We start from the raw sequence: 71,459 nt of genomic DNA, 5'->3' as shown, positions 1-71,459 counted from the left end.
GACGCTTGTAAAGAGTTTTAACTGAAGATTTCCATGCTTTTTTTTTAACTGAAGATTTTTCAGTGAACTCCTTCATGGCACACATTTTTAGTACACGCTTTCAAAGTAGCACTGGCTACGACAGAGCTTTTCTATGCAGCATGTCAGCTGGGGCTAATGAGTAACTGTCATCCTCTCCCAAACGCCCGACAGCAGGTGCATCGCGGTGCTTGACGACGTGAAATCACATGCTCAGAAAGTTTTGGTCCTTCGGAATGCAGCGGCATCTCCTGAAGGGCGCAGTGCCCAGGGGAACAGGCTCGTTCGTATTCTTCGGCACGTAATATCAATAAAGCAGTTTAAAGTACACAAACTAGTTTGTTCGGCTGTTTAAGGAGAAAGGCCACCTGAAACCCGAAAGATAAGGAATCTGGGGGTCTCTGTTGAATCTTTTTGATTAAGATGAATTAAATTGAACTTACGTGGTGTTATATAGCTCTCGATAATTCATATGGATTGGTTCATTCACAGTCCACTATAATGTACACATAAAATTAACATTTCTGGAAATAATGTTACATTCATTTCACAGTAGTATTGTATTTCTTTTATTATCATTATTACCTGCGCTGCACTTATTATTATTATTATTATTATTATTATTATTATTATTATACGGATATTACAATGGGACAATTATCCTTTATTGTAAAATGATAGCCTACATAAAATGGTGAAAAATGTTTTTGTTAATAGCTGACCTGTAGGAAAACAATATCAAAAGAAGGCCACACAGCAGTCCATACATATTCAATATGTGTAATTTAAAATAAGCACGCATTATTTTGCCGGCTAAATCGTAAAATGATAAATCACGTATGCAACATCTCAAAATTCCCACAATACCTGCTTTTCCATTACATTAAATATTCATCCTAGGAAAAACAACATTATAGCTTTAATAAGCGTCACCTGTTTTTAAATGATCGCTCTTGTTTGTGGTCATTAAGTCCTGGTCATCGTGATGTATCCACGCGCCCCTCAGGTGCTCTGCCGCACGTGAGATCTGCAAGTATAGACTGTTATTGCCGTCTTCCAGATATTCGAGTCCCGGATCCTGGTAACACGTTTATGACTTAAAATGTGACAAATGTCCTTCTGCGTTGCACCGCGGCATACTGGCTTCGCGTTGATCCAAAACGTCTTATAAGGGCCTTAATCTAGCCTTATGGCAGTGGTCTCCGATCTTGCCTCGTTACAATTCGGTGTATCAACTTGAGCACTTGCAGTCTGAACGTCATGTGGACGAGAGGACAGTTTTATGGAATTAAATCTCCCCAAATCCCTCTAGCTACGCAACAGAATACAGAAGGACTCCACATAAGCTTCTGAATTCAACGTTTGCTTTTTTTTCTCCCTTTCACCCTAGCGTTTTTACACGGCCTCTGGGATAATCAGGGGCTGACTCTGCTGTGGGGTTTTTTTTTTCCACAGGATTGATAATTAGTCCTGAGATTAAGGCCACGCTCTCTGTCGTCACCTTTGCCACTGGTTGGAGTTGTGCGGGCACAGCCCACGGAAGATTCACCGAAGATCGCCGCAACTGCAAAACAGCGAGGGGCATTTACACACATTAATACGCACATCTCACGCTTCACATATAAAAGTTGCGGTTTCAAACATGATCGCTAAAACTTTTAAAAACGCGTTTACCTGCGCTAGGTTCGCTACGGGTTGTTTAAAATGGAAAATGAAAATTACGTTTCTTTTGACCCTCAAAGGCGAGAATACGGTCCGCCAAGGCCTCGCTCTCATTGGCTGAGGAGTTTGCGTCAAAAAGTAGCTGGCGACATTTGTTTCCCCGCAAAGGGCCTGAGAGAGAAACAGACTCCGGTCGGAGCCCCCAGCCGCCTCTCCATTGGCCAGCGCGCTGTACAAATCAGGCAGAAGCGACTTCGCCCAGAAGACAGCGAAACAGTACCGTATGTACTTTAATCTCTCTAAACGATTTCATCGATTGTACGTTTTAGTAGAGGGGCTGGAGTTTTAAGTTCTGCGATTTTCGCTTTTCTTTAGTCTACAGGTTTTTGTTAGAACGAAAAAAAAAATCATCCTACATTACGGTAACAGTCGGACGTAAACTATCGGATATATGTTTGATTTCAGCGAAACGCAGAGTGCTTGAGTAAGTAGCCATCCTCCCTGTTTGTTTATTTACACCACCTTAGCCATCTTATCCAATTTATCACCACAATCCGCCGGCGAGGCTAGCGTTATTACTGAGCGATTATTATTATTATTATTATTATTATTATTATTATTATTATTATTATTATTATTATTATTATTATTATTATTACCTATTCGATTCGGTAATATATAAATATAACTTAGCGAACGGTTTGCTCCAACGCCGCTTCCCAGTCACCTGCGTTTCGAGTTAACTTGGTCTGAAAACTTCAGGGGACCATTTGTCCTCCATTGATGTAGCCTACACGTATTTTAACTGTCGGTCGCATTCTTCCGATTGACTGAGGCGTGTATCGAGAATTAACTTCAACAGGATACCATGCCAGTTCTGCAAAGTTGTTTTTTCGCCATCTCAGTGTGTGTTCCCGTATGAGGCGAAATGAAGACAAAGGATGATAATTAGAGAGGCGTGTGAGAGTTCTCAGCGAAAACACTGATGCAGAAAAACAGACCGTTCTTCAATATTGACGTTTTAAATGATAATCGGAAAGTCCGTTAGCCTACCGTGTATTTACGTATCGTGTTAGGCAGCCTAATATTATTTGTATCATAGGATATAGTGAAATCGTCTTCGATCTCCCTTGCTGCCAAAGGCCTACTGTATATTTATAAACTGATTTAGCTTGTTTTATTTAAAAAGTATACCTCACTAAAACAATAATAATCTTAAAAAGACATTTTCAGTGAAATAGCACTGACATTAAATCGCATTGTGTGTGTGTGTGTGTGTGTGTGTGAGAGAGAGAGAGAGAGAGAGAGAGAGAGAGAGAGAGAGAGAGAGAGAGAGAGAGAAATTGATATGTCGTTGTACACTAAATCAGTGAGGCCAAATGTTCAACTTAAGGTTCGAAGGGTAGCGTCCGGTAATTAGGGGAGCGCGTGCCATCCGGATTATCACGTTAATTTATCATAATTAATTGTTCGATGAAGTAATTACTATTGACCGCTTGTTTGACTGGTAGACGAGGTATGTCTTAAGTGACAGATTGAGAGGGAAAACCGTTGGGTATTAAAAACCATCCAACTCCTCAATAATTAGGCTATACCCTATAATAAAGGGGTTAATTTTAAAGTATAATGTTTGTTTTATTCCTTTGTTAAATATACGCTAACAAATGACACTCTGAACACTTTATTGGGCCTATTTAAATTAAATCTTTATGAACGTAAGACAACCTTGGCTATTCAGTCGAATAACCAAGCACTTTGCGCATTAAATGAATTAACTTTCACTCAGGCTTTTAAAATTACCTCAAAATTAACATTTGTCTTGTAGTGTGGTCTGAAAACTTTGAAGTGCTAAACGTAGTGTTACGTTTTTTGATGTCATCGAATGTTTACAACTGCAAGATATCTCGTCTATTCACCTCGTAAATCCAAAGCACTCCAGTTCATCTCTAACCTGGAATCCAATTAGAGGAGCTTTGAAAATGGTGGTAATAAGGAACGAGTTATACAACTGGGTCATTAAACACTTAGTTTAATACTCCTGTTTGTATTTACAGAGATAGAAGGGGCTCACTAAAACGCGTAATTGTGAGTGCATTCATTAATTTAATAGCTACTGTATACGCCTTCTAAGTGAGGAACGATGGGGTCTTCCTGTATTGCTACTTTTGGTTCTCGCCAGCAGGGCTTTTGTTATCGGCCTTATTTATCAGACTAACAGCGGCCTTTGTTGCCTCAAATGGCCTCCAATCAATTCCCTTACGCTTGAGACAATTAGCCTGGTTACAATGCAAATCGTTATTCTTGATGGCCACTGCTGCATACACATTAGAAAGACGATGTTTTGTGCATTGTGGGGACTTGTTGCAATTAGATATTACTTTTTGGGGTTGATGGAGAAAGAGCGTGAGGGGGAGGGATGACGGGGAGGAGTGGGGGGTGCCGAGGAGAGCCTTGCTCACTTCACGAGGACAGCTGGAGGTCCCGAGCAGCTTTAAGAGCACGTTGCGGCGTGGACGTGGTTTATTCCCTGCTAAGTCCTCGCCGCCACCGGAGAGCTGCTGCCGTGGCGATCGGCCCGGCTACATCAACGGCCGAATACGTCGTCAACATTCGTAAACGTCTTTTTTTGTTATCTGTGTGATTTTGGAACAGGGTTTGGTTTCACTTCCACTAAAAGCCTGGAGAACAGCGAACTCGGGGGACAAAAGCGAGAAGGAAGCGAGAAAGGGCCAGTCTCCACATTTTCCTCCAAGTTTACCTCCACGACAAACTTTAGCATGATGTCGTATCTTAAGCAACCACCTTACACAGTCAATGGGCTAAGTTTAACCACCTCCGGCATGGACCTTCTGCATCCGTCCGTAGGATACCCAGGTGAGTCGGTCGTGTTGATGCAACCTTTGATCTTCGTTGCAGAAATTTAGTTTTTGTCCAGTTGCCGAAAGGTTTATTTACTTGATTTCATGACTGTGTCATGTGCTTCAATACGTCAATGCGTGAATTATCACACTTTTTTATGTATTACAATTGTGTATATACGTGTAATTTATTTAATGATCTAACTAATACAAAATATATCTGTGGTATTGGTAGTTGTAGCATTTGTTTGAACGCTTTGTTCTTGTGACAGTTGAGTTAATGTGGACTTTAACTGAACTGGAGTTGAATTTCATGCAGCCCTGGATTCATGTGACCATTACTATTCCAGTAATGAAAAGTTTAAACTAGTCGGACACCGTAATATGGATCTGCAAAAAGTGACCTGGAAAATAACTCAAATGTTGATTCTTTAGAATTTTTTAAAATATAGTTTTCTCATTCAATGTAGAAAAAATAACCAAATGGAGAGCAGGACTGTAACATTCAGTCATACGAAGGTCTACGCATGTTAATTACATTTAAGTGTTAAATCACGAGTTTTACGAATGTTTATCAAGATTGGGCAAGATATAGCAATAATTTGTAAACAAGAAAATCCAGTATGGCTAATGTGTATTCAAATACCGCTACAATTATATTTAATGCTTAAAATGTAAGTTTTTTGTTATGGACTCTTTTTTTAATTGTGATGGTTTATTTGTTCAGCTACTCCTCGAAAGCAGAGGCGGGAAAGGACAACATTCACTCGCGCTCAACTCGACGTCCTCGAGGCTCTGTTCGCTAAAACGCGCTATCCAGATATATTCATGCGAGAGGAGGTGGCCTTGAAAATCAATCTGCCAGAATCCCGCGTACAGGTCCGCATGCTCTTCACCAACAATAAGGAAACCTAAAACTCTGACATGTTTTCATTTGAACTGTTTCAGGTGTTTAAATCCCCCTATTAAAACTTATGTTGTCTGTGGTGTACATTCTAAAGCGCGTGACTATAAAGATTCTTAATCGAGGTATTTGGTCAACTGGTGTTTGCAAACTGATATGAGCATAACAGACTCACACGGAATACGTGAATTTGTTTGAAAATATTTTACATTTAAGGCCCGAATGATCATTTTTAATGTAGCCTACTTGTCTGTGACAGGTTTGGTTCAAAAACCGAAGGGCGAAGTGTCGCCAACAACAGCAACAGCAACAGAACGGAGGTCAGAACAAGGTGCGACCGGCCAAGAAGAAGAACTCCCCGGCACGAGAAGCCAGCTCCGAGAGCGGGGCGAGTGGCCAGTTCACGCCGCCGTCCAGCACTTCAGTCCCGGCCGTCTCCACCTCAACAGCCCCTGTGTCCATTTGGAGCCCGGCGTCTATCTCGCCCCTGTCAGACCCGCTCTCTACCTCTTCCTCTTGCATGCAGCGCTCCTACCCAATGACGTACACACAAGCGTCCGGATACAGTCAGGGCTACGCCAGCTCGACGTCCTATTTTGGGGGCATGGACTGCGGCTCCTACCTGACGCCCATGCACCATCAGCTATCCGGCCCGGGTTCCACTTTGAGCTCAATGGGCAGCAACGCTGTTACCAGCCATCTAAACCAAAACCCAGCCGCGCTTCCCACGCAGGGCTATGGTGCCTCGGGCCTGGGCTTCAACTCCACAGCGGACTGCTTGGATTATAAAGACCAAGCGTCCTCGTGGAAGCTGAACTTCAACGCTGACTGCTTGGATTACAAAGATCAGACTTCCTCGTGGAAATTCCAGGTGTTGTGAAATGAACGAATCGTCCGCCACTTTGTCGAATCAAGACACTAAAGGCCAGATTACAAACATCGTAGACTTGCCATCCTCCCCAAAACAAAAACACAAAAAACAAAAACAAAAACAAAAAAAAGCAAAAAAAGTGTTCCGTGATGCGTAAACTGTGAAGGTGAATGGGTTGCCATGCGCCCTGCGACTCCTTAAGGTTAGTCTTTCTTTGGCAAAGAGAATGCTTCTCTGACTAATAGGTACACGTAACACGATAATGCGGTAATTATTTGAACGGTCTTGAGGGTACATAAAGGATACACAAGCTACATGACAACAAACTATTATTTGAGGAAGCGAGAGGGGGAATTGAAGTGTATGTGTAAAACTTAGGTCACAGCCACGGAACACACCCTTACCTAAGCAAAGAAGGAGAAAACAAGTTAAAAGAAGCCAGTCGTTCGGTTAAGTGTTCGGAATGGGCAGGCTTCCTCTAAAGCCTCTTACAGCACGACGACCTGTTTCCTTGTTGGCAAGACGAGAGACACTACCATCAGGATGAGAGAGAGAGAGAGAGAGAGAGAGAGAGAGAGAGAGAGAGAGAGAGAGAGAGAGAAAATATGTGTGTATGTGTTTGCGTGTGCGTGCGCGTGCTGAACGCCCCCGCGGCGACCTGGATGCACTACTTTATTTAAGAAAAAAGTGTTTATAAGGAATCAATATGTAGTTTTTAAGAGACAATCAATGTGTGTCTTATATAAATGGTACATATGTGTTTTTTTTATCTGTGCTAGCCTTCGAAACTGTGATCTGTTGTAACTGTATGCAATTTGTGAGCTCCCTCGCGACGGCGAAGACTCGGCTGTGATTTTAATAGATTTTTTCACTTTTTTTCTTTGAAGAACCACTACATCAAATGATATTAGTCACATATGGAATTGATTTAAAATGACATTTAAAAAGACCAGTTTTCAAGGACACTGGAAGCATTCGGTTTTGTGGACTGGGGTTTTCTTTCAGCTGTCAGTACTGGTCCTCACAGACCTATAGTCCACGATATCCAGCGTGGATCTTAAATTTGTCTGGCGTGGTAATGTGGTCCCAGCATTGCAGAAAATATTAATAAACGATTTCAGATCTGGCTCACTATTTAAAGTTATTCAATCTTGCCGGTTAAGTGTGCGTAAGTAAATGGTGTGTGTGTGTGTGAGTGAGTGAGTGAGTGAGTGAGTGAGAGAGAGAGAGAGAGAGAGAGAGAGAGAGAGAGAGAGAGAGAGAGAGAGTTTTCAAAAGGTTTTAAGATGTTAGGTTAGACAAGTCTAGGATGTGCAAGTTATTTTCTTGGAGCAATGCTTTCTGCAGAAACCCCAGCTAGCCCAGAATCCGACAGAAAATTGTGTCCACTTTGCAATGTGCAATTTTTTAAAACGTGGGTAATTTTTCGTTAAAGTTAAACGCTCTTCTGTTTTTCTTTATTTTAATTGGGTTATTTCATTAGATTAAAGACTAGTTTAGTAACTTTTCATTACTATTTTGGAACAAATGGCCACTACTCAGTGTGTTCTCAGTGTGTTTTAATAAGTTTGTTTATATATATATATAATATATATATATATATATATATATATATATATATATAAAATCTTAAATTATACGATCTTAAATTGTTTTGGTCGTCTTTCTAAAGTCTTAATGAGTTTAAGGTGAGTAAGACTTTCTTTCCCCATAACCATATTTTGCCATAACACTTTTGGTTATTGACTGGCGTGGAATAAGAAAACTCGCATTCAGTTATGCAGCACATATACATGTAAATAAGTTTACTAGTTATTCAGTTGAATAAATCAGTTACTACCACACTGCACTCAGGCCAACCTAACGAAGAAAATGTGAAAAAAATGTGTCGTATGCATCTTGTAATTGGACCTTTAGAATTGGAGATTTGAATTAAATGTATCTCCCCTCTAAGCGTGCGCATTTTGTATTATTATTTTGCAGCTCTTCCGTCGGATTTCCGGTCCTTTCGTTTTAAGAGACGTTGCACCAGGAATTTGCGTCTTGGGAAAGTCGCGCTAATCCGAGCCTCAAAGAGGAGCTAATCCCGATATTTCACTAGCGGGGTTTCTTTAGAGTAGAGGGCACTCCGCGAGCCAATTCAAACTCAATGCAGCCCTCCTCCGTCGGCCTCTGCTTCACCGCATCATTTTGCTCTTTGGCAGGGACTTCATATGACATTCTACAATGGGGAAAAGGACTTGTTTATTATTTCATCTGAGCACTTTTTTCATTCATTACACCCTCTTGCCATGCAAAAAAGAAAGAAAAAAAGACGACAAAAACGAGATGCAACATGGCTTTATCGTCCGGTCAATGAATCGTTTTAAACTGAAAAAAAAAACCTCTTACCTATGTTGCGTTACATCGTGAAAGTTTTCTTCTTTTCTTTCCTAGAATACAGTAGGCTCTGTTAGAGCTATCGAATACACCAATTAAAATCTACAATATTTATTGGGGTATTCTATAATAAATTATTTCGATTTTTCTTTTTTTTTTTTTTTTCTTTTTAAATCAAACAGGATTTATAGAGCAACAAAGACACCGCGGAGCACCCTGCGGCTCGGTGGAAAACTTAGGCATTCGTGGACAGACATGAGTGTAAAAAGTGGATAGAGAATTTACAGCTACCGTTGGCTTGGTGGCTAATTCCATTCTAGAGGTTTGACTTGAGCGACAGAGCATAATTGCGCCCGCATTGGAAGGTGAAGTGAGAGCCGCAGTCAGATGATTCGCCATGGCCTCCTCAGTAACTGTGAGCAGTTGAACATTCAATTAGCGTCCTTGACATTGCCAATAATCTTACTTTCATTTACGTCGCAACTAAAGCCGCGGTAATTAAAAGAACGACTTGAAATAGTGAAAACATTTAGACATTGCCTGAAGATTTTTTTTTCATTTTTCTTTTCCATTTTCCGAGGGAGTTTTTGGGGGTGATATCAGTGAACATTCGAGTCACGAGAAAGTGTTCTTTTACTGAAAAGTTATTTTAAGAAATATTCTCTCTATAAGATTTTTGTTTGTTTGTCCCAAGTGTAGAGTAGCTAAAATTCCGTACCATTATATAACAAACACCGTAAGCATGAATAGTCTAACGGTAAAATGTAAGGGCACTTCATTCGTTGTCACACCCGAATAAAGTGGGACAGTGAATACAGTTGTAACTATCCAATACATTCGACTACAACACAACATGTAGCCTATACTAAATGTGAAAAATCCCTAACATCAGAACAAAGGCGTTTATCCAAATTACAAATATTAATTGGTTGCGATGTGAACACTACTGCGATGTAAACAATAACAATTTAGCCCCCACTTTGCCAAAAATTTGGTATTGATCATTGTAGGGCATTGATTATTGATTAGGCAATTTATAGATCAACGTAACATTATTTATACATCAACATATCTTATTTAAGTATACTTTTAAAATGAATGAATAAATAATCATGCCCTTTGCAAATAGAATAGGTCTATAACAGTTTACTGTTAAACTCCAAATGTTTGCTTATTTAAAGATCCAAAGAATCTTTTTCTAGCCTATGGTGATGGTCTCGCTTTTAATATACTGAACAGCATTTATATGAAATCTCTACATGACTGAAAATGTCAGGCTCTTGAGCTTCTAATATGGTCTCTAAAAGCCTTAAAGCTCAGATAGGCTATAATTGTAAAACCTAGGACTGTTGTAATCTGGCACATAATGAACGTTTACTTAATGAGCGTTTCAGCTGATAACTGAAGTCACTTGGCAGCCTGAAGTTGTTTCAAGGTTAAAATAAATGCACAAATTTAGTGTGTAGTTACAACCCGTCCTCAAACTGGATTTCATATCACAATACCATAAAATACCATAAGAAAATGTGTTCAGTTAGCCTAAATGTTATTTATTCTCGTTGTAGTACGTAGACATAAGCTTCAAGGTAGGCCTTATGTGGTATGATTCCGTTTAATGACTCAGTCATGTCGTATGGAAAAAAGAGCAGAACATGGCGTATAAACCTATACTTTCAGAAACTAGACACCGAGTTAAACGTTTGTAAATAATAAAAAATAAGTTTCCCTTAAACAAAGCATAAAGCAATTTTGCTGTGTCCATATGAATATCTAGTCTACATGGTCGATGTAGGTCACTTGAGACAGTTACTGACATCTTGACGGGACCGACATGTGTCAGTTGTGGTAACTGTTAATTACATTTTTCAGTGACAGTTAAGCAAAATTACGTCTAATCAAACCTAAATAATGAACAGGTTAACCAACAGATCTGAAGTACGGCTATCAGCCTGTAACCAAAAACACAGGACTAAGGGTTGTCGTTTTTAGTATGTAGGTTAATCAAAAATGTTTACCTAACCTATTTAACCACGTATTCATATCTTGCGACTTTTTGTTCCGTCTAAATTATTTTTATTAAACTGTTCTGAGAAAAATAATAAAAATAATTTACATTCACATTCAAACACGACTTGTGAATTTATGAGAAAGATATCAGGACACCGCAGGGATGCCCAGGTTCACGCTGGACGGCGCTGAAACATTCTCGCCCGTGTACAGTACGATGCTTCCAGGGGTTATAACTCTGAAACTGTTGTTGTTTTAAGTGTTCACGAGTAACCCATAGATCAGACATGTCCCAAACTAGGGGCCTCCATTCCTGCAGAGAGCATCTTTCTTTTTTAATTAAGGACAACGCGGCGAGTAGCATGTGGGACTGGCAGACGCCGTCCTAATCCGCACCCCGCGTGGGTCAGTGCTGGACTAAACAATAGCCCCTGTTCTCCAGGCGATCAGGGGCAGCCCGCGGCCAGATAACCTACACGGGCTACTGCAAGACCTCGCAAGCCGCAGTCTGTGCGCATGACAAACGCCATTTGGGGGAATAATGTGACACCAGTGTTTAGCAGCGTAAAATGGCTTGCAACTGTTCAGAACAAAACGGGCTAGGAAAAAAAAAAATTGGCTACGTTTTCAGGGACGTTAGTGAGATTGGCCCAAATTGCGGCCTACTGTGATTAAAGCGTGCTCACACGAGGTGTTCGTCCACACACAAATCTGTACCAATCAAAAATGCATTTCTCAACCACTAGAATATCAGGTTGATTAGGAATAATCTAGCTACTGTGTCGAGAGTAATATAGACAATAGGCATTGTAATAAGCCTAGTTCTTTTTTTCACCTATATTGCATTGTTTGCCACATTTTGACTTTGTCACAAGGTTCTGTCATATTAACTACAGTGTCATCATAAATATCATGAAAGCAATATTACCAACAACACACTTTATCAAGATACCAATTACTTACGTCCCTATAGGACAGTGTATTTTGGTTCCCCTTCCATAGTTGTTCTGTACCAAACCAAAGAATGTCTTTGCCTTAAGGCTCCTCTCAACCTATGCAAGATGTCATATCTCTTATACCATGGAGGTGTTTAATCATAAACTAAGTGCTGGTCCTTCACAGGTGCCATAACAGGTTACAGGGGCTAGCCGAGGGTATTAGTATACACCTGAACCTCGCACAGCAGCGCTTTATGATTTACGAAGGCTGGAATTAAAGCCAAGGGACAACTGGTGAGACTGCAGTGCACTTTTTCAGGAGTAACTCCAGAATTTGGTTTTCCTTGATCTGTTCTAGCGTCACGATTATAGCCGCTCCCAGTAGGCTAGTGTATGTACCAGCAGACATCTGCGTGTACGCTAGTTGGGCTGTTAGTTGATCTATTTCTAAACATAACATAATGGAAGAAGAAGAATTGTACAGTGTGATGAGTGGGATGGCCACACTTATGCAGGCTAACATGGCTATGCTATAGAACTACTTATTCAAGATTCTAACATAATCAATGAATTTGATAATCTTGAGATTAAATTAATGGGGGGGGGGGGTTGCCTATAATAACAGATTTAGATGTTTTAAAAAGGACATTTAAAGGGATTGGTTTAGGCACACTAAAAGCATGGGATTTTAATTTTTCCAACTGCTCATGTAAATCTGCAGATTTGTGGAGATTCAGTGCTGATAATATAGTGCTAGCAGCCTGACAACTGGAATGTGTGATAATATACCGGCCCCACACGCTCTCTCTCTCTCTCTCTCTCTCTCTCTCTCTCTCTCTCTCTCTCTCTCTCTCTCTCTCTCTCTCTCTCTCTCTCTCCATCTCTCTCATTCTCTCCACGCACACAGACACACACACACACAGAAAAAACATTTAAAAATCAGTATCTTATACCTTCTCCAGTATTTTCCCAAAACCAGAGAAAGTTGCTTCACAAAACTGAAAATGTGGTTTCTCTTGCATATGCCTTACACTTATTAACTCCCAGTCTCTTGCGGAAGACAAGTGAAATACTCTTTGTTCAAATATACGGAAAAGAATAAGCCGCATAATCAGCATGTGCTCAGTTCTCCTACACAGGAGAACTGAGTCTCTTCATATGAGTCTCTTTTCTTCTAACACAAGAAAAGTAACAACGCACACAAGGCAACTCAGCACTAGACAGGCTGAGCTTGGTCTTCTCACCGTGTGCTTTCAGGGCTTCAGTGACACTGTAAACTTGTGGATTACACTGGATGAAAGAGCTACACAACATCAAGCCTAACATAACAAAAAACAACTCCATAAAGAGACAAACTGAAGTTTGTAGAGGATTACTGGACTCTGATGGTGATTGCTGTAATGGCCTTTACTCTCTAATCCCAAGAATCATCAAAGATTTCAAAACCAGTCTGACAGGCAACACGAACCACGTTACTGGACAAAGGTGCATGATAAGATCATGTACCTGCTCCCATTTTGGGAAGACATATTTGCCTCCCTCTGCCAAACCTTTGTGTTTTATCACTTTCTCTACACGAACTGCTGAGATATTGCAGGAAGCCAGCTCTCACCTGCCCAGAGGAGAACCTCATTAGACCAATTAGGCAGGTGCATGAGAGGACACCTGTCTAACGACCTCTCGCTTGCTCCTAATCTCCCACAAACAAGATGCACTTGTGAGAAAATGTAGCAGAGGCTGCAAATTAATTAGCCAGAACTGGAAGATTACAGCTCTGAGACTCCCCTGGATGGACAGTGGCGGGTTCTAACCCTAACGTTAGGGGAAAGTCAGAGTGGTGTGGGGTTACCCGAGTGGGACCAGGTGCTCTTGTTTATCATAATACGACTGGTCCTCTCTGCCTTTGAGTAAGCTCTGTTTTGTGATTTTTAGAAATTTTTAAAAATTACTTCATTAGTTGTGAAAAGTAATATATAAATAAAAGCAATGTTAGGTGGGACATATAGAAACAGAAAAAATGTAACTAGTTTCTTGTTCACCCATAGCCTATATGTTAAATGTTTATTATTTACTGTTTAATCAGAATCTGTGAATAATTTTCTCATTCAGTCCTGTGCTTGCTTACACTGGGAAAACAGGCGTTCATACACACTTACCACCTGTAGCGTCTCACACACACATACAATGGCATCACAAAATATAAGATGATATTGTCCACCCTGAGCAAGTCATTGTGCTTTTCTCTCCTCTCAGGTTCAGTCCTAAGAGAACGGAATTGGTCCACAGGCTCCTAATTGTTTGAGGATAACAAGATGACCTGCTCAAGGGAATACTTGATTACCCTAATCAAAGGCCTGAGAAATCAGAGCACTTAATCACGCATGAGACTTCCAAAATAGCTCTCACCACTGGCTGCAGGTACCGCTAATTGTCCTGAAGCTGTCAAAGTCTGTTTATATAATGTAATCAATCACTTTTACAGTCACAAATCGTAAAAATAGCACTTGCAGTTCCATGTGGCAGAGATAACGCTGTGTTACGTCAGTGATGTAAATATAAAATGCTGGCAACCTTAATTAGCCTTCAAAGCTATTTTCTGAACAACATTTTTTTTTTTTTTTTTTTTTTTTTTTTTTTTTTTTTTTTTTTTTACCAGATCAATATTTGTGCTTTTTAAAATATCTTTCTGCTTTGCTTTGCTACAGCTTTATGAGACAAAGAAGGTGGAGAATAGACATAGCAAGCCTGGAGAAAAGGGATGAATCTCCTTCTATGGTTGTCCGCTTCTTCTTAGCCACTGTACCCTTTTAATTGATCATGGTTCACCCTCTCATGGCTGACCTCTCTGGTGTGCGGACTGGGCACAGGAGGCAGTGTGGGCCATGCCAGCTGCTTGGCCACCGGTTATTATCCCACCCAGACAAAAGGGTTATGTGGGCTGGTGCGCACAGCCCTGGGGCAGGCAGGCAGCGGACGTGCGCGGGGGTCTGGAGTGGGTATTGTGGAGGAAACCTGGCAGACTTCAAACTAGCAGCCTGGTCCCGGATGAGTGGCGTGTGTCGCGGGCAGCTGTTAGAATTTGTTTGCGTATAAAGGTTCGTGTTTGCAACACATGTTTTTGTAATGAGGGGTCCATATATTTTGGGTTCTTGGCAGCCTTTATGAAAAACACGTAACTTTCCTAACATACAACACATTAATATATACACACGTATTAAATTGCGGAAAAGTTAAATGTTTATATATTATATATAATTAGAATTCAGAGACACAGCCAGGATAAATTGTTGTGGCTATGGAGGAGACCGAGAACATGTGGCTATACAACCATTAAACATATGTCCACCATCGATTTGTTGACATTCTACATGAAAATTGCCTTGCACATCCAGCGTAAGGCCTCTCCCAGTTAAAGTTTTTTTTTTCCAAACAAAATCACACTGAACATGCTGAACTGGATTCAGAATGCTACGTTGTCCTGCTGGCTACCTGAATTGGCTGCTAAATTTAAACATTTAGTATAATCACATGGATGTCATCAGATTCATGTCTGTTCCGGCAGTCCCTTCAGATTCAAGGTCAAACAGGCTTCTCTGTATACCAAGCTTTTTATGCACATGCTTTCACAGGCGTCTTATCTGGGGAGATAGACCCTGGGTCTTTTGTTAAGAGCTTAGAGATATCTTTTGACATTGTAGACAGGGGGGGGGGGGGGGAGAGAGAGAGAGAGAGAGAGAGAGAGAGAGAGACACTGGTCCAGTGTAAATACAGCTAAGTTGAATTGATCTCCCCTCTGCGGTCACTGTGCGGTTTCATTGACTCGCCCCTCCACAGGGAGCGCAGGGAGGCTGCAGAGGTCAAGCCCCGATCGTGGAGGGGAGCAGTGGCTTTGACCCCTCATTTCCCTCTAAAACACACCTCCTGCCGTGCGCGTTGCCTAAAACATGGCGCATGGGCTAGAGAGCTGGAAACGTGGGCACGAGCTATCGGACGACTGACTCGGCACGCACGGGCCAGCAAAACCAAGTGCTGGAGGTTGGCAGGGTGTTAACCTATACTGGCTAATGTGTTCCGCCTTGGTCTAGCGGTGGGACAGTAAAACTGAACCGCAGGCAAATTCCCAGTGTGCCGGCTGTTATTCCTCAGACGGTCCACAACGCCCTTCCACGACAGGCAGAATCCTTGACAGCACACAGGGAGAAGCCTTCAGGCATGTACTGCGTGAGCGGCACCACAGAGTGCTGCTTTTGTTTATTGTTCTCTGTTGTTACCGCGTCGGAACCTCCAGTCCCCCTTCTGTTCGTCACCGGTGTTTGGCCTCGTTTCCTATATTACAACAAGGCCATGTGCACTGTTTTCAAGCTGTCATTTTTATGGTAATCAGGGCAAACCAAGTCGAATCATTTGGATTTGGTAAAACGTCGGTAACAATGTCTGTGTCTACACTAACACACAGAAATATATCCTGCTTCTCAAGTTGCTGATTAGCACTCACAGCAATACTTTTGCTGGGGAGATCTGATGGGAACTGAAAATAATAACAATTAAAAAGGCCTTCAAAGTGATGTAAAAACTATATCTGCACATAACTTTGAGAGTATATCAGGATATTTATGTTCTATGCCATGTGAATAAAAACAGCACTTTTGATTTTCACACCACAGTATGAAAAATTTGTGCAGAGATGCATCTTCTTAGACCAGTTCAGATTTGTGCAGAGATGCATCTTCTTAGACCAGTTCACTTCAGCACAAGTCTCAGCTCCCTCACTGGTCAGAAGCAGCGTTTCTCTCCAGTGTTTGACCGTAATTAGAGCGCCGCTCTGGCCAAAAGATTCTGCGTACGTGAGTTTGTGTGGAAGACCGTGACAGCGTGTCAGATGGGAGGTGGACATTTCTGTTTATGCTCCATTCCTGCTAGTACCAAATACAGCTCGTAATGGTCTTAATAAGCATTGAAATGTCTTTTTTTCCCCTTTCCTGCTTATTTTACTTTGTTTGTTGTCAGGAGTCGAGTTTTGCAGAAATTATTAATGGCTTTGACTGCTGCTTCTTTGAGAATTACTTTCTTTCATTCATTTTCGAAATGTTATCAGCAACTTGTGTTTATTATATAATACTATGGTACTGCCTGGAACGTATATGTCCCACCATGTACCCTAAATACACACTGTTGTTTTCTTATATTTGGTAGGAGGTCTAGGCACACTTCCTGCACATGGTTGGGGCTAAAAGCGTGTGTTTGTGTGTGTGTGCGCACATGCGCGATTACACATGTGAGTGTGTGTGTGCGTGTGCTGGCGAGGTCACTCAGGGTGGTGGGGCCCCAGATGGGTTAATGGAAAGCTTAGCATCACGATTACAATGCAACAGTTCCAGCTTCGGGTTTGGCAATATCAGCCTCCCCCCCCCAGCACATGCACAGGACCTCACGTTTAGCCTGCCCTGGGGCGGGGGGTTAACCACCCACATACTACTAGTTACACCTCACTCTCGACGTCCCCGAGTCTGCCGCGGACAATCTGCCACTCTGCACGTACATCTGTCTGTCCAGCCGGTCTCAAACCGGTCTTATCAGTTAAGACGTTTCCAGTCCATGTTTTGTTTTGTTTTTTTATTTTAAAAAAGCATGTCTCAGGGTCATATTTGCCACCTTGCCAGCAAATAAGGCCAGCCTATCATACAATTACAAACAACAAACAAAAAAACAATAACAACAACAAAAAAAACATATGCATGCTTGAATTAACTCTATAAAGAACATGGACACAATCACGCAGACAAAAAGCCTCACCATGACACACCACCCGCACCTCCAGCCCAGAAACCCCAGCCAAGGCGCCTGTCCATCAGAGGCTGGGCCCAGAGGATGGGGGTGGGGGACCGGGCGTCGGGGGGCTATGGGCAGAGACAACAGCTCCACTAATTAAATTCTACCAGGTTAATCCCTCTGTGTCTCCTCAACTCACTCTCCATCCCATACACGCGCAGGGAGCGGGCGAGCAGGGGAGCACATGACAAACAATAAACATTCATCATTAACAATGGCAGCGAAAAAAAAAACACAAAAACAGCAACACGCCACAAAAACAATCAGAAGCCAGCAGCCATGATGAAATACACAACAGTCCACTCAGGCTGGGATGGGTCAACAAACACACCAACATCAACAACAACAACAACAACAACAACATACACCCACTGCATGAAACAAACATTAATAGACGAAAAGAGGGACACATGTTTAAAAGCCTAGTTATGATAGTAGCAGAAGGCATAAGACTGAAAGCTAGCCCTGGGTGACGGTAACTCTGGCACTTCAGCACATAGCAATGTTTTAACTACTACAGCTAACTGACCTGCAGTTCCTGACTCCGCAAAAACATAATCACATATGTGAACAGAAATGAAATATATTATGTAGCACTAATAAAATATAAACATGCATTAAAAATAAATGTGACAAAATCAATTAAAACTCATATATAAAACAGAAAATTTTATATAGGATGCTCTATTTTATAAAAATCATTAAATACAAAACTTGAAAACGTCGTCAGATGAAGACCAATTTTATAAAGATATGTTTGATGCCAACAGCACATTGGAGTGGGACATTCTAGCTCTGGGACACAGGCGCCTGTAGTAATCTCTGATCGGTATTATCATCAACACTAATTCTTTTCATTAAATCACAAAAACTACAGTAACAAATAACCATGTAGCGGTTCTGTATGTTGCGTGATGTTTAGTTGAATATAACAGGACAGCAGCTTCTTTCATGGAAGTCAGGCTAGAGACTGAACTTCCAACGTGTTAACGAGAATACCACTGGAAACCACAGAACTCCTCAGACGTCCCAATCGAGAAAACAGGGCCTTTGACCCCGGCCACAGGGGACCTGCCTCTCAGCCTGGACGAGAGAGGCTGCCACCATGTCATTCTCCCAGCATGCATGCTCATAAACACACCCTTGGCTGCTTGCCCCGTGGCTTGTCTGCGCAGAATGGCATTTTGGTGACCTCTTCAACATGAAGACTGCGAGAGGGCTCATTCACTTTACTTACGTGTGACAGGGCTACATGGGGGTTAGTAAAAACACCACCCACAGGGACCACGCAAGATATTATTCCATCTTCACTGCTAAGGACGTAGCATCTGGACGTCTTCCATAACATCCAAATGCAGGCCTGCCAACTTCGTATTTTGAATTATTGTGTTTTCACTCGACATGTTTGCTGTGTGTGAGAGCAGGTGTTCTGCGAGACTTAATGTGGACGTGTCTGCTGCAGTAACAATATACCCCCGCACTCTGGGCGTTTCCACACTCCAGTGGGCGTCTCTCACACACTCCTGGGGTGGCTGTGCGCATGTGTGTGTGTGTGTGTAAAAGAGTGAGTATGCGCAGTTGGCATGCCTCTGTAGCGGGCATGCTCAGAGGTGTAATGTCTGATTAGGGGATTACAGGGGAAGTGCTTCTTTGCAGTTCTCTGAGAAACAATTATTAACATGTTGGTGTGTCTAATCCTGGATAAACACAGCTTTTCAAGAACAACAGACAGGCTTTCTCCTCTTTCTTCCCTCTCTCCTCTTCCTCCTTTAAATCCATCTCTAAACCCCCATAGTCACTTGAACTCCAAAGCCTACCTAATACCAGAGTTGAGCAGACAGGGCATTGGCATGGAACAGTGTCATTAGGAGAATACCTTCTCTGCACGTGTTGCGCCAAAAACAATCCCCCAAGTTCAGGCTAGCAGGCACTGCAGGGAAAGAGACATGGAGGGTGAGGAGGCACCTTTCGTTGGGGGAGGACACAGGAATAAGGCTGTCTGGTGGTTTGGAAGCTTGCTCAAAAGGGCACTGGGCTGAAAATGTTTGCAGTATGTAATCTTTTGTTTGTTTGTACACTTCTTCAATGTAATCAGCTTTCTAGTGTCACAAGGAGCTTTGCAGAGTGCAGAGTGGCAGCCCCAGGTGAGCCTGCAGCCTTATCAGCAACCCGATATAAAAATGTACAGCAAAGTGCAATAAACAAAACCTACTGAGCATCACACGGTATTCAAACGATGCTCTACTGGCCTTGACAGCACTATTGGAGGCTGGTGGGTGGAAATCACTCGCACACTCTAGATTCCCCGAGTATGTGCTGAACTACTCCTACCACCACAAACCACCACCACCCGCCACCCGTGAAGGAACTGTAGCCTGCAGCCCTGAAATCAGACACAGACAGGTGATCAAAACAACCCATCAGTCCCCATTTACACCCTCTCAGCTTCACACGCCTCCGTCAGCTGTCTAGGCACACCAGCGAGTGAAGCACTTTGAAGAGTTCAGATCAGGACTTCACCACTGTTGCTACTGGTAACCAGTGTCCATGTACTGGTGAGAATTTCTAGCCAGGCTTATACTGAAAAAGGCACCCAGGTATAGCCCTGCATTTGAGCTGATCAGACGTGACCACAGCATTGTCTCTCCGTTTTATTTTATTTTATTTATTTATTTTTCCCAAGTTGTGATTTATTTCAACCTGAACCATGAACTGATGCTCCTTCTCTCTTTGACGCATGTCATAACTGGGAGATAACAACTGAACTTTAAAGACATCTAATGCTTTTCAGCTTAAAATATGATTTTTACACCTTTGAGGTTTTTATTTAGTGAAAAGAATCCTTGACAAACTTACACAAAGCTTACTGAAAAAACTGAGGATTGCTAAACCATGGCCTGCTCAGAGACTAGTTAGCCACTTTTGTAATATTAATGGTCCATGAATTTGAGACTCTATAACAAAGCTATTTAAGGTCCGGGGACTACAGATTTTCCTTGGACTCAACTGTTATAGAGGCAAAGTTACACTGCATGTTCAACGAACTGCCAGTGATTATCATTGCAAAAACACACAGTATAGAGTAATTCTCTGATATGTGGTCTAATTCTATATTACTTGCAGGGTCCACTGTGATCTATGTATGTAGGTCTATGTCGTCCTGCGTGGGCTCAGCCAGTGCTTGTGCTGAAATGGGGAACTATAACAGTTAATACCTATGGCAAAAAACAATGATTAAAGCTCAGGAAATGTACATTTACATTTACATTTATGGCATTTAGCAGACGCTCTTATCCAGAGTACTTACAAAGGTTGCTCAAAAGAAATGAAAATGCCTTTGTATATTCACATAGTACAAGCATTTTTTGTCATAATTATCTGAATTTTTAATATTATCACTTTTTGGTTTATTTCCTTAGGCCACTTTTAAAGTTCCAAATTCAAGCCATGCCCCCAAGACAGTCTTGTGATTTTGGCAGACAGGCAACAGTCCTGTAAACTGGATTCACACAATAGACTCCCATAACAAAGACTGCATTTTACAGAGTGCTCCTGGATGTAGGACAGCTAAGCTGGCCATGGACTCTCCAGGTTTATTTGGGGAGGTGGTACAATTTTCTACATAGCCAAACATTGCATGATGCAAGACATTAAAACACACATGAAATAAATGTCTTATGAAATTAATATCATGTCACAGAAAGCTATACCATACATCTAAAAAAAGGTACACTGTTGAATAGCCAGACACAGAGAAGTAAAATTAAGAAAATGTTTGCACACAAAGGTTTAGGCAGAGTTGGGCAAAAGAGGGGTAGTATTTGTGGAGGTTGAGGAGCTATGAAAGCTAAGCAAAGTCGGTATTGAAAATGCATGGCATCTTAACAGAAAAATGTCTGTAGAAACACCTAAGTGAAAACAAGTCAAAAAGAACATGGATCAACTTGAAAGCCTAAAACCCAAGATGGATGGACAGTGTTTGTGTATGAATTCGACATATCCACATAGATGTTCATACAGATGTCGCACAGAAATTAGGAAGAAACAGAATTACCCAAAAAGCAGAGAAGTATAAACAAATAAATTGCAATACCCATAAGCAATCACCCTGACATAGACACCTAACCAGTGTTAATCCCCTAGACACTGGAGAACACACAAACACACACACACTGAAACTCTCTCTCTCACACACACATGCACATTCGCACGCACGCACGCACGCACGCACACGCACACACGCACACACACACACACACACACTCAGCATCACTGTGTTTATCACAGTGCACCAGCCCACCAACACCCGTCAGTCTAATTCCGTTTGTCTGTTTAGATTCGTTTTGCTTTAATCTGCCCTTGTTTGTGCACATCCGCAGGAGTGGCACCACACGATGGGGGGAGGTGCACTTTGAAACCAAAAGAAAGAGGGAGACAACAGGACCAGGTAAAGGGCCCAGTACGTACGAGCCAAGGTGAGAGGGTGCTCCGGCGCGCGGACGGCACAGACAGGAGATTCCAATTCACCTGCTACGAGTAGCTTGCAGCTCAGTTTCTCCTCTCCCATATCAATAAATCACACAAAGAGTGAGTACAGGCGGAATACGCAGGCTCCGGACAGGGCAGCGTGTATGCTGCGTTCGATCCAGAGCCTAAGGAGCCTCCAGCGGGGGCGACCAGGCCGATCTCTGCCCAGACAGGAGCTGAGAGCGGCAGGCACGGAGCGCAGCAGCCAGGCCTCCGGGCTTCTGGAAGTCTCTCCAGTCAGTCACACAGCCCATCACACGGGCACCACCTCCGACACAACATTACAGGCCTCTTACAGAGCATTACAGCACATCTTACTACCCCACTCAACACTGGCCCAGCTACATCCTGGGATGTTCCATTTGCAAGCGGGGAGCTTTTTAGACTAGCTCGTGTCTGGCCATTATGAAGCATTCTCCAAATGTCCATCCAGCAGTGTGATTGGCCCACGTCTGTCAGGGTGTAAACTGGAAATGTAAACTTAGTGTGATTTATCCCTCTAAACCTTTCACAAACATTGTCCACAAGGATTGATATTTTCTTTTTTTAATAGCAGGTTAAATTAAATTAAAAATTAAAAATCAAGTTACCTTTATGGATCATAAACTATTGAAACAATGCAGTGTGCAATCCTAATCTACTATAATTTTACAGTGCAAAGAAGTCTCATCTGTCTTTTTCACTGATGTATTTCTCGTCTGCCTGAGATTGGGCTGAGGAGGAGGAAGATTCCCATGACCGAGTTTATGGTCCATACAGAGCTGCTGAGCAGAGCTGATGGGTAGATTCTCTCAGTCACAGCGGACCATGAGATGTTTACCTCTCTCGCTCCAGGTTTAGGATTTAGTTCTTTATCTTAAGGCACGTTATTCCGCAACTACTTTGAAACTATGAAACTTGTCATCTGTTCCTACTAGTGAGTTCTGGGAGAGTAAGCGGTCAGGGCAAATCTAGTCAAAATTCTGTTGTATGGATAAATCTTTTCTCGAACCGTGGGTGTGTATGTGGGCCTTGCAATAAAAGAGTCAGAATGCCAAACGTACTATATAATTCGGTCCACTGACAACTGGGAGTGTCTGGTTAGTGGGGAACCCGGCGGATGCTCTCTCTCTCTCTCTCTCTCTCTCTCTCTCTCTCTGCCTGGTGCTCGCACGCCCTCTACACTCTCCGTCCTCCGGCTCCCGTTCAGACACGGCTGCAGCTGCAGCGGTGCATGTGCACACTGAGGCAGCACATTATGAAAATGTGTCCTCAATGGCACCACGCTTTCTTAATGTGGCAAAAAATTAGAACCTGAGGCGCAGGAGACAGGAGCCCGTTTAATTGGAAAAAACTGCTCATGGCCTACAAGCACGCGCGCGCACACGCGCACACACACACACACACACACACACACACACACACACAGTCACACATCGCATGAAAGCCAAGATATGATCTCCTACCCACTAGCAGTGCAGTCTCTTCTGTAAGGCACCTCTGCTGAGACCTGGAGGCAATCATAAAGGTGTCTAATGTGTAACTTTAGCCTCAATTATTTAAACAGCCTTATGCTGAGATCACATAATGAGGGCATTCTACTTCTTCTAGAGTCAGAGGAGATCTCTTCAGAAGGGTTGCTGTTTGTTTATCCAAACTGTCTTTGGTGGTGTTTGATATCCCAATAAAATGTCATGGCAGTCTTATCACAATAAGGCATGTGGCGACCATCTGTTAAACCGCATGTTTGAAAATATACAGAGCCATGCAATTATATTCGTCATGTTTCATTTATTCAAACAGTAAGCAGGTGCACTGAGGAACAGGCGCGTGTGTGCGCGCGCATACACACACACACACACACACACACCTGTACACAGTTCATCAAAAGGAGGTAGTCCATTGTCTAAGGCCCCTATGGCCGTTGAATGCCGCCCATTCACTCGCATTCCTTCCTGTGTCCTGTGGTGCGTTGTGACCTCGCTGCTCACAGTGAGCAGACAGCAGACCCAAGGCAGGCCTGGCCAGCCCAGAGCTGCCCCTCTACAGGCCTCCCTCTAAGCGGCGAGGCTCCTCCACCACGCCCCCACCCACCGGCCGGCCATCCGCCCGGAGCTGCGGTGTGGGTCCAGGGCTTGGGATTAATGAGGGGTTCAAGAATCATCGCACAGACACGGAGGCTGCCCCAATACCCCCCCCTCCCCCACGCCCTAATCCGCACTATATCTACCACCATTGTTCCCAGGTTTAATAAAGAGAGGGAGTCTTGCAGGTGGATGCTGGGGAGAGGTGGTGTAGAGGGCAGTGGGGCTCGGAGTCGGGGGTGTGGATGGGGGGCGGGGGCGCATGTGGATTTGTATTGTTCCGCTTTTGATCTTCATCTCGGTCATTATCGGGATCTTTTATTACAGGATTAGCAGTTTGGGATTCTTTTGAGGGAGACGTCTCTGTATATACACCACACACCCTCGCTATAGTCTTTCCTGCTCATCTTAAAGCTCTGTGGTATAAAAAATGCACAGCCTTCAAGCAGGCTACACACACACACGCACACACACGCACACAGTAATCTGCAACAGTGGCCAAAGTTTCATCTCCACGCCCTCCGTAATGCGCTGCCAGTACAGTGGCTGGCTTGGCATAGGCGGGCTCCTTTCTATCCCCCCACACCCCTCAGTCGGAGGAAGGAGAGGAGATAGGCCCTGCCGCTAAAGCCCTCTTTTCAGCGTGCCGCTGGCGGGGCCTATCGGCGAGACGCAGCGAGCAGAGGTGTCGCTTCTGCGCTGGCATTTCGGACAGTATCTACTCCTCTCCGGGCGCGGGGAGCAAAGAAAAACAGAAGGGGTATTATCAGAGAGGGATGAGAGCAGCGAAGGCATTTTTGTCTTTTTTTTATTTTTTTTATTCCCCTCCTAAGCTGCGGGTTTTTCTCCCAATCCGATTGGTCGATACAGCCAGGGATGTAAATGAAATGCAAAGAGGAATAAGGCTGGCTTCCCATCTCCCTATGTGTGTGTGTGTGTGTGTGTGTGTGTGTGTGCGCGCGACTGTTTCACGGCTCCCCTCTCTCACTGTTTTGGCTCTAGCTTGGTGTCTGTCGTTGTAGCTCGCCCCTCTCTCTCTCTCTTGCAGAGCTGGGGCGAGATTCCGTTAACATTAACCCTCCTGTCCCGTCGTGCTCCGGGTCTCCAGGCAGGCATCCTCTACTTTCCTTCTCTTACCCCCCCCCCCCCCCAGGCTGGGCTCTCTCCACTCTTATCTGCTCAGGCGGCCCACATTCCAATGTTGCCGTGGCGCCCTGCCTGCATCCGTGGTCACAGCGATTCCATGGGTTCGCACAATCCCTCAGATGAGCGAGAGAGACAGACAGAGAAAGAGAGCAACAGTCAGCAGAGAGAGAGAGAGAGAGAGAAACAGACGAGTCAGGAAGGCAGAAATGAAGAAAAAGGCCAGAATTTTGCAGGATGGTTTTCAAAGACCCCCTCCACAGAGAATCAGCACTCTAGCTGCTTCTTCTTCCCACTCGTCTTGTCACAGTGGGACACCAATGCTGTATGTTCTGCTCGTAACATCCAGGTTAGAAGAAAACCACACATCCTGTGAATCACACAAGGCAGCGATGAGACAGTTACAGCAGGCCACAGAGCGTGCATGTTTGCATTTGTACGGGGGGAGGAAATCGAGTCACATGTACGGCACCTCCAAAAAGGCTCCCTGGCACTCTGATATATACTCAGTCCAATCCATCACGGATTACCAGCCTGGACCATCGTCTTAACAAACAGATAGATTTATGTATATGAAAGTCAATATAAACAGGCTCATCGAATACATTAGCATTTGGAGTTCAAAGCAGTCCGTAGTGCACGGCATGGGGGGAGGGGCTGGGGGGGGAGGGAGAGAGAGAGAGAGAGAGAGAGAGAGAGGAGAGAGAGAGGTTTAGAGAAAAGGACAGAGCCATTTTAAGAGGCTGCCCCAGATTAGCGGGCCAGTCGTAATCTCTTATGGCTATTGGGTTCCCCTCCAATCTCAAACCCAGACTGGCATGCCCCTAATGTGAGAGCCAGAGAGCCACAGCAGCAAGGGGCTAAAGAATAATCACGAATGAGTGCGAGCGTGAAAAATAAGTGGACGGGGTGGAAACGAGTCCAACGCAAATGAACATATCAGCTTTATTTCAGACCAAAAGTGCTGTAGATTAAAAAACAATTTATAAAAGTGTTACCTCAACCAGCTTCACCTCACAGTAGACTACCAGCATCTCAGATGTTACACTTGGACATTACCGTAACACACCTCCCAACTCCTCAGGCGACAATGACTGCGCTGTCAGCACTGTCTGCGCAAGGTCAAAGGTCATTAGGTTATTTGCAATACTTTGTTCTGAAACCTGATTTTGTTTACATAATCACAGTCACACGTTAAAATGACAACAAAACCACTCGTACACCAGTTTACTTGTTTTTTTCCCTCTAAGCTTCTTGAGGCACCCAATATTAGCCGTCTTCAAGAGTCAGCGTGTGTGCACCATGAAGTCGACGTAAACAGAATAGCTTTACGGTCCCAGTGTGCGGCTTTAAGGACATGGACAGATGAGAGCCAAACCCACAGCCCATTACATCAGTCAGGCAAGGTAGTGGTACGGTAAAACAAAGCCCCTCCACGCGCGGTGTTACAGCAAACCCCAGGATATGATCTCCCAGTACCACACTGAGAGGGGGACCCTCATCCTTGCATCGTCTCCGCTTACTTCACACGATCATACCTGAAATATCACACATCGTCATACCTGTCTTAACAGTGTGTAAACATATTCCCACCTGTGTGGCATCAGTCAGTCTTTCCGCTTGTGTTCTGCCTGCCGGCAACATAGTTTTGTGTGTGTGTGTGTGTGTGTTTGGGGTTTTTTAAACAGGTTCATAGACGTCCAGTGTTCGTCTGTCTCTCAGAGGCTCGGAGTCTGTCCCTCTCCGTGCTGAGGTGGGCGATAGCGGAGCGGATGGCGCCACTCTGGGGGTCCGCGGGCTCCCGTTGCACATAGCGGCTGAAGTGGTGGATACTACGGCTCAGGAGGGAGCCTGGCCTGTGCCGCCCGCCCCCCAAGCGAAGCAAGCGCTCTGCTGCCAGGGCCAGATTCTTATCCCAGTTGGCTGGATAGTCAGCTTGGGCATCCACAATTTGACAATAAAGCTGTCAATCCAAAAATATATAAATAAATAAATAGATAAACAGTTATTTTGTATTGAGAAACAATATTTAAGCTGGAGTCTACTAAGCAGAAGTGGGAAGTGTAAGGCAACACCAACAATGGCAAACTGAAGTGACCAAAAAACTTACCAGCCGTATGAGATACACAATCCTGCGCTACACAACTATATGGAAACTCGTACCTTTATTGCATAGCAGTAACACACACATTACATCAATGCTTTTGTTTCATTTGTTTTTCTGGGTAGAACTAAAGCAAAACCTGTGCAAAAAGCAATCTATGTTCCACAGGAGCATTTGCTACAACTTCGATCAGGGTCTCTGCTGTCTTATTTACCCTAATCAATTCATTTCTCTAACATCGACGGCCAGAGCTGGTTTGTCATCTACTAAATTTGAAAATATGCATAATGCCACGCAAAATGTTTAATTTTGAGGCAGCTACTGACAAGAGTAGCTGTGAAAACCGCAAAAGCTAGCTGTCTGGCGTGTTCCGCCTTCTCGACGTGGTCGCATACGGCCCCTATCCAGAGCAAAATGCCACACGTGCATGTGCGACTATCGCGCCCATTTTGCCAGCTTTAATAGCACGAATCACCTCACAAATATGATCTTTTTTGTGGCTTGTGCAAAACCCTCTCAACATGCCCATGCATGCCATTTCGGAGGACAGATGTGGTCACATTGCAGACAAGTACAAGACACTTGCATTAATGAACGTGAACCGTCAAGATCCGATCTGAGCAAAAAACTCCGAACTGAACAATGCGGCTAGTAATGTGAACGCAGCCTTAAAGACTAGCAGAGTTTTACGAATTGTCTGTGTCCCTGCCAGGGGTGGCACCGGATTAGATTTTCTCACTTAAAAATATTTATCACTGGAATAGCAGAATTAAAATTGGGGGATGGGATATAATTGCTTACTTACTAATGATCTTTTATCAAAGACAGTACACCAGTCAGAATTCCTCATCAAATCATTAACAAACAAACAACCACTGGATGTGTAATGGCCTAAAGCGCCCGGGAGCACCGATTCTCACTCACGTCATAGGAGAGCTCGTAGAGGCGAGTCTGGCCGCTACCCTCCAGTCTCTCCGCGAGGTCAAAGAGGAAAAATGGCATTTTCATCCTGTAACACGTCCAGAAGAGATGGAATTCTAGCTCCAGTGGAAAAGGGGACCGCCAATTACACGAACACAGGGGGACATTCTGCATACGCGGGCCCACGGAAAGATAAGACACTGGCGAGGACCGAGAGCTTTACCTGGCTTGCCACATCTCCTCGTTGGCCACACGCTCCCACGAGCCAAGCGGGAAACTACCAGGGGGAAAACACAAAGACCACAGGAGTGTTTTTAGTGAAGCATGTCCAAGAGCCAGTGTTTCAGCTGCAGCCAGTGTTTAAGCTGTGTTAATGCTTGTGCATGGTTCTAGCTTCTGTTTTGTTTTTGGCTTAACATATCACTTTACATCACTCCTTGACGCCATTTCTGAAAGGCGGTATGTCAACGAATAAGCATGGTATTTTAAATGCACCGGACATGCCGACAGTATCATGCATTTTCCTGTTGGAGAACAGGACCAGCCCAGGCAGCCCTCCAGAAGCTGACGTCCTTAGCATCCCCAAACACACGCGACAGCTGATCGCCGGCGTTCGCGATCTTCAGAAGCGCCGCGTGACCCACATATTTCTGCCTTCCTCCCGTTCCGTCTCATCGCACATCGCCACGCGGCCTCCCCTTCAAAGGAATATTTTAGCGCGCGACTCTCCCGCTAATATTTGGCTGGCGGGCAGGGCCGGACACGCTCGTAGCGGCCGAGAGGAGAGTAATGTCACACCATTCAAGCCCGATTAGCGCGCTGAATGCCGGGCTGGCGCGCGGAGGCGCGGCGCCCGCGACTAGAACTAATTTCACTTTATGCGCACGCATTGACACGCCGCAGTTTAGAAAGTCATTAGGGTGCGGTCGGCGGACTAATAACGACTTTGATGCTGGAGCGGCGGGGCTGCGGATGAGTGGACTTCAGGAGCAGGCGCGTGGAGAAAAGTTGGACGGCGGCGCTTGAAGCGGGAGGGAGCGACGAGGTGCACGTCGGTTTGGGGTTTTTTTGTTTTGTTTTGTTTTTTTAAAATGCATTTCGAGACGACGTCCATGAGTCATTGTTCAAGTCAAACATATTTGCGAAGTCGAAAAAACGTGTCCTTGGTGTCACATATGCCTGTAGTCTCCGTGCACGGAAGAGCACGCACGCTCGAACGATCCATGGGCACTTTATAATCACTTGATTGATCACAACCGGGCACTTGGTCCTTTTAAAACGCTCCTGTTCCAGCACTGCCCCCGTGCCTCTGACAGGGCTCCGTCTTACGCTACCACTCTCACCCAATCATGTGGGAGCATAAGGATAACTACCATGGAGACAACAGAGCACGTCTGCGCTCGGGACAGCAGCGTCTGCTTAATACTATAAACGTGTAGCTCATCTGTGAACGCGAATGGTGTGGGCAGATGGGCTGGTGTGTGGGTTCATAGGTAGAGTAGCAGGTGGTGTGGGTGCTGCGCTACCTGTCGTGGGGCTGCCTCCAGTTGTACAGGCGCTGCGTGCTCCGTGCCCACTCCTCGGGGTGCAAGCGGCGCGTAACTGGCACCAGCTGCTCACAGACCCCCCATGGCCAGCGGGAGAAAGTCCTCTCCCAGCTCGGGTCCCCTTCCGACAAACCAATACACGCGAACACGGGCCTACTACACACACACACACACGCAGCAACGGTAAGCTTCAGTTGTGCAAGGGGCACGTGACTGTGTTACAGGCTTTGTTATTCGAATGCTGTGGGATTTGCTTCTGGTGAACGCCCAGAAAACGCAACCCATGTGGAAAGAAGGCCTTTAAAATCAAGACTGCTTTTGTTAGCAGAGTTCAGATAATCTTGTAATGAGACTTCTGCATCTAGAGTCAGCTGCTGTTGATAATGCAGGGTAGAACAAGGTATCCTGTTACCCACTTGCACTTATACAGACTGGCCACTCTATTAAGTACACTGATCTTACAGGTAGATTTACAGATAGTAGACCGACTGTAAATGTAACATTACAGACAGTAGGCCATCTATAAATGGACCTACAAGATTATCGACAGTATTTACAGTAGCCAATATATAAATTCATCTAGAAGATTACAGACAGTAGGCCATCTGTAAATGCACCTACAGGTTTACAGACTACAATAGCCCATGTGTAGTCATACACAATTTGTCACTTCAGCTAAGTGATCTGGTACAATTTCACTGTAAAACAATTTGTTTTGTAAAAGCAGACACTCTAAAGGGAAAAACACACTGAGTACTCAGAACCTGCACAGTTTGCCAGCCAGCCTCTAACCCACCCATCGTTAGTCCGTTTCAGACCACAGGACTATGGCTGAATGGCTCTCGCTTGGGTTGAGGACCTGCTCACACCAGTGACACTTCCGTGGGGGACGGCGTAGCTGCTGTGATGGTGCGAGTGTGTTGCTGGGAGTTTTCCACGTTAGTGTCACTGCTGGCTTCAAAGTGTTTCTTTCACCCGAAAAATATCCAGTCAGCATTAGACCTCGAGTGAGCAGACCGTTGGAAATGAATTAGAGGTTGGCTAACACAAACTGCGCGTGGTGACAGAATGACTATAGGCTATAAACAACTAGGCAACTGTAGACCTGCACGGCGTTCTGCATTTCTAATAAATATTCACATACATGGTGTTTATCAAAACAATCAGCAAGCCTTCTCTCCTATATACAGTTATTCCAAGACAAATCACATTATAACTCCACTGTTTTCAGCACTACTCTGGCCCAGCTTCCACATGGATTTCCTCAGGAGGCATTTCAGGCCTTTATGTTTAGAGTGCAACTCCACTCTTTTGCTTGAGTGTGTTACAGAGGATTAAGGAACTGAGGACAAACTATTTCGCACAGGCCCACATGCAAGAACACAATGAACACAAGAACCAAATTTCAAAATGTAATAGCCAAGGAAGACTGGGCACTGAGAAGCACTAGGCACATAGTTACATACTTAAAATCATACCAAAAAAATTGAGAAATATATTAAATCGTCTTAAATCAGTTTGCAAGGACTTAGCCAGATGCACCTGTTAACACTCTGAAGCCTTGTGTACCAAGCCTAGGGCCGTTCCTCTAGACACAGACAATGCCGCTGTCGGTGGGGAGTCTCCCTTGGAAACCCTCTTCAGTTCAGGACTAGACTTAATCTGCGCCGTCAAAACTAGCTCTCAGCGTCTGTGTCCCTCATGCTTGTCTCTTCTCCCTCCTTGGCCTTTGCAGTGAGCCTGCAGCACGCTGGGCCCCAAGGCCAGCGCCTCTGCCTCCCCAACTCAGCGCTGCAGGGCTTTGGCAGGGAAATACTGCCGCCTGGTGGAGGGAGGCAGCGTAAACCCCGGAGTCTTCCTTTGCCATCCTCTCCCACTGTGCTGCGCAGCGTGCAGCCTGATGTGGAAGGGATGGCAGAAGGGCTGGAGAGGTTCTGAGCTGCTCTAGCTAGCAGAAACGGCGGAGAAGTGTGTGGGTGGGGTTTTTTAGGCGAGCTGCATTGTAGGGGTTTGCGAAAGGGTCACTCAGAGTGTGTGCATGTTCCGTTAGGCTCACTGGGTGTTGTGCTGGAGAAAGCGCTCGATGGTGAAACCGTCGCTGTCTTCGGCAGGATCCAGGTTCCAGAGACGCCCGGGGAAGTTCACGCCAGGAAGGTGGCGCCGAAGTTTAGCCACGTACCAGCCGTACGTCATCATCTGAGTGTCGACAGCGAATAAAATCAGACACGTGGAGATGAAGAAATCCTAAAGGAACAGCATGGACGTGGCGGGGCTGGAGGTCATGTGGCTGGCGTTGGACGGGTGTGGGAGTGAGTGTGGACAGGTGTAGTGGGGCGTGGAGGGGCGTAGACGAGCATGGAGGGGCGTGGAGGGGTGTGAAGTGGCGTAGCGTGGAGGGGCGTGGACAGACTCACCTCCTGGTCAACAAGGCTCAGGTCAGGCCGCAGGGCCTGGCAGTAGTGCAGGTAGCGGAGGGTGTTGCCAGGGAGATCCCCCCGCGTCAACACCAGAGAGTCCTCTGGGAATGAGAGCGCGACCTCACGTGCGAACTTCTCCACAACATCATTACTGCTCTGATCACATTCTCTGGAAACACACACACACACTTAACAGTGCTGAAGCATTAACAGATGCAGTAAGAGGACTTGCGAGCACTCTAAAAATAGCCTCTTAACTGCATGGTGCTGACGCCACTGGTGTACTGAAACACACCAACGTGCATCACTCAAGTTCAAGCGTTAATTTTTGCAAACTTGCACCGTGTGAGGAGTCATGACAACAGTAACCATGTATATAATGGAGATGGAGATAAAAGTGTTGGGAAGGATGGAGGATGGAGGTGGCACTATCTCATCTCCAGCTACTCGCCTGTCAGCTCTGCTCGCCCTCCAAGCCGCGCAGGGAGGCGGGGAGGCTGCGATTCTCCCGCCATTGACACGGCGGAACGTCTCGCCTCTGTAATCGCCCCATGTCAGGTGCGATGAGCACGAGCGAGCCGCCCCGTTCTCCTGAAGGGCTGATCAAAGCGAGGAGGGGAAAGAAAGAAAGAAAGAAAAAACGCACACGGCGCTAATCTACGCGACTGCCGCGGCCGGGACGCAGAGAGGCGCCGCCTTAATCCGCGCAGCTGGCGCGGACAGGGCGGCTAATCAGGTAGGGGGGGTTGGTTGGGCGGAGGAGAGCCCATCAGGTTTGATGTGTGATGGGGCGCGGACGCGTTGCGGAACACGCGGTGAGGGACCAGGCAGTGCCAGGGCTAGTGAAGGCGACAGAGGGACGCGAGGGATCATGTTTCAGGATCTTCTGAAAATCACAGCACCTGAAAAGAACGCACACCTGTGGTTGGAGTGGATCATGTGTGAGAGCAGCCCAGCAGTAAGGAGCCAGGCCCCTGCAGTCCACACAGCACCCCCCGCCAGACGCCGCTGCAACCAGCTCACACTCCAACCGAGCCCGACCCCAGCCAGGACACACATCCCCGCATCAGCCTGCAGCCAGAACCGCTCCACCTGCACATGCAGACATACACATGAACTCTTTCACACATACACACACACACACACACACACACACAAGCATACACTCATGCACATGCACACGCACGCATGCACGCATGCACACACACATATACACACACACAGACACAAACAGTACCCACATATGTGTGTGGACCCATGTGCGCATGCGCGTGCACACTCGCAAGCGCGCACAATCACACACACACACAGATTTATGTTAGATGCTGCAAATAAAAGCAGCAGTAAATGAGGCGGAGCCTGGGTGTGAAGCTCATTCATGTGGCGCTGATATCACAGGCACTTTACAAACTCCCAGCCTGGGCGTAGCTGAAACGAATCATCCGTTTGTTACAGAGGCACTTTGAAATTGAAATCGGGGCTCACCACTCCAAGCAGCAGGGGTGTCTCAATGTCCAGGTTGGCTCTCCAGGCAAAGAACACAGAGTACAGACTCACCATGACCGCTATCAGCCACACTAAGGAACAGCGCCTCCTGTGGGTTGAACACAGGCAGCAGCAGAAGGGCTGTGATGTTTTTAAACGTGACACAAAACCCAGCACCACTCACTTCTGCCTTGACTCCATTTTAAACACCTAAAACGCCTAATCAAACTGTGGATGTGAGTATGAACGTACAGAACATGAGGAAGCCCCCGTGTTTGCTCCCACCGCGATGTGTGTGCGGTACTTCCATGTGTATGGTCAGTCCTACCTTTTCCAGGAAGCTTGTAGCAGGGCCACCCCTGCTAACGCCAGCACAGGCAGTGACAGGTCAGCTACACAGTGATTCAAATGAGCTCTGGAAAACGACACAACAGGCACTTACCAACACACTCTGTACTTGAGCAGGTGATCAAATAGATGTATAAACAGGTGCCCGTTTAATGGGCGTTACAGTGCTGTGGGTCCGTAGGGGCGTATGCAGATGAACATTCCAACATTTGAGGGGCCCTAATCAGTGTTCCGCCACTTCTGTCTCCAGTCTCCAGTCACTGGGTAGTTCTGCAGGTGCTCTAATACCATCTCTTTTCCTGACAGCTTATTTAGGCAACAGGAGAGTGTGTGTGTGCGCGCATGTGTGTGAGAGAGACTGTGTCAGCTCCTCGTGGCAGGTTTACACACTGAGTGTGGCATGCTTGTCATGTACCCTCTCTCTCGCTCCCCTACAGCACGGTTGTCCATCACCGTGTGGTAAGCAACAGTAGGGGGTGATGGGAAAGAGACGTGGATGAGTGATGGGTAGCAGAGTGTCTAAAGATAAGCTCTTCCTCTCTTCAGTAAACACAAGGACAGTGAGGAAGAGAAAGGGGGAGGGAGAGAGAGCGAGAGAGAGAGAGAGAGAGAGAGAAAGAGAGAGAGAGGGAGGGAGAGAACGCAAATACACGATTAGAGTGGGTCATGGAGCGTCTCCAGATCTGCTGGTACATTGCACAGGCTGTCATCAGAGTAGCCTGTCACGCTCGCAGTGCCAGCGATTATTTCAAACGCGAATGTGGAAATAAATACTGCAGCCAGATCCGGCCTCGGGGGCCAGTGCCTGCCAGGCAGGTGCTGCGCCGCTGTGACAGAGGTGAAGTCAGAGGAAGAACAAAGGCGGCACGCTGAGTGGGTGCTCGCGCCCTGCCAGCCTCCGTCGCTCGCATCCAAACAGCATCTACACACATCACAAGCGAGAGGGATCTCCCACTTAACCGAGGGCTGAGACCATGACTTTTAACACGTTGGTCTGCGCGTAATGGGCCAGCGTACTGAAGTAACCATGGTGACAGTTTTGTTGGGGTGTCTTGCTGGCCGGGGACCTGCGGCTCACATACTCACTGCAGCATGTGCGCCATGGAAACGCCCGCCTCTGACTTTGCCTGCAGTCCCAGAGAAACGCAAGACAGGTGTAAGTGCACAAAAGCAGGAAAACTCTCAGGACACACACACGCGTTCATAAGAGGAGGGGGGGGCATACCAGGCTGAAGGTGCCGTACTCGGCCCGGAGCAGGTGTGTGAGCAGGCCGGCCAGGGTGGTCTGGTCGCCCCAGCTCCAGCGGGCCATGTTCACATACGAGGAGACGGGCAGGTAGAGGTAGGGCAAGAACCCGGCCGAAAACCACAGCCCCAGACCAAACACGTCCCACACGCTCAGCACCTGCCACCAGGACGTGAGTGACACAAAGTGAGAACTTTCCCAGCCAGCTCGTTCAGAAGCTCCACTGTTGCATTCAAATGTGGAACGGTGTTCAGAGATCTCGTTATAACTCACACTAAATACAGAAATAAAATTGCAGTCCAGGATGAGTTGAGCGGCCCCCACCAAGCAGTTTCCTTAAGAACACTGCAGATTGGCAGTGGGTCTGGTAATCTACGGAGCAGCCTGCCAGCCTCTAAACACTCCCAGTCATCACAGCAGAGCCGTTGCTATTCCTGGCCAATAGGGCGCTTAGCTGGTGTGCAAAATAATTTCATTTCAAGGCTGTCTAAGTTGTGAATAAGGGTTGAACAATTAAATACGTTTGCTTCTGTTGAGCCATTTTCTTTCTAAATTTTTGTCTAGGATGAGATATACACCATGTCTAATGTCTCTGTACAGAGGTGCAAAATAATGGTGGTTTTATGAGGGTAATATGGAGAATATGCTTTATGAGGAAATCGTGTACCTTGTGGCCCATGAAATGAACTCTTCAACCCTGCACACAGCCCTGGGCTGCAGAACCGCGCAGTGGTGTGTGTGTCTCTCGGTACTCACGCTGGGAGCTGAGAGCTGGAGCAGAGCCCAGGGAACGATGACGAGCACGTACACGACCAGAGTGTGCTGGTTACACAGGCCCAGGCCACAGCACAGCGCCCCCCACTGGGCCAACTGGAGATACGCACAAGGAAGAGAACACGAATGAGTGTGTGTCGCGCACGACCCAACAAACGAACAGTGCGCTGCTGAGAAGTGACAGGGACTTGGTGCGTGTGTGTGTGTGTGTGTGTGTGTGTGTGTGTGTGTGTGTGTGTTTACCTTTCTCTTATGAGCCACACTCTCTGCATTATGGACGCAGGCCGAAAGGGCAAAGAGAAGCCCCACAAACAGGTTGTTGAGGGAGAAGACCTCGGCCACCAGTGACCACTTCCACACCAGCCTGGACGCGGCGAAGCTCCCCCCAGCCAGCACAGCTCCAGGGCCGGGCCCCGCCACTCTGCGGACGAGAGCAGCCACGGCTCTGAGCCCTCACCTGAGCCACGGCCACAGTGCCGACTCCTGTCCGGGATTAACGCTGAGCCTCTGTTTCACTGCAGCTAATAAACAAAAGCTACACATCCTTAATCCCCATGGATTATAGTCTCTGACTTCCACAGTACATGACAGTAATGGAGAGAGGTTACTTTAGCAACACTGCCAGTGCCGTGAGAAGAAGCACTCACTGGTACGATGCTTACCAGCCTGCCTCAAGTTCATATCATGCCAGATATTAAAGAAAATGAAAATGGGAAGAGCATACAAAAGTGCACGCCACGTTAGATGAGGGTCTGACAAGACAGCGCTTCAGTATTCAGTCGGAGTCCGTCTGCTGTGTGGACCGGCCACATGGTGGGGGTTTACCCAGAGTCACTGCTCCAGCAGCCTTCACTAACAGGCCACTGGGACCGATGTCCCGCCGGAGCATCTACCCGCGGCCTGCAGCAGCCAGCCGCAAAGGTCGCATAAGGTTAGCGTTTGGTTACATATGTCAGTGGAAAATGCTTTTTGACAAACTGCATCTCTACTGAGTAAATGAAATACTTCGCACTTCAAGGCTAGTGAGAGGTGGCTGTTAGATGTGCCAAAAATAGCTCTGCTCTGTCGGAGTCAAAATTAGTCCCAGGTTACGCAAGTGTTATGGAAATATCAGACTCAAACAATCCTCCACACGTCCAGCAACTCCCCCATTCTCATCCTTTACTCCTCTTCCTCTTCCTCTTTCTTTAACAGAACACCTGTCACACATAACACCGGCACAGATAGGCTGTTACTCCTTATTTAAAAACAGGCATAAGCACGAATGAGAAACGCACACCGCCCCACCCATCTCTTTAACAGGAAGTGAGGCAAACTTGTGCTAAGCTGTCATGTGATAAGACCCACCGCTTATTAGAACGGCACGCAGGGCGGGCCGGCGACAGGAGGCAACGTGGAGAACAGCCCCCTCGAAAATCTCAACGTCCACGGGGGTAAAGGCAGCCAAGAAGAGACCAGAGTGGATATAAACGAAGTGCAGGGAGGGAGGGAGGGAGGGAGAGAGAGAGAGAGAGAGAGAGAGAAAGTTGAGACTGATGTTTGGGAGAGAGCTGTAGAGAGCTATCAGAGGGGGTAAAAAAAAAAAAAAAAAAAACCCAGAAAAACTCAGCCCAGTCTAACACATTGGCTTGGAAATTTTTAGCGGCCTTGACAATTAAGGGGAGGGGGTGTGGGGTAGTCAGGCGGTATGGCCCTCTCCTCATTGTAGCGAGTGGCTTAGAGTCCTCATCAGCCTATCAGCTAAGTGACAGGCGGAGAGCTGCTCTATTCAGCGGCGCAGATACACGCCGCGGGCCAAGCGGCTGCCAGGTCCCTCCTGACCCCGCAATCCCGCGCCGCTGACAGCTTCAAGCTCCATGGCAAATTAGGCGCTCTCACATTACAATCGCACGAGACAGATTCCATTAACGGTATCTGAAATTGAGTAGAGAGCAGGGCCCCCGCCTTATCAGACCTGACTCGCAAACAGCGCCGCCGCCGCCGCTGTGGTCGCCGCCGCTCGCTCGCACGCTTAATCACCAGCCATGATACCATTTAGACGTTTTCCAGCGCCGTTCTGCCTGCTGCTGTGATAGTCAGCCACAAAAGGGCCTGATGAGACTTTAGGGGAACGGGAACAATGGAGCTTTCACAGGGAAGGCAAACTAAGTCGGGGAAAAAAGGGAGAGGAGAGGAGGGGAGAGGGGAGGAGAGGAGAGGAGGGGAGAGGAGGGGAGAGGAGAGGAGGGGAGAGGGGAGGAGAGGAGAGAGGAGGGTGAAAGAAAGAAGGAGGGGAACTCCAGCTCAGACTACTTCACCCTCAAACCCCCCCCATACACCCCCCCACAAACACACACACTCACTTATTTTCATACTCCTTGCTGTCTTTCCTTTTCTCTTCCTGTCTCAGACGACAGAGAATTTCTGTGTATGTAACAGCGCATGTTGCTTGAACTAATGGCTTGTCAAAGTACTGGGTGTAGGGAGAGTATGCGGTGACATCAGGCACTTGAGAGAAGGAGGAGTGAGCAGAAACCATTTTGGTTAAGGTATGGACCCTCTCCTCTCTCCACCACCATCCACCCTCAATTCTACCCCCCCTGTGTGACAATTAACCCCCCGCGCACGCGCCAGGCAGGGGGCCCAGGGTGGGGTGCTGGGGTGGTTGTGCAATGCAGAGGCAGGGGTCCCCAGTGGGAGCCATCGCACGCGGCCTCGCTCAGCTCCCGCCTCGGAGTCGCTGTGCCTCTGAAGCCGCTCCGCATCTCTTCGCTTCCCACTGTCAGTCTGTCGGAGGGAAGGGGTCTGACACGCTGGCTGTTACACGGCTCTCACTCTCCACACGTGCAGGACCACCCCTGTCTCTGTCATGCTGCCTCTCCCCTCCCTCCCTCCGCTCTCTGATAACGGAGAGCGAGTGACGTTCGAGTACAGCATCAGAGGCGTGTTTGCTCTTATCGGTCGGAGCTGCGCTGTTCTTGCAGCGTGTGATCACACAACCCCTCTCCCTACGCGCCTCGGCTGCTCGGCTGTGGAAAGTGGATGCAAAAAGAAGCTCTGGCTGGCACAGACAGAGGCAGCTCTGCTCACACACGAGTGCACCAACTCTCTCTGCACACACGCGAGTGCACCGGCTCTCTTTGCACACATACTAGTGCACCAGCTCTCCCTGCACACATACTAGTGCACCAGCTCTCCCTGCACACATACTAGTGCACCAGCTCTCCCTGCACACATACTAGTGCATCAGCTCTCTGCACACATACTAGTGCACCAGCTCTCTGCACACATACTAGTGCACCAGCTCTCTGCACACATACTAGTGCATCAGCTCTCCCTGCACACATACTAGTGCATCAGCTCTCTGCACACATACTAGTGCATCAGCTCTCCCTGCACACATACTCTGACCATCAGCATGGGCGGTGAGGGACAGCTCAGGTTGAGGAAGCCATTAGCTCTCAAAACATAGAGTTTACTGGTAAGTTTTTAACTAAGGACAGTACACATCACTGGAGTACTCAGTGTAAACTTCATTAAGCAGCTACAAATTCAAAGGGGAAAACATTTTTTCTAAAAATAAAAAAAAATCTCTATGTCTAACAAAGTAGATGTTTTGTGTAAAATTTACTCTAAAAACTCCCAAAGGCTCCCACACGGCATAAATTCCTAATGAACAACACAATCAGATCTTCTGTCTTTCAGGCGTAGGAACACAGGTAACCAGTGCTGTAAGTACACTTGCAATTAAGCTTATAGTTAAACAATACTTTTATGATAAAAGTTTTACACGTGTTAAATACTGGGGTTTTTATGCTTTCCACTGAACACGGGATAAAGCGCTGAGCTCTGTAGAAGCCTAAGGGAGGAAATATTTGCACAGGATCTTAACTGTAGAAACTAGTATGCTTGTTTTGGAAAACCACTGCAATTTTCCTTTTAATACATATTTATACATTGGTGAATTTCTGAACATCTTGAGATGCTCTCAACAAATTCCCTGCTCAAATATATGAAGTGATTTGAAGCATTTAAGAATCTAAGCACAAAATAAAGTAAGTACTAAAAGTACAAACAAATATTAGAATAAGAGTCATAAGAGTTTAGAGGCAAAACAAGCTGCTACGTTTTTGCTACAATTTCTTTTCACTTTCAAAAATTTCGAGAAATGTTTAAAAGTTTAAGAATTTAGGACTGAACATGTTCATGAGAACAATATCACCAGACTGGATGTTCATTTTCAAATATGCATGTGTGCACAACAGAAAACGTATCTGTGTAAAATCACGCTAACAACAGTTATGATGACCTCTGTCATTTTCCATCCCTGGTGTATAGGATTTGAGCGCTCCGTGTGCAGCGCTGGGCCTTATCTGAAACGGTTCTGTAAGACCCGCCGGAGCCGGGCCTACAAGGCAGGACCGCGAGGACGCACAAAGGCTGTGGGCGAGGTCGGCGCGCACAGGCTCCGGCAGCATGGCGCCGAGCGTTCTGCACGGTGTGCGCTAAAAAACTAATCACTCGCCTAACAATACAGCCAGCCACACAATTTCACTCCCAATGCCATCTGTAATCCCCTAACTACTCCCAACGTGTGGACAAACACACTCATAATAGAAAATCAAAATATGGATGTCATTCAGCCCATTTTTTTTCCACCGTCATTACTGCAACAAAGTCATTAGCTGTCTGCGGTGCTGTATTACGCACAAGCCTATAGACAGTATTAATTCGGAGTGTATGGTAATAGGCAGACGTTGATCCTCTACTTGCTATTAGGAAGTGCCTGTGGAGACTGAGGAATATAATGTGAGGGTAGTGCTGACATCCAGTGTGGCAGACACAATCTTGGGCCTCCAGGCAAGGAGAAATTAAAGTAATAGCGTAATACTGTAAAATAACTAAGTTTCCCCCCATTCAGAATGGGGTAATGAGGGTAAGACATCTTCATTAAACATCTGTTAAAAATGTATTACTGTGCGTGATAAATGGAGCATTGGTCATGCTGGGCGTGGCCATTCACTGCTGGAGGACTGGCAGGGTGGCATCACAGAGGTGCTCGCGCTACACACCCAGGCCACAGATTATGGTAGGAAGACGCTACACTTAAGAGACAAAAACAGACTCCCGGTTGGATGCTTTCAATCCATTGTTTTGTTTACAGGCCAAGAAGTGGTGGCATTCCAAAGTAAACGCCGCTGGTATCGCCCACCAGCAAACACATGGCCCCAAACCAAATCAGATATTATGCTGATAGATGGAGACATATGTTCTTTAGATCTAAAGCTGCCAAGAGCTGTCCTTCCTGGGACGGTACTGTACCTGACAATAGAGGTGTGAGGGAGGAAATGGCCAAGGGAAACAGGAGTCCTCGCTCCTAGACACACACACACACACACGCACACACACACACATATATACACACACACACGCACACACACACACGCGCGCACACAGATACACACACACACGCACACAGATACACACACACACAAATACACACACGCACACAGATACACACACACACGCACACACACACACGCACACACACACACACACACAGCTACACGCACACACACAGATACACGCACACACACACACACACGCACACACACAGATACACACGCACGCACACACACAGATACACACGCACGCACACACACAGATACACACACACACACGCACGCACACACGCGCACACACACATGCGCACGCACACACGCGCACACACACACACGCAGACACACAGATACACACACACGCGCACGCACACACGCGCACACGCGCACGCACACACGCGCACACACAGATACGCACACACAGATACGCACACACGCAAGCACAGACACACGCACAGACACACGCACAGACACACACACGCACGCACAGACACACACACACACAAAAGCACGCACAGGCACACACACACACACACACACACACACAGAGTCAAAACATTTCTAACATGCGCTTGATTTGCTCAGGCTCCCATTGGTGCCCCTCAACCTGAACACCCCCACACCTGAAATATCCCTGCGAAGCTGCCGCCGAAGAGGGGCGTCAAGGGGCAGGGGAGGAGGGAGGGCGCCTACGCCAAGGAAGGTGCGCTCGCAGCCATATGGTGAAGCCCTCTTCGAAGAACAGAGGCCCAGAGAGCCAGGTGAGCTCTGGAGCCCGGCCAGCTGTAAAATCAGCTGGCACACGCAGCGCTGGGCCCACCTGCTCTTGGCTGGGGCGCGTGCCCTCGCAGGTGCAGCGGAGATGGGCGAGGCGAGGAGAGGATGGGTGGAGTCCTTTTTAGGACCACCTGGCTCCTACTCTTATGTAACTGAGATCTTGGCATCTCGTGGAAAACACTGAATGATGGCTGCTTATCGTCCGCAATAGGTACCGGCGATCCGGATGCTGCGCTCGGTTTGGAATTACACAAAGGCTTTCGGGTATGCTAAATCGTCTGTGGAAATATTTCAAGTGAGCTTACCAGGTTGAGTAAGTCTCCAAAACACAGTATATCAGCTGGTTCATTATTTTATCTGTAATCAGCAACTTTGTGGAAGTCTCACTCTGCTAGTTGTTTCAGAATCAAGACAGTTGGAATAAACTAAATAATTGCTTTTAGTAGGTTCAAGAATAATTCATATGCTGTAGGAGGTCACAATTTTTTAAGACTGAAATAAATCATACGTATATACATTTCCTGCTGTTTCAAATGAAATCAACAATTGCCATCATTACTGAGGCTTCCCGGCCATCATCACCCACTCATCAGCACCAGTGTGGGAGCGTAAGTGCAACTTGGCTTCCAAATCCATGAGCTTTAGAAAAGTGTTCTGTAATTGAGAAATCAAAGGGATGCTGAGTGCTGGCTCTGAGATGCAGGGAAGCGCGTGTGTGAAAAGAACACACACACACACACACACACACACACGCACGCACACACACACACACATCCACACACACACACACACACACACACACATACCTCATTTCACTTGGAACATCAAAGAGTCTTGATACTGAGGATCATGCAAACGTTTGTGTTTTTACTGTTCATTTGAATATTTAAATAATGGAGAGGAAATTTGCTTTGTGTGCCACTAAAAGCCTACAAAACCAAAATAAATAAATGAAAATAAGTATAAAAATAAAAAAGTGTAAAAAGGACTGCCTACTTTAAACTACAGATTATATAATCAACTAGTTTCAACTACAGATTATATCATCCTAAATTTCATATATATATATATATATATATATATATATATAGACACACACACACACACACACACAACATTAGTGAGTGAGTGTTGAAGGGCCGCAGTGCCAGGGTGGCAGTGTGGGTTCAGGTCTGCCCGGTAGTGCCCCGCTGGGCGTGGTATGCCACTTCAGAGCTCCTGCTGGGCATGGACCAAACACCTGAGGACCCCAATGCCAACCCAGAAGGGCGTCCCAGAATGTGCCGGAAGCTCTGAAGCCCCGAAATGCCCCCCCAAGTCATGGCATCTTGCGCCTGCCAGATCGAGCTCTTGGGCCAGCAGACGGAGCACAGGGCCAAAACCACAGCCTTGGCCCAGACAGGTAGCCATCACGCCCCGCTGCAACTGGACTTCAGATTAATTATAAACTCGCACTTAACAGAGAGCTTTTGGTTTGGAACATGCATACATGAAGAGTGTGTAGGTGTGTGTGTGTTTAAGTCTGAGAGAGACAGAGAGAGAGAGAGAGAGAAAGACAAAAAGAAAGAGAAGGAGAGAGAGACTGTGTGAGAATGCGTGTGTGTATGACTACTCAGATCGTACCCATTACCCGGGGTGGGGGGAGGTGGAGACATAGGCTATGAGAAATGACTTTTTAGTCTCTCTAATCCAAAATTGGATCTTAATCCACATGGGATTAAGAAGAGGGGCTGCAGTTTACATGTAGCCGCAGGCCAAATCTTTGGTCAGCCTCGCAATCCTCACTGAAGTGAGTTATTGATGTCGTTCTGGGGGTCCCAGGCAGCGCTTCCGTTTGTTAACATGCACGCGTGTCCATGTGTCATGATCCGGACTGCGTCGCAATACCGCACTGACAGCCGGGGGGCGGGGCTCAGGATAGATGCAGTTTGACAACTTGCTCCATAGCAATTAGAGTTACGTTACGAGCCACGTTTCTTTGGTGATTACTGGTCCTGTACTGGATGGCGCTTAGTGCTTTTTACTGAGACTAATAATGATAGAGCAGCTCTGATAGACAGCTCTGGTTCTAGGTAAATACTTTGCTAGCTAACACAGAGGCTCTAGTTTGATATATGACAATACAATGACGATACACTGCATGTGTTCACTCTCTTCATGGATACCCTTCTGGGTTGCGTAAAGGTTTGGATGGACAGACACAGCTGGGCTGCTGTATTTGGGCGGGTTCAGCTGCTCGGTGCCTTGGAGATGTGTGGGTGGAGGTTTCTACCTGCAGACGGTGTAGCAGAGGGCCCCGCTGGCCACGCCGCCCAGCAGGGCGCACAGCACAGCCACGCTGTGTGCTGGAGAAGTGGCAGGAAGCAGGTGCAGCACCAGGGAGGCCAGCATGGTGAAGAGAGGGTAGCCTGGAGGGTGCGCCACCTGTTGGGGGGGGGGGGACACATTCAGAAGTCAGAGGCATTAGCTGAGAGAACTGCACAGAGCCAAATCTAGAAGAGACGAGATATAACAGCCCACCTTCCAGTTCTCAACTCAAGGGCGTCCCACCCCCCAGGCCCCGTTTCACAAGTTCCATTCTCTATATCACTTGCACGCGCGCACACACACACACACACACACACACACACACGCACACACACACTTGTCCTCCTCTTTCCCTCCCGATCACCCTCCAAAACCCTGATCTCCTGTCTCCTTGCCTTCCCAGCAATTAGGCACTAAGTCCCCTCAGGAGCGATAAGGGACTGAGCTATTAAAGGCTGTCTCACTCCTACTGGCCCGATAACACACACAGTCACGGCTGAGAAATGCCGCATACTCTACAGCAAGGGGATGTCTGAGACCAGCGAGAGGGAGAGAGAGAGAGAAGGAGAAAGGGAGACGAAAGGAGAGCGAGAGAGACAAGAGGCAGAGAGGAGAAAGAGAGAGTGCTGCCTGATGATATAGGGTACCCTCAGGAAAAGAGGATGTGCTAGAGAGAGTTCAAGATGGCAGCCAGGAGGCCAGTCAAACGTGTCCTCTGTGCTATCGAATGACCACAACTCACACTGCTCGGTTTAAGACAACATTTGTGGTCTGAGAGAGGGAAGAGTGTAGAACATCAGAGACGGTGAGAAAGGCGTGAAAAAGACGGGGGGGGGGGGGGGGGTGGGGGGGGCGCAGAAAAGAGGACAGAAGAAATAGAGACAGTATGGCAAACAGATGGTAGGGTTACGAAGGGCACCGTGTAGTGCCAACAAGGTGAGGTGTGTGTACGTGCGTGCGTGCATGGGTGTGTGTGTGTGTGTGTGGGCCAGTGTGTGTGTGCACGCCTTCATGCATGTTTGTGTGTGGCTAGCAGGAATGCTTCCATTTGTGCCATGCAGATATATGATGTCACGCAGGCACGCGTGTTGCGAGAGCATGCTGAAGGAGGAGAGGTGTTACTGCGTGTGTGTGTGTGTGTGTGTGTGTGTGTGTGTGTGTGTGTGTGTGTGTGTGCGCGTGTGTGTGTGGCACACTGCAGACGTGCAGAACACACAGCTCGAGAGTATGGTGGGAAGCAGCAGCAGGGAGCTTAAGGCAGAATAGATCCAGGGCTCCAGGGAGCGGGAGGGGAGGGCCAGCGCCCTTCTGCCCAGAGAGACCTCTCCAGCCCTGGGGAGAGCCAGCAGGCAAGCAGGCCACACGGACAGAGGGAGGGATTACTGGCATACTGACACTGCCACAGTCTCCCTAAAAGGATCATGGTGGCGTAATAAACTTTATTAAATAATAAAACTTATTATAACTGTTAACCCGATTTAGTTCATTCTTTGCAGCTTACACACGCACACACACACACATACAAAAAGAAGAGGAGTTGAGTATAATAAGCCTTATACCGTACATAAGGCAAAGCTTACAAAAGCCATCTCCTTAGCATTCAGTCTAATTGGATTTGAAGAACAGGGTTGCAAATTATAGCATTCTCTAGTCCTAACTTAGTCAAAGAGGTGCATAGAAAGGGTGAAGAAAAACCTGTAGCCTTAAAGTAAATTAATCAGCTTCTTTCCCCCAATACGTAATTAAACTTCCTTAATGCTTATAAGAGTTAATGAGTGAATTGATTAAACAATGCAGCTAATGCTTACCCCCAGCTCACAAGCAGCGGTGATCAGCTCTCCTGTGGTAGAAAAACAGAGAGGGAAATTAATGTAAACCCAATAATTATTATTAAGAGACAAGTCCGCTCCCGAAAGTTTTCCCAAATCAAATACTTGCTCTGGGGTTTTGCATTAATTTGCCCGGATCAAAACCTGCAAATCTTCCCAGTGTGACAATTCCTAAGTGACACGCGCATTCTTTTCCATCGCATGCTGCTCCCCCGATCCCCATGTGCATGTATAAACACACACACACACTCTTTCCATACTCTGCAGTCTGAGGCAAAATGTTACCAAATGCTCACACACGCTTGCACACTCCCTCCCTCGCGCACACACACAATCTCTCCTCTCTCTCTCTGTCACACACACACACACACACACACACAGTTTCTCAAAAAACAAAGAATATCGCCATGCACAGAACAACTATGCAAAGTCATGCGGAGTACACGTGCATCTACACACTCTCCTAGCCACACACACGGCGTACGAGTGCACCTGTACACAGGGGCATTCTAACACCTGCAAGATGCCCTGCTCTAATCTCTCTGCTCCTCCTTTGACCTTTTCTGCTCATCTGTCTCTAAGGGACACACCACACACTCCCGTATATGCACGGCAACATGCAGGCGCCGCTAAAGCGAGGGCCTTGCGAGGGTGCAGGACAGGACCGCTAAACGAGCACCGCTGAACAGGACCCGATTAATGGCTCACCGCAGCACGCCCTATACATCTGCCCTTTGTGTTTGGCAGGTTCACCTGCCACACTCTTCTTGACAGATGAACTTGTTAGCTGTTTGGCAAAGGCTAGTCGTGCGGCCGAAAGCTGCTAATTAACAGCGTGAACTGTGGCATCTTTTGGAGGGAGCAGGTGGTGTGTTTATGTAAAGGGATGTGGCCGAGCATCACTCCTCAAGACGAAGTCTGCGTGTGTGTAGTCAGAGAAAGCCCCAGCAAACCCGGCTATACAGTTGGTAATAAGACTTTATTAAAGCACACCACCAGGAAAGCAGCATATTGTGGTAAACTGCAGTTATGAGAATATGTTTGAGTGAATTTGGATATATTTAATGCATTACCTATCATGGAGAGTTATTAGGGTGAGAAATATTTAAGTAAACCCAAATTCAATTTATAATGAAATTACTACCAGTCCAAAACACAAAAATAAAGCAAAGGGCACCAAAATTCCAAGAAAGTGTCTGTTTATGCAAAAGAAACAAAATGTAAAATGAAACTAAAGCCACAATCCACAGTTTCTCATCAAATAAACATTTTTCACTTAAACTGCTCTCACAAGGCTCCTGCACTAAAGGGTCTCTCTATCTGTAAACAAAGGCTAACTTAAAATGTGGTAAAAATCTGAGAAATGTTGTCTGATGCAACACTGCCTAACCACTGGAAAATCCTATAAACTCTGTTCACTGATGCAACCCTACGTTTTCGGTGCATCACTTAATTCTGAAATCGTTAGCTGGCATTTCCAGCACTTCACTGGCGGTTGTCTGGTTTGTTGTCACGTTGGAACTCCTCTATCTGTGCATGCACACCCCTCCCTCTACAGTACTCTGATTTTCTTTGCTTTCCCTGTTCTATCTAGAAGAGCCACGAAAACACACACCACACACACACGCACACACACAGCAAGGTCAGGCCCACTACTCCCCAAAGCATGCGGTTCTCCCTTTAATGGAATTCCGGCAGGTCACGTGCACGGACAGATGAAGTGATCTGGCGGTCGTGGCCGATGCCGTGGAGGGCAGGATGGCGGGTCTGGTCGCAGGGGAGTTGGTCCTAAAAAAAGCAAAGGTGCCAGGAAGGCAGGGTAGCAGTGGAGGGAGCTGAGCGTCTGTGTGATAGCGCAGCAGTGGGCGCGCACAGCAGTCTTCCTCGCCAGTAATCCCCGTCATTTCCACACTCCCGTTCCTAGACAACAGCGGTCCCGCGGGGCGCCCACCGCTCAGTCCCTCAGGGCTGCAGCACACCTAAAGAGATTAGGGCTGCGAGACGGAGACCTGGAGAGCCTCTGCCATGCGCTGAGCCTCCTCCATCACACTGCCATCCGGCACCGACGCCAGAGCACCGTGCACAGAGGGCCACTCTACACACAAACACCAGCATGTGTGCGCAGACACACATCCCTCCAAAAAACCCTTGCATACTAGCATCCATCCCTCCAATGGATTTGCTGGAGGGAAAAAGCTAACAGGACAGTTTTTTAGCCACTCGGATGCCTACCCTCTTATTGTTGACCCAGCTTGCTGAAAAGGAGATTTAAAATAACATTTTTCAAAAGCATGGTACGGGCATATTGCTTGGTTCGGTGTGTTTACACTAAGCCAATACACAAAACTGTGGTCAGTTAAATACATGGGGGCTGTAACCTGCTGTGAACTATACTCAAAAATGGCCTTCCACTGGCTGTGTGACTCTGTAATGCTTCATCGGCACGGCAGAATGGTGGGTTCAAAGAACACGGAGGGGGTCACTGAAATGCTATGAAACCGCCCTGTGAGGCAAAGAAATGAATTAAATTACTTAAAGGGCCCACATCACACAAAATTTGTGGTACAGAATGATCTAGGCTGGCTGACAGGTTGTGTCTGTGTAGCACAGCCTAGGGAGCTGTAACTTTATAACCTAACGATTTATGTTATGATCAATCTGATCTTTTAGACATAAATAATACTCAAGACCTAAAGGAGGTTTAATATGTTATCGTTTGAGCTGGCAGGCATTCTGACCCGAAGCAAACGAACTTACTCACTGAATGAAAGTCGGGCATCAGTCGACCTTTGTGCACTGTATGATTATGTACCAGAACGCAAACAAGGACAAGCAAAGGTACGGCAGCGCTAGGCTGGGGGTCAGATACTGGATACAGGCGGCGGGTTTGCCCCAGCACACGCAAACATGCTGTGGTGTCTGCAGGCAATCACACACCCAGCGCACGTGTGACGGCTCCAGCCTACCGGAGTCTCCGCCGGGTGCGGTCCGCTGAACACGGGGGACGTACAGTGCCGTCACACACGCGACTGTTGCTCCGGTCAGAGTCCACGACAGCCGGTCCGGCGGCGGCTCACGCGACTGCTCGACTCCTTTTGTCGCTTTATAATCTAATGCAGTATGACGTGGTAACGGCTCGCGCCCCATGCTCGCTTGCTATCTGGCTACTCCTGTATGGCTTCAAACAAGGCTCTGTGCAGCAGAATATCTAATAAATATGTAGATATATGTTGGCATAGATATATGGAAGGTAATGGCAAGAAACGCTCCTGCTGGTTCGACCACAATTCTGGATAGCTTAGCTTAGCTTATCTTAGCCTATTTTAGCTAGCATCCAGATAGCTTTGCAACAAGACTCAAAAGCGCAGTTAAACACTCGTGCGTTTCATTAAAATAGTCATATTCGCGCTAGCTATGCCATTTATTCTCTCCAGATTAGTGTTTGGCGCAGTTAAACTGTTTTCACTGCGCTTTCAGCGACTAGTCCGCTAACATCTCGACGTTTGTGCCATTATTCCCTTCCTGCTTCCACTGGGTCCGAAGTAGACGACGCCTAGAGGACGTACGGTTGCTAGGTGATAGCGTTGCGTAGAGGACGTACGGTTGCTACGTGATAGTGTTGCGTAGAGGACGTACGTCGCTAGGTGATAGCGTTGCGTAGAAGACGTACGTTGCTAGGTGATAGTCCCAAAACGAGACTCCGTTTCAACACTTTATACTTCTAGAATCTCAACGTGAAGCCGCGAAAGACATTCAGTTTGTTTTGATAGTAGTTCAGTTACAAAGGCATTTTGCTCCAAATGTTACAAACGCATTTTACACCTAATGTTACAAAGGCATTTTACACTTAACCTTACAAAGGCATTTTACACCTAATGTTACAAAGGCATTTTACACTTAACTTTACAAAGGCATTTTACACCTAATGTTACAAAGGCATTTTACACCTAATGTTACAATGGCATTTTACACTTAACCTTACAAAGGCATTTTACACCTAATGTTACAAAGGCATTTTACACCTAATGTTACAAAGGCATTTTACACTTAACCTTACAAAGGCATTTCACACCTAATGTTACAAAGGCATTTTACACCTAATGTTACAAAGGCATTTTACTCCAAATGTTATAAAGGCATTTTACACCAACTGTTACAAAGGCATTTTTCTCCAAATGTTACAAAGGCATTTTACTCCAAATGTTACAAAGGCATTTTACACTTAACCTTACAAAGGCATTTTACACCTAATATTACAAAGGCATTTTACACTTAACCTTACAAAGGCATTTTACACCTAATGTTACAAAGGCATTTTACTCCAAATGTTACAAAGGCATTTTACACCAAATATTTTTCTACTAGCAACTCACATATTTTAATATTTCTTATTATTTCTTATTAATGATGGGACATGGAATGGGCCAGTCTTGCAGTTTAACTCCAGAACATATGGAGTACCCATATGGATATGGGTGCTGAATATTACATTGGCTACATAATGCGTTAAATAGTTTTATTTCATGCTTATTTTAGTAAGTAAAAATGATTGCATACTCCGAACACAATAAAAACAAACCTATCGCTTTTTTTTATGTAATGTAGCAAAACATTAATATTATGTGTAGATCAATGTTTAGTCTAGGTCCTAAATGCGTAACGCAGAAAGGAGGTAATCCTGGAGTGGTACGTTTCTGTTTCAACACAGTATACACTGACCCTCGACTGATTGTGCAGGCATGTAAATTCAATTTCTGTATGTTTATAGGACTTTTAATTAACACTATACTTTTGTGTTACTTGTTTGAATGTGATAATATCTGCATCTCTGACCATGACAAAGCATGCCCTCCTCAATGGCTTGAGTAAATCACACAGCTGTCTCCTTCCTTCAGCGGCTGCCTGAGACTAACATGTCCTGGCTGAACAGGATAGGCTATGTGCTGGCTTATACTGGCCTACAACCACCAGCAGTGTGTGGGGTTAACTTAACGCCCAATTAGCTGTGCTAACATTCTCTTTGGTGTTGCTTGCAGGAGGTGGATGTGGACCCTTCAATGCCACGCAAGTGGTGAGGTTCACCAAATTGTAGGGTTCCCCTCATAAACATGTCACGGTAGAATGATGGGTAATCCCTCTCTATCTCAAATGAGTCTGATCCTTGCCTAAATTGAAAGCTCTGAGAGGTAGAGAAGTGTCAGCACCTCAGTATTTCTAATCCCCTCTCTCTTACCAACAGCCTCCCTAGCTAATCAGAGTTTACGCCACCCCCCAAACCAGCGCTGGCTCTCACTCTCTCCACACATTCCCCTCTCTTCCTCTCTCTCTCCTCATCTGTAATCCACATAGCCTGCACCTTTTACACATCCATCTTTTGAATATCAAAGTGTGGTTCAGTGCAAGGCAAACTTGTACGTACCTCAGGTTGTTAGTGACCTAGTGAACACAAATTGAGCTACAAAATGCCATGATAATATAAAACTATTAAAACTACTCGTGCTTTTTTGTCACTTATCTAACATGGCAGAGAAAGTAGAGGAGGGAATGAGGTCACAGGTCAGAAGGTGTACATTTACGTGCGAATTATTCTTACCATTATTGGTATGGTACCATTCTTAAACATACTTCTTACCATTGTTGTTCACTAATACAGTACAGGATACATGTTGTTGTCAATTATACAGTACACACATAATTTGCACGCAGCCTTTTCTTGACTTTGCTATAAAGGCAGAAGACAGCCCCCTCAGTATTGCTGATATAGGCTCATTATATTTATATCCCTGCAAACACACCCACTTACTCTAGTAATCAGAACGATCTTATGTTTTGTTAAAGCACACATAGCTTTGTCACATGTATATTTGATTTTGCCTAAAAGCTGCTCCGTTATTACACACTGCTGTTGTGTTCTGCTCTAAAATATTCTGAGAGTTCAGTAAACAATCTGATAATCAGATAACCCCTAAATTCTACAGCGAGAAGATCTTCTGATGATTTGTGGTAGTTATATAAATATGTGCTCAAAATTAAAAGATTTTGGTGGGAAACAGCTCACTGGTATGTCATGGATCTCATCTGTGCTCTTAAAGTGCTGTTCAGAGCAGCGGACCCCCAGATAAGAGTTAATTTATGAGAAAGGCGGCGAACCTCACGGAATCTTTCACAAGCATTTCTGTAAAAAGGACATCACAACACCATTACTACCGTTAAGATTTACTGCTCCTGGACACCTTGTTAATCTTAGATCATCGCAGACTAAGGTCATGTACCTGATTACTTTGGGGTTTTTATTTAGAACCATTAAAAGTGTCCTTCATTCTCGTATATTTACTGCCAGCACAGAAAAACATGTACCCAATGAATATATTAACTTACATAAATAGATTTAGATAGATAAATAGCATTTCGATTGCTTCTGAGGTTTGGTTTCCTCTTTGTAGTTTCTAAACAAGTCTCCAATTAAAACTATTGCAGATTAGGCCAGTCATCATCGACATTCTGCAGTGGGGGTGTGGAATGTAGGCAGGAACAAAAGTAAGACCCAGTCGGAATCGCCTGGAGCGGAACACCTAATAGAGGCCAATTAAAATAAGAGGATTCATTTTGGCCAAAGCAACAGGACCCTAAAGATAATGCATGTATCTGAAATTGCCCTCTCTTGATTGTGCATGTGTTTGCTATGGCACTTTGGGATACTGAGAAACTGGGTGCTGATTCTGTTTAATCTTAGACAGAGCAACTATGAGAACAGCATGTGTTTTCTATGGAACGATGACATTGTTCGATTGTTGGATTTAGAGGAGTTTATTCATTCACTACAGTGAATAAAGATACACCAAAAATAATCTGATTATTATTATCATGATAAACTCATCTAAGGTGCAATGCAATTAAAATTAACTTCAATGATTTTAGTAAAAGAGAGCATTAAAAATATTATATTACATTATTTTGTAGACCAAGCCTATTATTGGGGGTGGGGGGAGAGAGAGAGAGAGAGAGAGAGAGAGAGAGAGAGAGAGAGAGAGAGAGAGAGAGAGAGAGAGAGAGAGAGAGAGTGTGCGTGTGTGTGTGTGTGTGTGTGTGTGTGTGTGTGTGCGTGTGTGTGCGTGTGTGTTTGATTACGCATGTGTAAGAGGACGGGAGAGGGAGACAGCACGTCACCGCATGGACTCTATGTGGGAGCAATCCAGTTACTTAAACTGATCAAGATTTAATTAACACAACACTCGGCAATTACTCCGTAATTAAAGTAATTTGTCCTCTCGCGAGCTGAGTGCCATCATGCCCCTTTTCGCATGCAGCTACACATTAGAGTGGGGAAGCCCGAGGACAGGGCCATGGAGCCTGGGAGCCGATCAGTACACCAACAAAGACGTTGTATTGAGTTTCCGCACGGTGAGCCTTACATTTGAATAAGGAACCAAATTATGCACGCCTTCAGTATTCCAGATTTACTACTCACCATTTTAAGATAGCGGAGAGTGCTGCTTTTCTTACAGAGGTGCCTTAGGGCACATTGGGAAACGGGGCACATCACGCACTACCCTTTTACGTTCTCCAACAAATTCACTTACTTAAGGACGAAGACGAATACCTGCACGGACGGCCCGTCTGGCGCTGGTTTACAATTGGTTAAAGTTTAGCAGGTTATCTTAATAAAGGGAGAGGCATTTTTTTCGATTTGTCAGTGTCCACACTACAAGAGGAAAAAAATCTTTCGGCTGTGTAGTGTGCAGAGATAGCAGATATTTTATAAAGGATAATAGCACGTTAATTGAAACACCTACTCGCATTATTTTAATTGCAATATACATTTTCCGCCGTGTGCATATTCGCATTGCGAATTTTCTATTATCTGAGACAAGAAAGGGTGAAAGGGGCGCTCTTCCATTTAGACAGGACCGGTATATGAAAACAAAGAATCGTAATTTTCTAAGCATGTTCATTTTCCGAGGCGAGTGTCTGAGGAAATGATCGCGGACCTCCGTGCTGAGCCGCTCGTCGCCGTGAACTCCAGCACCAAGGCGCAGATAATTAACGGGACATTTTCGGCAGCAAACAGTGACTAATTGCGCTAGACAGATATAGCGAGGAATTAATAACATGCATCCAACACTCGCCACGATCCCCTACCGCTTCAATTTGCCGGGAGATTAAAAACGACTGCCAAGTTTACTAAATTAAGCGCGCGGGGGAAACAAACGTGCTCGTCGTGCTTGCGCGCGGAGCGGTTTGTCTGCGCGTCGCGTGTGTGTTTTTATTCCGTCTGCGGGCGGGGGGAGCTTCCTATCTCCTCTTTACAGGCGATGATCTGCATATCATTTCGCACGGTCTCTCGCTGGGTAAAGGAGGTAAATATCACAGGCACCGACCCGCTGCACGAAGGTGCCCTAGTGACAATTTGGCGCGCGCCCTGCAGCCACCTGTGGCATATCGCCTGCCGGCTCGCGCGGTCTTGGACAGGAAAAGACGGGGAGACACAAAGACGCGTGTTGCTTAGACCTCGGGCATGGAAAGAACATTGTTTAGCACTCAACAGCTACCCTAGAGAGACGGGCTAACCTGCTAGAAATCTCCTCCTCTACAGACTTGTTTTTAATAAAGGTCAGGACGGATATTTCGTTGTTACCAACGGACTATTTTATATCAAATTCCTTAATAATATTTCTCTCGCCTAACTACGAGCTTTAAAAGGTGAAACGCTCGTTGAGTGAGTGCGTTATACATAGACTGGATTAAATTGCTGCTGTAAATATGCATTGTGCGACGTGCTTTACAGATAGGCTACATATGAAAAGATGTGAGCTCAAACGGAAAATTGCACCATTAGGATTTGATGTCCCAACTTGGCACTGCGTCTGGAGTTCGCTGATGCAAGGTGGCACGTCGTGCCTGTTCTGTGTGCTTTGATCCTTCAGCTCCTCACTGCTTGAGCTGGCAGGCATGTCGCTGGAGTCAGCCATGAAGCACTGAATAAAAGACATTGTCTGTCTGTCTCTCTGCCTCTCAGAGGTTAAACACTCGCCGACGCAGCGCCACAAAGATCTTTAATATTAAGGCCAAATATCAATATTCAGGTCAAAAAAGCTTCAGGCGTGTGTAGTTTCGAAACAGATTAATCTATTTGATCAGTTGCTTTATGTCACCACTCAAGCAGCAATGTGTGGACCAGTTTTCTATATATGGATTATATTTCGTTTGGGACTTTATTGCAGTGCCAGTGTGGATTCTCCGAGGGAAAAATGCCCTTTTATCTATGAAGAGAAAACTCTGATAGTCTGAGGTTACTGAACCTGGTTTATGTCCATGAATTACATTTTTACGGTTCAAATTTACACTATTGAGAGACATCTTCCGTCTCACAATCTTTAGTTGTGTTTCTTTGTATATTGTACATTGTGCTGCGTCTTATTCAGTTACATAACATTACCTACTTTTTTTATTTCCCAGTGCGGCACGGCAGGAATGATGTCATTTTTAATAAACGCTTTTAGGTGAGAGCAAGCCAAGCTGAGATTTACAAACGGAAGCACAGTGTCACCTTTAGCACAGACACTGTCATTCACGTCACATCTCTCCAACATCTACTGGAGAAAATGTTAATTAGCACTCACGGCAGCCAACTGATCCCTTCCTTTCATAGCAGCTAAATGGTATGTTCTAAATCTAAATCCTTTTATATGCCCTTATATGTAGAGACAAATGATATGAAAAGGACGAATATGTCATCTCAGTACGGGGATAATGTGGTTACCATTATATAAAGCTATTTCACACTGGTTTTTTGTGTAGTTGTGAAGATGCACAGAGCAAGTTTTCCACACGCCGCACAAATACTGGGCCGGCTGATCCACTGGAATGGATGCCTTGTTACTGCCTTTGGTGGAACCTTAAAAAGCCATCTAGCCAAGCGCGTCGTATAATCGTAACCTGTTTTGCGTGCGCTGAATGTATAGACAATGGTTTCCATTGAAGAAGATGTCTAAGGTATGTTTGTAAAGGATCCGTTTCAAACAGATAGGACATTTTCATGGCAAGAGTACAAGTATTATTATAATTAGAAAATTATTACAGAATTAAAAAATAATTTCACCCCCTTTGTGAATAATAAACACTTCGTCACTCTTACAAATTGTAAACGATTTCCCACTTCTGAAATTATTGTATTAAATCAGTCACGTCTGTCAATTTAAGATTTTTTTGTGCAAGTTTAAACCTTTCCGTCAGTTCTATTTATCACTCGTCCCTTTAAGCTCACCTAGCCGCTGATAAATCCCTTCAGCAACGTTTTTACATTAGAAGACTGCTGATGTTTTTACTTTGATTACAGTCCCAGCTGAATTCGTGCAAACGATTACTGTCACAACAGCGCCCTGCTGTGGCCATGATAAGTAATGCATGAAGAAGGAAAAAAAAAAGGAACGCTAACTTTTTATCTGTTTATTTATTTATTTATTTGAAGAAAGGAGTCCTAGTCTTTGATGTTGAAACGGCGGTAATAAGCGGGAGGATGGAAATTCAGCTGACTGGAGAGATTCAGCGAAGAATGCAGTGTTGAAAGCGGTGTTGCTTTATGGGCTTGAAAGAGCAGTGTGTGTGTAGTACCAATTTTATTAATTGGTAGTGTGTTTATCTGTAGCCATATCAATGGGACCAGCCACTGAGTAAAACAGAAATTATTCCTGAAGCAGACGTTTCTCCAGAGAGGAAGATGAATTGTGGTATTAAAATAAGAGTGCCAAGAAACCACATGATACCTTACACCTACTGAAAGACAAACTCAATTACTGATACTTGCATACTAGCACATAAATGGGTCATATGGAAGATCATTTTGTATTTTCATTCTTTCATAAGCAGCTAGACAGAATAATTCAAGGATCAAATTTAGAAGAATTCTTAGTCTACTCTCAGCTGAGTAAGACTGAGAAGCACAAGCTTCCAGTAGTCCATTACTACAAAGCTTACAGGTCATTCAAAAATGACCAACTATTTAAAATCTTGACTTTTCCAATATCAAATTTGTTTGATGTTGTTGTGGTTTCATATTTGAAGGTGGTGAAGTGTCACAGCGGTGGTTATAAGTGTATAAAAAAAACAAACAAACAAAAAAAACTAAAGTCTAACTATTATGTGAAAGTGGTGCTAGACAATTCATTGAATGTGAATCAACACAATCTCTTCTATTTAGCCATTTATGAGGTCCATGAATCCATGTGTTTTTCTAATTAGAACTATGTGAGCATAGAAACAACGCTCACCCATTTGTGTGATATTAGACATACACCAATGTCTGCACTATTTCACTGTAGCTGCAATATGATTTTGTCATAATGCAATGTATTGCAATAATCTTAATTACCAAAAGGTTTGTTTTTGCATGCTGTAGTGGGCAGGCAAAGTGTTATTAGAATTATTTTGTTGACCTTTTTGCTCCATGTCAATTCCAATCGTCTCCAGTTGTCATTCACAGACACATGATGCAGTACTAGAACATCACAAGCCTGTACACTGGAGCAGATATCAAATACAAGACAGAGTAAATAAGTCCTCCTGTTAGAAAGCAGTACATGAATGTATAACAGCAAGTATTGGCAATCTGTATTGAGGAAAAAAATACAAATATCACAAAAACAGTTGTTTTCAATTAAATCTTTTATAATCTCCCCCCCACCCAATAACCCCATCTTCTGATCAAAAGAACTCAAAGCTGTTAAAAAATTCCCCCATTTTTGCACACTAAAATCCATCTCTGTACAAATGTTAAGAAAATAGAAGAGTAAAAGTTTTTCATTTTAAAAACAACCTTATAAACTTGTTTATATCCATATTAAGATTTGAATTTCTACTGGGGACAAAGGGGTGGGGGATCCACAAAATCATCAAGTTAAAAGCTTGTGGTTCAAAACACCATCAGAAATAAGATCAACACATCTAGTTGTTGTTTACAGGACATGAGATGATGTCCCCGTCGGCCCTGACTGCATATCGGGCTTGTCAAGCCCATACAAATGTTTAAACGTACAGTACAATTAACCCTAGCATGGACTGAAAACACTAAACCAGGTGCCAAATTAGATGAAGCCTACAGGTCAGAGACAAAACCACCACAGCGAAATCCTCCCATACTTATTCTGTAATGCAACGACCCCACTCATCATCTAACTCTGGCTGGGAGGGGCCGTGTTAATCCAACTCAGAGCAACGTCTGAACACGGTAACCAGTCAATTCCGCTTTGGCTACCATTTTATCTTTGGGCAACGACCGTTTTGGTGTTTCAAATGTGTGAGAAATGTCAAATATTTTTAATTTCAAGCAATACTGTTAAGCAAAATTGTTTAAGAAGAAATGATCCCGCTAGATGTTTCAGAATTTTAATAAATCTGGTGACCACTGAACATGGTCAGCTGCTTTCAATGTCTTTTTTTTTAATTATTATTTTAAAAGAAATCAGTGGATCCAATCAAGGCACACCAAGCTTGTCACATGTTCTCACGATGCTCTTGGTTGCAATACGTGCAACTCTAACTTGGCCAACAGTTTTTAATAAATAAGACTGACTCATCAGAAAACTTCACAGCCGACACCAGTCAGTCTCCACAGCGACTTTAAAAGAAAACATGACCAGTGAAGAATAAGCTCAGCTGGACAAATTCTCCTCTCCAGTTGAAGGAGGACAGCTTCACGGCTTGCGACGGTCCCATGTCCTAACCTCCACTGGAAGCCGGCCCGTCTCTGCTCCAGCTCACAGGCTCAGTCTACAGGGCCTTGGAAGATGAGCTTGGTACAGCCTTGCGTTTGGCCAAGCTGTGTGGCGCAGAAGGGGCAGGCGGCATGGAAGGCGTGCGTGCCGTGCGGCAGGGGGATCTCTGACCAGTAGCGAGCCGACTTCTCCGAGCACACGTGGCCGCAGGGCACGAAGGCGTGCGTGGGCGCATCCGCGTCCACGTAGAAGGCCGGCTCGCAGCCCAGCCACAGCGGCACGTAGGGGCCCACCGTCCTGCACATGGGGCACTCCCTCTGGGCGTTGGGCTCGCGCTCAGAGCGGTGGCCCCAGTCGTGATAGCCGTGTACGTGACCGCAGGCCAGGTAGGCCCAGGGCTGCTTGTCCTCGCGGGGAGCGAGCGCGGGCAGGGCGCGGCTGCAGCGTTGCATGCTGGGGAAGGCCAGCGTGTTTAGGCCCACGGGGCACTGGGGCCGTGCGGCGTTCAGCTCCTGGCGCAGCGCGTCCAGGTGTTTCTGTGTGGGCGTGTGGAAGAGGCCCTCCGCCGTGCGCCACAGCAGCGTGGCCCCGCAGAGATCCACCAGGGAGCTGTCCTGCAGCGCATTACTCTCGCTCTCCACCTGGGCACCAAAACCAGCACAGAGCACAAACTAAACACACTCACCGTCATTTGTTGAGCAGGAATGGAGAGCGTGAAGAGGCTAGTCTACGCGTGGCAGTTGGTAAGAGTCAGAATCGCACATAAAACGTGATATTTTCGATATTGGCCAGCAGAGGGAGGCAGAGACCACACATGCATCCTTCTCAGCCTTCATCTAGTACATTAGTCTTCAAGCAGACAATTAAAAGTAAAAACTCTGCCGTTTTAAATCTGTACTATTCCCACAGAAGACTCCAATCCTTGCTCCACATTTTGATGTCTGGGATTTAAGGGACTTTATTGGGATTCCAAACAAAATTATCTAATGTGTCAATTTATAATCCGAGATGCTCTTAATTGAGTGCACGCTAAAGCAGTTTGACCATTATGTTCCCTTTGATGTGACTTGCACTACGATGTCGGGATACTTACAAAAGCCTCCTTGTTAAATTCTTGCACTAGCTCTGACTAACATTAACCCACATCCTGATCAGCCTTACATATTCATAAGTACTCCAATGTACATTTGACTGAAGGCGGTTATTCAGCACAGATGCAGACACGTCATGCCATGGTCAGGTTTAACTCGATAAGAATCTGCCATTCTGAATCTGTGCTTTTGGAGCTATGGAAAGTTTAAATGAGTGTGACATCATTCATGGGGGGTAGTCGGAGTCATAAGGGATTTATTCACTCTTTTGGCAAGATAAGATCTAAACGTACTTCTGAAGAAGCAGTCGGAAACATTTATCGCTGTTGCTGCATTCAAAGTGCAGTTCAAACCACCCCCCCCCCCCCCCCCCAAAAAAAAAAAAAAACCGCAGTAGTTTTATGAGCATTTATTATTAGAGAAAACACTCGACCCATAACTCTCCTATGCACTTACAACCCTGGTGTTATGATGCTCTAGCTCTGGAAGCTTACCCAGTTCCTGGCTAAAGGGACAGGGTTAGGACACCCCCACAAGAGAGCAACACATCGGAGCACCACTGACCAATTTGCCTCGTGTTAGTGCAGAGCGGGTCTCTCTTAGCGTATACACGTCTCCACACACTGATATCTCCCTCCACACGCCAGACTTGGACTCGTCCGTGAACCCGCCCCGGGGGTGCATCACCAACACGCCATTGGTCGTCAGCCCATCCATCTGGCCGTCTGGGTTCTTCCATTTAGTTGCCTTCTCCTGCGGATAGGTGAACCTGCTCAACGGTTGTACTTGTGCAAAACCAGCGCCACGCTTTTATGACCACAGCGGCTAACCAGCACACTTATATTTATCGTGTTATTCTAAGAGGTTCCGCTGAATCAGCAGAACAAGACACTTCCCTGGCCCGAACATTTATGTATATATAGACAGAGGTTTCCTCAAATGCCAGAGACAAAAGTAATCAAGCGTTTCGTCCTACACACAGAAACACACTCGGGGGGGGGGGGGGGGCGCACACACACACACACACACACACTCACTCCGAGAAAGATGTTCTTCGACGTGTCGAAGCCCGCCGCGTAGATGCGAGCGGTGTACGGAGGTTTGCGCTCACACACCACCCTGCAGGCAAAACGCGAGATCGTGCTTTGGGTGATGGGCGTGTCTTCGCCGTCCCCGCCCCCCGATACGGTGTCCGTCACCACAAAGTCGATGGGGCTCTCCGTCGAGCGGCCGATCTGCAACCATAGCAGAAACTGAACGTTGGTCAGTCTACTAGCAACGCCACAGAGAGAAGTCCGTTACCCGACATATGCATTAAACTTTCAGGGCTGTACAAACATTCTGTATGTGTAACGTTCTTATATTTAGCTATAAAGACCCAGAGTTATAAGGTGTGAATTACAAGGTCATTCAATTCTAAATATATAGTTACAAAAGTACAAACACCTAATTTGGTAGGCATCAATCACATAACAGCTTCGGCCGTTTTGGCTTCAAAGGTTTCAATCTTGATGTTGAAAACTGAAAGGGGGCTTCATTCAGTGCAATAAATCACAAGATCTCAAGACATCTGGCAAAACAATTCCTGACCACAAAAACTCATCAATAACAGCACCACAATAATTTGAGGAGAGACGTCTTCAATACTTTGGTCTGTTTTCTCCCATTTCTACTGTTAGCAAATCTAACAGCAAATGTCCCCATTACCAGATGAGTGCAAGAGGGAAACTGGGACCTGGTATTTGGTATCACAAACAAATAGAAATAGCACAAAAGTCTATGAAAAAGTTTCTAAATGTTGCGTACTTTAGAGCGCTGCATTGTGACTTTCCAAACAAAGATGGCTGACTGTACAAACCACCTAATGGCAGGATGCCTCTCAGAGCACGTGACAACACAGCCTTCCTTGGACAACTTCCAATTTGTGTTTGTGTGATCCCTCCCAGTTTTGGAACCATGCACATTAGAAGAAGTTTGAGCTTGTATCAAAAAGAAAAAGAAAAAGAAGAAAACACGCCTTTGTAGGGCGTCTTAGCCGTTGTATGGCCTCAGAATAAACATAATGACACAATGATAGTGCTATAGACCAGGACACAACAGGCAGGTCTCCTCCACATTTTGAGTAAACACAAGATGCAACAAGGAACATTTCAGATTGCCTAAGATTAGGAAAACAGCATTATAGTTAAAAAAGCAGAAGTGTACACATTTGAGAGGAAAAAAAAAAAAAAGAACCACCGCGAGACCAAAAACAAGACACAAGAAGAGACGTGGCCAGTATAACATGCCGACTGGCGTCACCATCTTTAGTCCTGTTTTATAGAGTTAGTGATTTCCCCCGTGGCTTCCTGTTGCTTCCTGTGGCTGCTTTCGATTGGTTGCTGGATATTTGGTGCGTGTGCACGCTGTGAACCACGCACCCACCTCCCCTGGCCCGCAAACGCGTCCATCACAGCGGCAGCTCTCTGGGGCGAGAGCTGGAACAGGCGTCTCCTGTCAGACCAGACTGTTCCCAGGCCTCGGAGAGCAGAGCACGCTGGCCAGACTGACTCGGTGCTAAACGTCTTTATTACACAAATATGTGTTTATATAATACAGATTTGTATGTGTGTGCACACGAGTTGGGTGGTGGTGTTTTGCTTGTTTTTGTACCTGGAACATGTCCGTGTCTTTGTCATGGCTGTATTCCACCACCACGGTCTGGTTTCGGGACAGAGTATAGGAGATACTGTGCTGGCCCTTACAGTTTACAGCCTACAACACAACAGCACAAGCATTAGAAAGCACAAACTGACTACACAACGCAGTCTCACGCCCATTCTGTCTAAACACGAAGTCACATTCTGACGCAAAACCATTTAACAGTTTGTTACATATCAGTGAGCCATTCCTGACTATTCCAAAGAACATTCCAGGACATTTGAGATAACACAGATGGTAAGGATGTAAAGAAAAGTCTACAGTCCTGAGCCTCAGCAACTAAAATAAGGATTTTACTAGCATAAGCAGCAGTCATTCACTGCTGGTGTTTTTATTATAAACACATTATGCTTGGAGTAGGTCAGTATTATAGTGTTGGGGCCAAAGATTTCATTACACAATGGGGAGGCAAATATAAGATTATTATTTTAAGAAAATAGGCCATTAGCTCACACTTTAGTCTACACAAAACACACACTAACTAATAAGGGCTGGGACGAGGACGAACATTACAGTTTAAACGCCAGCCATTACACAGTTAATTTTCCGCTGGGCAAAATCACATAAGGGATTTTATCAGAGTGTAACAGCACAGCATGCACACACGCACAAACACACAGAAAATAAGTTTTGTAATGTGAAATCACATTGCTTGCAGCACAGTGCAACAGTCCACACTGCAGAATGCTGTCCTTGAGCAATTTACATATTATTTAACACGTACGTCTACACAGGCAGCCTTAGTCATGAAGTGTGTGGCGCGTGTGGAGTGTGTGTCGAGTGCACTCAAATTTGTACTGCAGCACTGGAAGGTGAGGGCAAGTGCTTGTGAACGAGAACTCTTACATCCAGACTGAGTGGTGTAGCCCTGGGTGTAGGAGAAGCATTTCCCGTTCACATCTAGATCCCCCCTCCCCAACCCAAACGTACAGTGGGGCACACACACACACACACACACACACACACACACACACACACACACACACACACACACACACACACACACACACACACACACACACACACACACACACACACACACACACGAGACAATAGGGCCCAGGGGCCTCATACAGGGAGCTCCAGCCTGTGAAAAGCCGTCCTTGGCTGTACTGCAGCCTGGAGTGTTTAACAGCGGAGCTCCTTGGGGAGAGCGCGGCGATGCCTGGCAGAGCGGAGGGCAGCTCCGCCAGCCTGGGTTTGGTGGCCCTGCCGCCACAGAGACGGTCCTTAATGCCGCACCGCCCGCCGCGAAAACCTCCTCACACGTCTGCAAACAATCACACATTCTGTGAAGAGTTCAGCGACATTCAGTGAGCCACCGTCTGAATGGCAGCCCAGTTGCCAACACCTAATCAGAATGGCTCATTGTCTGGAACGCATTTAATACCACGGTAACGCAGCTGTGGAGCGTGCCAGTGCTTGGGCGCGCCGACGCCTCCCTTAACCCTTCTGCTGCCAGGGCAAATGGAGAAGAAGGCCTCCAAGCCGAGATGGTGGGAGCGCTGAGCGCTACCAGCACAGAGGGTCATTTCTTTCTCAGAGGACAGCGAATGCAGAGCTATTTTCAGGAGCTCAGCACTGAAACGGCAAACGGCCAATAGCAACAAAACCTTTGAACAAAAGAATAATCATAAAAAACTGCTCCTCATGCCAGGGAATTTGGCCATGAGTAGGAAACTGAGTTTGGCCGCTTGCAGTGTGATGCATGTGCATGACCTCGCTCGCAGGGTAAAGGTAGCAACTTAGGAGGAACAGGCACCTGCGCACGTGAAGTGGCGATATTTTGCGGCTACTCTGAGAGCGTAAGCTGAGAGGACTGAGGGACAGCCTGCAACGCTGAGCACGTCCCAAACCTGTGCCACAAACAAGCCACCACTTCTGCAGGGCTGCCGCTGTCTCAGGTGATGCTGGAGCGCTTTCCCGCTGCTCTTTACAAGAAGGTCACATCGCACGTGACAATCAGCAGCGTATTCAAAACGAAACTATTTCAGGAGGACGAAACAAAAACGGTAACGTGAGCTGCAGTAAGTAGTGGGGCTTTGACAAGGATGCATTTTCCCTGACCTTTAAAAAAAAAGAAAAAAAAAAAAAAAAAAAAAGTCTCCGATGACTGCACAGGCAAACACAACGATGAGTCGTCACGGAGGTTGTGGAGACCAGAGAGGTCAGCTAGCCATCAGCCTGCTGGTCCACAGTCCACAGGAGTCATAGAGAGGGATGCTCTCAGTGGACCCAACCATTCCAAAGGCCCTCAGACCACATGGCCCACGTCAGATGTTTACAGATGGTATGGAGAGAGAGGAGGAAAAAAAAAAAAAAAAAAAAAAAAAACTGCAAAACTGCCGTTAGCAGCTGTTTCATTAGCATATTCGTGCTACTGGAAGATTCTCCACCGAGGCACCAACCCAAGGCCTCCAGCGCGTGTTCCCAGGAGCAACATTCCATTCTGACAAACCTACACCCTAGAGAGCTTGTTCAGTGAACACGGGAGACAGCTCCAACCTCTCCCATCACCCAGCAAAGCGATCCGACTCCAGCACATGGCTACCGGGGTCCTTTGCCAGCTATACCACAGCTGGGAATGCCTACTCCTAAAAGGACCACCACGCCCAGTTGGTCGGGGAGACCCCACTGAAACAGCTTTTGCTACCACACAAGCAGACATTCTCGGACATTTTGTCCTGCCACTCAGAAGTCGTTTTGCTCCCCCTGACGCTGCGCCAACGTGCGGCTACCTTGCTGGCCTGCGGGTTGTTGAGGATGTGTACGGTACTGGGCTTGACGCCATTGGCCTTGGCTCGCTTGTGGAGGGCAAAACGACTCCTTCGCCTGCCCCGGTCTCCATTAGGGAGGGATCCATTATACCTGCAAAGGGATGGAGGGAAGAAAAATGAATGCTAGCTTATAATGACAAAAGACTTTGAATGTCTGAAAAAGCACACCAGGTATATGTTCTGATGACAAGTGTAGGATTAGGTGATGATTCAGTTAGAGCCTTGAAATGAGAAACTTTGCATGTATTACCAGGCTTAGCACAACAAAACAAAACAAAACAACCAAAAACAATTTACTGGTCATTTTTTTAACAACAAAGGCAACAACAAAGCGTATTAAAGCTTCTGCTCCGTGCAGTAAGGTGTAGCAACTTCTGCTCTGTCTTACTTCATCACACACTCACAGGTAAATACACCGTACAGCTCTTGCAGCAGTGATCTTGGATTAAAAACAGATCTGAGCGTCACACCAACCTATTTCATCCAGCAAACGAAGGTTAGGACCATGGGTCCAGCTTGTGTAGTTACACTGACCTTGCTAGATATTAACGAGTGCAACACCGAGCACGTGACAGTTAGAGCTAGAGCACAGAGCGCGTGACAGTGAGACAATAGTGTTTTAAAGGCCAAACTGTAGCTGCAATAACCACGTAGGCTGGTGGTAATGTGTGGTTCCAAAGTGTAATTTGATCTGATTTACTATAAACACTTGGGGGTGTGTTTTACAGCTCAGCTTCTATATCACTGTTCTGCAAAAACTGCAACATGGATAATGAAGTCACTAGATGCTTACAGGCTCAGCTCATCAACCAGTAACCCACTCTGATCCACAAACATTCTGTGCTAATGCTCACAGGTCTACAGGTTTTAACATGTCCATGGATTTGTGGCGTTCAAATTGACCTGCTTTTCGCAAAAGCAAACAAGTGCAGAAGAACATGCAAATTATTTGCGCACAGGCATTTTACAGGGAGACCTAACAATCGTTCTGACCATCTCAAGATCAGGCCCTAAAACCCGCATACCAGCTTAACAGCATTATATGAGAAGACATGTTGAAGAATCCTCCACAACACCATTCACCAACATGCACACAAAAAAAATGGATTTCAGCAGTAGAGCTTAAATATCGAAATACATAACTGCTGTTGCATAACCAGACAGAGGCGGGGCCACATCAGTTATTTGACTGTTGAAAGGTTAACCACTGTGGTTCTTGTGCACATCCATGACTGAAGAGAGAGTTCATGAGAACTAAAAAAAAATAATTCCAGTTTCAAAGAAGTGCGAGTCTGGGTAGTGAATGCAGTGGAAATGTCTGCAGTGTCCCCATGCCAATGAGGAGCCTGCTAACTGAACCTTTGCCTTTTGATCCTGAACCAACCTGACTGGCAGAGGCAACCCCTGAAACACCACGGGAGAGATCAGCCGCTCCTATCCAGTCAGGCCTCTCTGAGCAGCACCTCTTACCACACACAGGGGGTCGCAGGTTTGTGGAATGAATCAAGGATTTCCAAGTAAACTTGAAAGGTTCTCAAGATTTCTCAAGTGCTTACATTATAACCAGCCACCGTAGTGTGCAAAGAACAGAGAGCTAGACTTGCAGCTCCTCACGAGACGCTACATCTGCACATTAGGATACTGGAATTTTAAAGTGCTATGTGAAAATAAACATATCGTCCTAACTCAAGTTTGTGAAACCTTTTTTCCTCTTACATTCTGTTAGGTGCAGATATAGCGAGGAAAAAGTATAACTGCACACTATATGGTCAGATGAATAAACTTGGAAAGTCAGTGTGCTATGCTAAAACATGCCACCTAAACATGACAAACATCTTAAAACTAGCAGAGTGAGATACAGATGTGGGAGCCACCCCTCTGTATGGAGCCTTTTCCTGCTCATAAAGAGAACTAGAACACAGAGCTTGGAATGTTTACTGTATAAACCTGTAGCAGGAACTTCCACTGGAACTGAACAAACCTGGAAAACTCCACTTGCTTGTGGCACAAAGGGAGACAAGTCAGGACCTTTGCACCACTTTCATAAACCTGCACGTGAAACACAGCCGTGACTCTACACTATTACAGGGACCTTTTCTTGCATGAATTCTCAGCATCGTAGCAAAACAGAATTGTATGAATATGATTTAAGAATTGCTACCCGACTCTCTGCAAAGGGAGGACCGGCACTGTTAACTTTGGCATTCTAATACTTTTGGGTGCTTTGTGTTAACCCAACAACTCACCTGGGGTGACAGAACCTAACGAGGCAATCTCAGTGCACTGAATTTAAAAGGTGAGTATCTGTATGCCCATTTCAGGAAAGACACACTAAATACCCTAGAGATCCTTCTTCCCCACTGCCACCCATAAAGATCAACCACCTGAAAATAAAACTGGCCTGCCAGACGTGTCTCCTTAAAGAAGCTAGCTGGGGTCACACAAAGCCCCATTAATAAGCCCAGTCAGGCCAGTTGTAACAATGAACAGAGACAGCAGGGCTGTAGAGACCCAGTGCTTGTGCCCTGATCAATAATGCACTCTTTCAGTCATGCTCTCCTCTCCAAGTGTGCCAGGGGCCAGTGCCAGGCAAATCCAAACACAGCAGGCCATCCAGGACAGTGAAAGCATGGTACTGTTGTTGAGCCTGTGGCTGACTAAAGACAACTGCCACTGGTGCTGGATCAGTCACATGAATGTGGCTCATCTCAAGAAGAGATGTGAATCTAGATTTAGCCAACACTAGTGAAGAGTAGTCTAATCTTGATCCATCATCGATTATGAGCGAAATAACTTCATGTTTAAGAAATAGTGAATTTGTAAGCACATTTGTAGAAAAAATCAGATCATCTCCAAACCAGAAACCTCACATGCTATACATTTCTAATGTAAAATGTTCTTTACGACTGAGAAATACGCAAGAGTCCCAGAAAGTAAAAATAACTACAAGAAAAAAGGACGAAAAAACACAAAATGCAGGTTAACAGCAGAATAGTGGACAATATGGATGTCGCAACTCCGACCTCGGTGTACCTTTTTTAAATAACCTTTATTTACAAACGAACTTCCCGAAGGAAAGTTTTGTAAAGGGGCCCATCGTTTTCCCGCTGAAGGGGGAGAACTTTCCTGGGCCACTTCCGAATTCCTTCAGCGCCCTGAATTTCTGTGGGAGATTCAGGTTTTCATCTGGTTAAGGTTAATTTGGCTGTTAGCTTTGTGTAATTGTTAACCTAATGTGCTCAGATAATTTCTGCAGTCCAAACAGGACTATTCTTTAGCTAGCCTGAGCGAGGAAGTAAACAGGGATCTGCAATTCCCAAAGGGTTTCATTAGTTAGATTAACGGGAATTTCAAGGATTTCTAGGGTGGTCGCTTATGACTCCTAAATGCCTGCAATGTAAACAGACCGTTTCCGTGTACTTAGGAGGCTAACGTGTTTAAGTAAGGAAAAAACTAAACCAGCAGAGACGTCTGTTCAATGTCCGACAACAGTGCGACTGGCGTCTGAAGTCCCACACACGACAGACCCGTGTGCCAGCTTCAGCTTTCGCTTGGAGCGCATTTGAAAAGGGGTCGGTTTACGGTCAGACTCACCCTAGGACAACCAGCTCCCCGTACTTGACGGGCTCTTTGCTGGGCGGACAGGGCTCTCCGCGAGCCGGTGAAAACGGGAGGCTGGTAACTCCATTAAACGAGCCCTCAGTCCGCTCCTCGTCCATCCGACCCAGCGAAGAGATCACGGCGGAAAAAAAAACACTTCAAAGGACGCGGATAACTGACATTTTCCGCTCCCACTCACGCGTCTGTGTTTTACAAAATAAACTCAGTTCACTCATACGTCTCATCCGAAGCAGGGCGAAGAGTAATATTTTTTAAAAATACCACGATATTTAAAAACGTCCAACTTCGTGGTTTCAGCCGCTCTCTGCCAAAATGGAAAAACATCACAGGGTAGGGGGTGGATTATACCATGTGCCCACGTCTACTTTATACGGGGGAGAGGACAGGGGGAGTCCACCTAGAGTCTTCAAATTTCTTTGTCTAATGTGGACGCAGAATATCCCCTAATTATAAGAAAACGACGTATACCACCAGGAAAATGAGCCGCCTCACAAGATTCGCTCCAGAGTAGCCAACTTATAAATAAGAGCACAGATTCACCCTGCAATGGCACAGCCCTTGACCGCCACAGTCTGAGGCGGCACCTTCAATTATGTAAACAAAGAGTAAAAACCTGGGCTATTTAAAGGGTTAATCTTACAGTGTGTGAGATATTTAAAGGGCTAATCTTACAGTTTGTGAGATATTTATTCCTTACAGTGTGTGAGATATTTATTCATCTTACAGTGTGTGAGATATTTAAAGGGTTAATCTTACAGTGTGTGAGATATTTATTCATCTTACAGTGTGTGAGATGTTTAAAGGGTTAATATTACAGGGTGTGAGATATTTATTACTCTTACAGTGTATGAGATATGTAAAAGGTTACTCTTACACAGTGTGAGATATGTATTACTCTTACAGTGTGTAAGATGTTTAAAGGGTTAATATTACAGGGTGTGAGATATTTATTACTCTTACAGTGTATGAGATATGTAAAAGGTTACTCTTACACAGTGTGAGATATGTATTACTCTTACAGTGTGTGAGATGTTTAAAGGGGTACTCTTATAGTGTGTGAGATATTTAAAGAGGTACTCTTACAGTTTGGGAGATATGTATTACTCTTACAGTGTGTGAGATGTTTAAAGGGGTACTCTTACAGTTTGGGAGATATTTATTACTCTTACAGTGTGTGCTATATTTAAAGGGGTACTCTTATAGTGTGTGAGATATTTAAAGAGGTACTCTTACAGTTTGGGAGATATGTATTACTCTTACAGTGTGTGAGATGTTTAAAGGGGTACTCTTACAGTTTGGGAGATATTTATTACTCTTACAGTGTGTGCTATATTTAAAGGGGTACTCTTATAGTGTGTGAGATATTTAAAGAGGTACTCTTATAGTGTGTGAGATATTTAAAGAGGTACTCTTACAGTGTGTGTCGCTCATCTGGCTGGGAAAGCACGGCATTCATATGTCTGGCCATTTTTCACTGGCCGTGTTTAAATTATTTGTTGGGATGTACCTGGATGTACCATTGGTCTCTTCTGCTTCGACTACCTTCTAAAGGAGAGTTTAAGTGCCAGGTTTCCCAACGACATCATAACACAAAGGTCATCATTAAAGAGTAGAGTGAGTATCACACCAAACACTCCTGCTGTCATTAAGGATGATTTTAACACTACAAAACGGAGCCCTGATCTCTAGACTAAATGAAATAACCTGTTGCCCCACATAGTCACTAGGCTGGAAATATCTGCATGACCATGACACTCTAATTTTACTAGACAAGTAAAACCAGTAGTTGCAGTTTGTGTTTGGGAGTAAATGATCAGACAGTACTGTACAGACAATGTCTGTATTGTAAGTGGTAATTGAGTACCACTGTTTCAATGTCTGCTTAAGACAAGTCATTATTGCTGTTATTTTGCTGCTTCAACAAATCAATGCACTTAAGTGAGCCATTTGCTCTGTGAGAGCAGCTCATGAAAACACCCAAACACCCATCCCCCGGGGTAATTCTAGCTGGGGTTACAACATACCATATTTTTAAAGCTTCTCTTCTCACTCCTTCTCTCTCTCCCTCCCTATCCCCCAGTATATATATAAAGAGTACCAGTTAAAACACACACACACCCACACCCCACCTGGATTTAACTAAGCAAATAGGTAAGAGCATGGTTGATTATGTTTCAGTTGGCAACAAGTTATTTAACCCTAACTGATGCAGTGAGTAGCTTCTCATT

General features: G+C 45.6%; 3 protein-coding genes and 1 long non-coding RNA gene across 7 annotated transcripts in view; 1 reads left to right on the top strand and 3 right to left on the bottom strand.

Annotated features, from left to right (window-relative positions):
- The window catches only part of LOC113583335, a 4,767-nt gene extending 3,203 nt beyond the window's left edge, over positions 1-1,564 (bottom strand). Inside the window, exons 1-2 of one of the 2 annotated variants that reach the window (XR_003411269.2) lie at positions 1,520-1,564; positions 952-1,045 (exon numbers count right to left, since the gene is read on the bottom strand). This is a non-coding gene — a long non-coding RNA (uncharacterized LOC113583335). Of the gene's footprint in view, positions 1-951 lie in introns of both variants that reach the window. The other variant, XR_003411268.2, reaches the window with a different exon arrangement.
- Positions 1,565-1,863: 299 nt separating this feature from the next.
- Positions 1,864-7,774, top strand: otx2b (orthodenticle homeobox 2b). 2 transcript variants are annotated; one of them, XM_027019613.2, is made up of 4 exons: positions 1,864-1,961; positions 4,333-4,554; positions 5,266-5,417; positions 5,702-7,774. In XM_027019613.2, the coding sequence occupies exons 2-4, from the start codon at positions 4,458-4,460 to the stop codon at positions 6,320-6,322; spliced, it is 870 nt and encodes a 289-aa protein (XP_026875414.1). In that variant the 5' UTR covers positions 1,864-1,961; positions 4,333-4,457; the 3' UTR covers positions 6,323-7,774. The 2 variants fall into 2 exon arrangements, with proteins under 2 accessions (XP_026875414.1, XP_026875413.1); XM_027019612.2 differs by having other exon boundaries at positions 1,955-2,164.
- Positions 7,775-26,119: 18,345 nt separating this feature from the next.
- Positions 26,120-49,866, bottom strand: tmem260 (transmembrane protein 260). Of its 2 annotated transcripts, none has more exons than XM_035532980.1 (16): positions 49,299-49,866; positions 46,312-46,343; positions 44,469-44,620; positions 36,285-36,462; positions 36,024-36,137; positions 35,247-35,426; positions 35,108-35,148; positions 34,002-34,088; positions 33,674-33,782; positions 33,108-33,307; positions 32,186-32,357; positions 31,828-31,967; positions 29,751-29,927; positions 28,448-28,501; positions 28,228-28,312; positions 26,120-27,162 (listed from the first exon to the last, which is right to left on the bottom strand). In XM_035532980.1, exons 1-16 carry the CDS (start codon positions 49,477-49,479, stop codon positions 26,890-26,892), a joined length of 2,175 nt encoding a protein of 724 aa, XP_035388873.1. In that variant the 5' UTR covers positions 49,480-49,866; the 3' UTR covers positions 26,120-26,889. The 2 variants fall into 2 exon arrangements, with proteins under 2 accessions (XP_035388873.1, XP_026875416.2); XM_027019615.2 differs by having other exon boundaries at positions 33,108-33,280.
- A 7,106-nt stretch (positions 49,867-56,972) lies between these two features.
- peli2 (pellino E3 ubiquitin protein ligase family member 2) lies at positions 56,973-69,675 on the bottom strand. The gene is made up of 6 exons (XM_035532865.1): positions 69,205-69,675; positions 65,572-65,701; positions 62,786-62,887; positions 61,171-61,368; positions 60,698-60,886; positions 56,973-59,683 (listed from the first exon to the last, which is right to left on the bottom strand). The coding sequence occupies exons 1-6, from the start codon at positions 69,327-69,329 to the stop codon at positions 59,093-59,095; spliced, it is 1,335 nt and encodes a 444-aa protein (XP_035388758.1). The 5' UTR covers positions 69,330-69,675; the 3' UTR covers positions 56,973-59,092.
- Between the last annotated feature and the right edge of the window lie 1,784 nt (positions 69,676-71,459).

This window comes from Electrophorus electricus, chromosome 13 (assembly GCF_013358815.1).
Source record: "Electrophorus electricus isolate fEleEle1 chromosome 13, fEleEle1.pri, whole genome shotgun sequence".
Lineage (NCBI taxonomy): Eukaryota > Metazoa > Chordata > Actinopteri > Gymnotiformes > Gymnotidae > Electrophorus > Electrophorus electricus.
This window is presented reverse-complemented; position numbering and strand designations above follow the sequence as displayed.

Excerpts from the sequence above, each read along its gene's own strand:
- otx2b (XM_027019613.2), top strand. The coding sequence starts at position 4,458 with ATGATGTCGTATCTTAAGCAACCACCTTACACAGTCAATGGGCTAAGT. Across the intron at positions 4,555-5,265 it reads TCCGTCCGTAGGATACCCAG|CTACTCCTCGAAAGCAGAGG; the intron begins GTGAGTCGGTCG and ends TTATTTGTTCAG. Across the intron at positions 5,418-5,701 it reads TGCCAGAATCCCGCGTACAG|GTTTGGTTCAAAAACCGAAG; the intron begins GTCCGCATGCTC and ends TGTCTGTGACAG.
- peli2 (XM_035532865.1), bottom strand. The coding sequence starts at position 69,329 with ATGGACGAGGAGCGGACTGAGGGCTCGTTTAATGGAGTTACCAGCCTC. Across the intron at positions 65,702-69,204 it reads GGGGAGCTGGTTGTCCTAGG|GTATAATGGATCCCTCCCTA; the intron begins GTGAGTCTGACC and ends ATCCCTTTGCAG. Across the intron at positions 59,684-60,697 it reads CACTAACACGAGGCAAATTG|GTGGAGAGCGAGAGTAATGC; the intron begins GTCAGTGGTGCT and ends TTTGGTGCCCAG.
- tmem260 (XM_035532980.1), bottom strand. The coding sequence starts at position 49,479 with ATGGGGCGCGAGCCGTTACCACGTCATACTGCATTAGATTATAAAGCG. Across the intron at positions 28,502-29,750 it reads TGGAGGCAGCCCCACGACAG|TTTCCCGCTTGGCTCGTGGG; the intron begins GTAGCGCAGCAC and ends TCCCCCTGGTAG. Across the intron at positions 28,313-28,447 it reads GAGGAGATGTGGCAAGCCAG|GATGAAAATGCCATTTTTCC; the intron begins GTAAAGCTCTCG and ends GACGTGTTACAG.